General features: G+C 35.5%; 3 protein-coding genes, 2 long non-coding RNA genes and 2 pseudogenes across 7 annotated transcripts in view; 5 read left to right on the forward strand and 2 right to left on the reverse strand.

Moving 5' to 3' along the window:
* The first annotated feature begins 21,148 nt into the window (after positions 1–21,148).
* On the forward strand, positions 21,149–23,670 carry LOC136217376 (pentatricopeptide repeat-containing protein At4g02750-like; annotated as a pseudogene).
* A 1,934-nt stretch (positions 23,671–25,604) lies between these two features.
* LOC136219478 (uncharacterized) lies at positions 25,605–26,070 on the reverse strand. The gene is made up of 3 exons (XR_010684176.1): positions 25,976–26,070; positions 25,778–25,891; positions 25,605–25,679 (listed from the first exon to the last, which is right to left on the reverse strand). It is a non-coding gene; the product is annotated as an uncharacterized lncRNA (long non-coding RNA).
* Positions 26,071–27,566: 1,496 nt separating this feature from the next.
* Positions 27,567–29,634, forward strand: LOC136219479 (uncharacterized). Of its 2 annotated transcripts, XR_010684178.1 has the most exons (4): positions 27,567–27,603; positions 27,693–27,821; positions 27,897–28,851; positions 28,936–29,634. It is a non-coding gene; the product is annotated as an uncharacterized lncRNA (long non-coding RNA). The 2 variants fall into 2 exon arrangements; XR_010684177.1 differs by lacking the exon at positions 27,567–27,603 and having other exon boundaries at positions 27,610–27,821; positions 28,936–29,633.
* Positions 29,635–42,263: 12,629 nt separating this feature from the next.
* LOC136219480 (pentatricopeptide repeat-containing protein At4g02750-like) lies at positions 42,264–44,624 on the forward strand. The gene has a single exon (XM_066006896.1). The coding sequence runs from the start codon at positions 42,330–42,332 to the stop codon at positions 44,010–44,012; it is 1,683 nt and encodes a 560-aa protein (XP_065862968.1). The 5' UTR covers positions 42,264–42,329; the 3' UTR covers positions 44,013–44,624.
* Positions 44,625–58,368: 13,744 nt separating this feature from the next.
* LOC136219481 (pentatricopeptide repeat-containing protein At4g02750-like) lies at positions 58,369–60,251 on the forward strand (annotated as a pseudogene).
* A 754-nt stretch (positions 60,252–61,005) lies between these two features.
* LOC136219482 (uncharacterized) lies at positions 61,006–64,416 on the reverse strand. 2 transcript variants are annotated; one of them, XM_066006897.1, is made up of 6 exons: positions 64,072–64,416; positions 63,870–63,974; positions 63,029–63,142; positions 61,667–61,780; positions 61,494–61,586; positions 61,006–61,405 (listed from the first exon to the last, which is right to left on the reverse strand). In XM_066006897.1, exons 1-6 carry the CDS (start codon positions 64,127–64,129, stop codon positions 61,149–61,151), a joined length of 741 nt encoding a protein of 246 aa, XP_065862969.1. In that variant the 5' UTR covers positions 64,130–64,416; the 3' UTR covers positions 61,006–61,148. The 2 variants fall into 2 exon arrangements, with proteins under 2 accessions (XP_065862969.1, XP_065862970.1); XM_066006898.1 differs by lacking the exon at positions 63,029–63,142 and having other exon boundaries at positions 64,072–64,413.
* Positions 64,417–69,234: 4,818 nt separating this feature from the next.
* Positions 69,235–72,089, forward strand: part of LOC136219483 (uncharacterized) — a 3,562-nt gene continuing 707 nt past the window's right edge. The window contains exons 1-4 of the mRNA XM_066006899.1: positions 69,235–69,567; positions 70,150–70,378; positions 71,506–71,658; positions 72,086–72,089. The exon at positions 72,086–72,089 is cut by the window's right edge and continues 707 nt beyond it. Of these exons, the coding sequence (XP_065862971.1) occupies positions 69,358–69,567; positions 70,150–70,378; positions 71,506–71,658; positions 72,086–72,089 (596 nt within the window). The 5' untranslated portion in view covers positions 69,235–69,357. The remainder of the gene's footprint in view (positions 69,568–70,149; positions 70,379–71,505; positions 71,659–72,085) is intronic.

Genomic DNA, 72,089 nt, shown 5'->3' on the forward strand with positions numbered 1-72,089 from the left:
AAAACTAAGTCAGTAGTTCTATCCTTACGGGGGAGTTCACTTAATTAAAAAGGTCAACTATCATGGGGGAGCTCATACTGAGTTCCTTGCTGATTAGTTTTGCCAACATCAAAATGGGGGAGTTTGTTGAAACACCTTTCCACATGATTTTGATTTGACAAAATTAATTAAGTGAAAGTAAATATTCTATAACACACTAAGTTTAAATGCTTTGATTTAGTGTTACTAATGTGTTTGTTCAATGTTGAGTTTATAATTTATCATAAGACATAAAGATCATAAGGCTCAAGCCCTATATGGAAATCAAGGCCCAAGTCAAACAAGCCAAAGATCACTCAGCCCGCGTATCTCCAAAACGTCGCCGTTAAAGTGATGAAACGCATGCTGAGTAAAGAAGGATCGAGAAGATCCACGTAGACAACTTCGGTATGAAGCTGCTGAGCTGTCTCGACAAAACGTGCAGGACAGCTACTGACCATAAGACAGCTTCCAGACAAAGTATTTCCTCATTAGGTAAAGGTCAGAAGACACAACAAGCTGTCTGGTTGACATTACCCAAAATGGTGGAACATACTGACTCACTGACCGAAGAACAGAAGACGCTGGAATCTGATTGGCTAACGAGAACTGCTGGCAGACTCAGTGAAAGCGACCTGTAGCCGTTTGTCTCCAACGGTTATTTCGAAATTCGAAATAACCAGAAGCTCTCACAGCTCTCTATAAATAGTCCATTCAGAATCCACATTCTGCAGAGAACTTTGAGCAAGAGCCGCTACGCTGACCAAACGTATACAAAAGTTCTCCATCAAAAGCAAAGCAAAGTTCTTACACTACAAAGTCTATTCATTTGTGTAAAAGCTAGAGTGATTGTTTTTCAATCATCTAAGGTGTTCTAGCAATTGTTGTTTAGGACAAAATCTTTATCATTTCTAGAAGTAGAAAGGAGAGGCTGGGTACTCGGTTTTAAGTACTCAGCGGAGAGATTAGGATTGAGTAGAAGTATAGAGGAAGGTACTCTTGTCATACTCAATTGCTGATATTGTAAAAGGTTTGAGGCTCTACCTTTAAAGAGCTCAGTAGAGGATTTGAAATCTCGGAGGTGTTCCGGGGACAGGACGTAGGCTTAGAAGAAGCCGAACCTGGATAAATCTGCTGAGTGAAGTATTTCTAAACCTTAACTCCTTATTCATATTGCTTGCTTAAAACAAACTAAAACTGACCAAGTAAAAGAGGTCAAGCTGAGTTGTGCGCTACAAACGAGCAGGTTCAGGAATAGACTCTAAGTGCTATTTCCTGACCTAAGCAACGAAGCTGTCCTAGTCACTAGTTGACTAAGCCAGTGTCTTGCTGAGTGTTAAGTGCCGCTGTTTTATAAACTTTTCTTAAAGAAAATAAATCTGCCCAAATTATTTAAAAAAGGTAAAATAGTTCCTAACCCCCCCCTTGGAACTATATTTGCAACCTTACAAGGGACCAACAAGTGGTATCAGAGCCTAAAAGCTCATTACTAAAGGTCTAACAACCTTGAGTTGATCCATACCATGGGCGAAAACAGCACTCGGTTTCTCCCTGGAAACCAGACAACTCAGATATTACCTGAGGGGCTGTCCATTACCAGGCCTCCCCTATTCTTCGGGTCAAACTATACCTTTTGGAAGAATAGGATGAAAAACTTCATTCAAGCTACAAACATGAGTGCCTGGCTATCTATAGTCCAAGGCCCGTTTTTACCTGTGAAAGTTGTTGATGGCCAGTCAGTTGTTAAAGCTGAGGTTGAATGGACAGAGGATGATCTGAAGAAGCTTCAAAACCATGCTTCGGCTATCAATATGCGTCACTGTGCGCTCGATGCTACAGAATATAACAAAATCTCAGGTTGTGAGTCGGTACAAGAGATCTGGAAAAAGCTGGAAGTCACCTACGAGGGAACAAACAAAGTAAAAGAATCCAAGGTGAATCAGCAGATGAGATTGTACGAGCTGTTCGAGATGAACAATGATGAGGGCATTTCAGACATGAACGCAAGGTTCACCAACATCATTAATGAGCTCAAGAGACTTGGGAAAATCTTCACTGAGGAAGAACAAGTCAAAAAGATACTCAGGAGTCTTCCAAAAGACTGGCAAGCAAAGAAGACAGCAGTTGAGGAAGCTCAGGATTTAACCACCTACAAATATGACGAACTCATCGGTTCATTGCTGACCCATGAGATATCAATGAAGAACTTTGAGGTGAAGGAAAAATCTGATGACAAGAAGCAGAAGTCACTTGTCATGAAGGCTGACTCCACTGACGGGAGTTCAACTGATGATGAGGAGGTGGCTATGTTCACAAGAAAGATGAAGAGGCTGTTCAGGAAGAACGACAAATATTCCAAAAAGCCTTACAAAAAGTTTGATAAGTATAAGGCTGACTCAAGCGACAGCAAATACAGAAAGGACAGCTCAAAGCCCATTACATGCTTTGAGTGCCACCAAGATGGCCATATTAAGTCAAACTGCCCCACACTGAGGAAAGACAAGAAAAGTGGGAAGAAGGCAATGGTGGCTACTTGGAGTGACAGTGATGAATCTTCATCAACAGAAACTGAGGCCACCGAGTCAGCGAAGATATGCTTTATGGCTGACGAACTTGCTGAGCCATGCATTTCTGAGCATGCTGACCAATCTGATGAGTCAGATAATGAAGAGCAATCTAATGAGGTAATCTCACTCTCTCAACTCAGAAATGAAATGGGTAACGCCCTGAGTGATCTCTATACACTTGTTAAAAAGTGTAATAGAAAGATTAAAGCACTCAGCCGGCGCTGTGATGAAGTAGAAGAGGTCAAACTGAGTGACCTCAGATACCTTCTTCAAGACAACTCAGTTTTGCATGAAAATATGAAAATCATTCATGAGTCTGTCTCTGAAGTCCAGTCAGTTTCAAAGAAACTGAGGAAGGATGTCACAACCATTCAGAACCAATTAAAGGTTCCAAACAAAAACAATTTTCCGTTGAGAACTCAGTATCAAGGTACACAGTACCAAGGTACTCAGCAGAGAAGAAATCCCCAGCGAAAAGTCCAATGTGATTTTTGTGGGAAGTTAGGACACACTACTAAAGTGTGCTGGCACGCTCAGCACTGGGGTGCTGACAAGTCAGTAAAAAATCCTAAACAGAAGGTCAGTTGTGACTTCTGTGGAAAGAATGGCCATACTGTCCATGTATGCCGCCATAAAATAAAATATGATGCTATACCTGTTGCACCTAACAAGTCAGGACCCAAAAAGAGTTGGGTACCTAAAAGTAACTAGTTACAATGCAGGTAAGCCTGAGATGTGCCGAGAAGTCAAAGATGTGGTATATTGACAGCGCATGCTCAAGGCATATGACGGGTGATGAAACTCAGTTCATCACATTTGAACGTAAACGAGGAGGGAGTGTAAGTTTTGGAGACAACAAGAAGGGTAAGATAGTAGGCTCAGGAACCGTCGGAGGTAACCCTACTATTGAATCTGTCTCCCTAGTCAGCGGACTCAAATATAACTTACTCAGCGTAGCTCAGCTATGTGACAATGGGAGAAAAGTTATATTTGATGCTACTGGATGTAAAATATACGAGGGTAAAACTAATGAGTTAATCTTAACTGCCCCTCGGATAGACAATGTCTTTATGCTAAACCTCGAAAAGAAGTTTTCAAAAACTGTATGCTTAGTCACAAAGGAAGAAAATTCCTGGCTATGGCACAGGAGACTTGGTCATGTAAGCATGGACCTCCTGGCCAAATTAGCAAAAAAGCAATTGGTTGAGGGACTGCCTGAACTTAAATTTCAAAAAGATCAATTATGCCATGCCTGCCAAGCTGGAAAACAAACCAAGCAATCTTTTCAAAGTAAAAACATGGTCTCAACTAAGCGTCCGTTAGAAATGCTACACTTGGATCTCTTTGGTCCAGTCCAGCCGCTGAGTCTGGGTGGAAGAAGGTTTTCCTTGGTTATTGTAGATGATTTCTCTCGGTACACATGGGTTATCCTGCTGACCAGTAAGGATGAGACTTTTGAGACATTTTCAAACTTGGTTAGAAAAATTGAAAATGAGAAAGACCTAAAATTAGCTCATATCCGTAGTGATAATGGTAGAGAATTCAAGAACCAAAAGTTTGTTGAATTCTGTGAAGCCAGCGGCATTGACCACAATTTCTCTGCTCCTAGAACGCCTCAGCAAAATGGGGTTGTTGAAAGGAAGAACAGAACTCTGGTTGAGATTACCAGGACAATGCTGGATGAGCATAGGCTTCCAAAGTATTTTTGGGGAGAAGCTGTCAACACAGCATGCTAATTTCTGAATAGGGCTTTAGTTAGACCTATACTTAAGAAAACCCCATATGAACTTTGGAAAGGACGAAAGCCCAACATTGGATACTTTCGTGCCTTTGGCTGTAGGTGTTTTATTTTAAATACCAAAGATAGCTTAGCCAAATTTGATTTAAAAGCTGATGAGGCTATCTTTCTAGGCTACTCAACAAACAGTAAAGCATACAGAGTTTTTAATAAGAGAACTCAAGTATTAGAAGAATCTATACATGTGCAATTCGATGAAACTAACCCTGCAGGAAGATACCAGCCGCTGACAGAAGATGAACCAAACTCAGCACCTGCTGATCAAGAACCAGCTACTGAGTCCTTCATAAAACGGCTGACCAAGAGTAAGAGTGAACCTAAAATTACTTTCACTGACCTATCTACTTCTGCAGAGAATGTTGAAACACAGATAGAACAAGACACAAGTCTACCAAAGGAGATAAGAGTCCCAAGAGGGCATTCAGAAAATGCAATTCTTGACTCAGCTGGAAATACGCTGATGACAAGAAATCAACTAAGGAAGTATCTCGGCAATGTAGCTTTTGTCTCAGTACTTGAGCCGAAGAACTTTGCCGAAGCTGAGGATGACGAATTCTGGATGAATGCCATGCAAGAGGAACTCAATCAGTTCAGGAGAAATAATGTATGGGAGCTAGTGCCACATCCTAGGAGCCAAAAGACCATTGGAACGAGATGGGTCTTCAGGAACAAGCTAGATGAGCAAGGAAACGTAGTCAGAAACAAGGAAAGACTTGTAGCTCAGGGCTACAGTCAGCAAGAAGGTATTGACTACGGTGAGACCTTTGCCCCAGTGGCAAGGCTAGAAGCTATTAGGATTTTATGTGCACATGCATCTTACATGAACTTTAAACTGTTTCAAATGGATGTCAAAAGTGCCTTTCTTAATGGAATAATAGACGAGGAGGTCTATGTAAATCAGCCTCCAGGGTTTGAGGATTCTAAGTTCCCAAACCACGTTTACAAACTCAAAAAGGCTCTGTATGGACTCAAGCAAGCACCACGTGCTTGGTATGAGAGGCTGACCAACTTTTTACTGACTAGAGGTTACGTCATGGGTCAAGCTGATACAACCTTATTCATTAACAGAAAGGGTAAAGATACCCTGCTGGCTCAAATATATGTAGATGATATTATATTTGGTGCTACTAATGAATCTATGTGCAAGGAATTTAGCAAACAAATGCAGACTGAATTCGAAATGTCAATGATGGGAGAACTCAACTTCTTCCTCTAACTTCAAATCAAGCAAGGAAAGAATGGCATATTCATAAGTCAAGCTAAATATGCCAAGGAGATATTGAAGAAATATGAACTAGAACATTGTAAGCCAATATCCACTCCTATGGGCACTGACACTGTCCTTTGTGCTGATGAGAATGGTAAGTCAGTAGACAGCAAGTTATACCGAGGTATGATTGGCTCTTTACTTTACTTAACAGCAAGTAGACCGGACATTCAGTTCTCAGTATGTTATTGTGCTAGATATTAAGCTAACCCTAAGGAATCCCATTACATAGCCGTAAAAAGGATCCTTAGATATTTGCAAAGCTCAGTAAATGCAGGTCTGTGGTATCCAAACACTCATGACTTTACACTCATCGGATACACTGACGCTGACTATGGACGAGACAAGCTGGAAAGAAAAAGCACCTCTAGAGGATGCCAATTCCTAGGAAGCTGTCTTGTATCTTGGTTCAGCAAGAAGCAGGCGTCAGTAGCCCTGTCCATAACTGAAGCTGAGTACATTGCTGCTGGAAGCTGTGTTGCTCAGGTCCTTTGGATTAAGCAACAACTTGAAGATTATGGTGTTCAAACAAAGACAATTGAAGTCAAATGTGACAACAAAAGTGCAATTGACCTCTTAAAGAACCCAATTCAACACAGCAGGATGAAACATGTCAGTATACGACATCACTTCATCAGAGATCATGTACTCAAGAAAGAAATCAAGCTGACGTATGTACCAACAGACGAGCAGCTTGCTGATATCTTTACAAAGCCTCTAGCACGAGAGCAATTTAGCATACTGAGAGAAGCAATTGGTATGTTTAATCCTCTTCAGTAAATTCCTGTGCTAAATGAATATTGAATGCTGAATGAATTACATGCTGAATGATTTATTGTTTGCTGAGTATGTCATTGAAACTGACTGAATATACAATACTGAGTAATCTTGCACACTGAGTAAATTAGTTTTCGAACTTGAACTAAAAACCATCCTTAAAGAATGCACTGACTACTTAGAATATGAAACGTTTATATCAACAAACGCTAAGTAAAAGCACTTATTAGCATTTAATGTCACTACACGCGAAGTGACACCTGTACTGCGCATGCGCCGAATAACGTCTTAATAGTGTCATAAGTGTCAGGGTTTCTGCCGATTGGACAACCCAGAGCAAAACTGGATAAAATTCAAACGGAACCCTAAACCATAAAATCTATAAATAGTAAATACTAACCCACTACCCTCGTCACATATACATTGAACCCTAAGAAAGCTTCTAAATTTTCCAAAGAGCGTCAAAACTTCAAAAATGTCTTATAACGAAAGTTATTTCTCTCCAACTCTCAAATCCTCTGACCAGGCTGGTCCTTCAACTAGCCTAATGAGAAAAATGATCAAAGTACACTCTTGGGCCAAGAATCAAGAGGTACTAAGGAGTCGATTCTTCCATCCTGATTTCATCTCTTCAGAGACTCCATTCTGTGAATGGATCAAAAACAACAAATGGACAGGTCTCTTCTCTCTTTCCGGTCAAACCTATCCCACAATGGTGAGAGAGTTCTACTCCAACCTGCATGTTGATGCAGATAACTCTGACTACCTAGAGACCACAGTCAAGGGTCAAAAGATAGTGATAACCCCTGAATATCTAGCCACATTGCTAGAGATACCAAATACAGGGATTCAGTTCAGGACAACAAAGGAGCCGATACCAAAAGCCATCGCAGAAAAGATGAAGGGGTTCTGTAAACCCAGAAACTACAAGGGAGAAGTACCTAGCACCTGCATGGGCAAAAATCAGAAGATGGCCCACTTCTTGCTGACCAACTTTATCTTCCCTAAACTCAGCTCTCCCTCATCTGCCTCTAACTTTGAACAGTGTTTCATCTGGCATATGCTGACCAGCACTCCATTCAATCTACCTGTATTTCTAGTAGGAGCCTTTCAACGAAGTGGAAGGAAGCTCCGTTTAGGTTCTCTCATCACCCGGATAATACAAGACCAGAACATAGAAACTGTTGATGAAATAAGTTCAACAGGAACTGCTATCACAGCACGTCTGCTGAATGGACTATCACACAGCCAACCCCTGAAAGGGTATGATGAGAATGAAACCTCTGAGGAGGAGGATCCTATGGCTGAGGGTGAGCAACCCATTGGAGAAATGGAAAATCTAACAAACCTGGATGCCATTATAGATGATGTTATGGCTGAAGCTGCACACACTGCTGAGGGTACAGAACCAACCAATGAACCTCAAACTGAGAATCCTTCTACTGTGCCATCTGAGATTGCTGAAGCTGAGAAGAAGAAGAAAAAGGGAGCCTGCTCGAAAGATATTCGTACTGTCCCGAGAAAGGTAAGGCTGATGGAAAGAAATAAGAGGAAAGCTGATCAGGACCCAGCTGAGTCAGCTGAGAAGAAACTGAGAACAGAAGCAAAATCTGTTCTTGAGCCCCACATTACCCAAGAGGGGTCTCCACAAAAACAAGCCTCTGTTCCTCCAAGTGAGAAACAAGCCAAAACCCCTGCGAGTCCAAAAGAAGCTCCACTCCCACCTCAAGCTCAAAGCAACTCAGCACCTGAGGTCAACAAGCCTTGTAGTCCTATCACTACACAAGGCACTCAGTGTGAGCCCACTCCTGCCAAATATGCACATCTAGGTGCCACTGAGTCAGGACGGCGTGTCATCGCCTCAGCTAACACTCTGCTTCAAAAACAAGCCCATCCTCCACCAACTCATGCTCAGTCCTCTCATCCACCTGTCACTCACCATATTCTGCGTGAAATCCATGATTTGATCAATCACTTCTCCTCTGTCCAGCCGCAGCCACCACCACATGCTCAACTGACCAAAATGACCGAACTCATGCTGACTATGGTCAGTCACATGAATTCCTTGGAGGGTCAAATACGCGTGCTGCAGGATCAGGCCAATTCTCCTGCCCCTACCGTTGATTTGCCTACTACTGATGCTGGCAAAACGGGGGAGAAAAGTGGCAACTAAGGAGAAGGAACTCTAAGTGAAAAAAACTAGAGTGTTAGAGAATATTTACTTTCACTTAATTAATTTTGTCAAATCAAAATCCTGTGGAAAGGTGTTTCAACAGTGGCTACTTGGAGCGACAGCAATGAGTCTTCATCTATAGAAACTGAGGCCACCGAGTCAGCGAAGATATGCTTCATGGCTGACGAACTTGCTGAGCCGTGCGTCTCTAAGCATGCTGACCTATCGGAAGACGAGGAGCAATCAAATGAGGTAATTTCTCCTCCCCAGCTCAGAAATGATATGGTTAATGCCCTGAGTGATCTCTATACACTTGTCAAGAAGTGTAATAAGAAAATTAGAGCACTCAGCAGGCGCTGTGACGAGGTGGAAGAGGTCAAACTGAGTGACCTCAGATTCCTTCTTCAGGACAATTCAACTCTGCATGATAATATGAAAATCATACATGGGTCTGTCTCTGAAGTCCAGCTAGTTTCAAAGAAACTGAGGAAGGACGTCACAACCATCCAGAACCAACTAAAGGTTCCTAATAAAAATAACATTCCTCTGAGAACTCAGTACCAAGGTACTCAGCAGAGATGGAAACCCCAGCGAAAAGTCCAGTGTGACTTTTGTGGGAAGTTAGGACACACCACTAAGGTGTGCTGGCACGCTCAGCACTGGGGTGCTGACAAGTCAGTAAAAAATCCTAAACATAAGGTCAGCTGTGACTTCTGTGGAAAGAATGGCCATACTGTCCATGTATGTCGCCATAAAATAAAATATGATGCTATACCTGTTGCACCTAACAAGCCAGGACCCAAAAAGAATTGGGTACCTAAAAGTAACTAGTTACAATGCAGGTAAGCCTGAGATGTGCCGAGAAATCAAAGATGTGGTATATTGACAGCGCATGCTCAAGGCATATGACGGGTGATGAAACTCAGTTCATCACGTTTGAACATAAACGAGGAGGGAGCGTAAGTTTTGGAGACAACAAGAAGGGTAAGATAGTAGGGTCAGGAACCATCGGAGGTAATCCTACTATTGAATCTGTCTCCCTAGTCAGCGGACTCAAATATAACTTACTCAGCGTAGCTCAGCTATGTGATAATGGGAGAAAAGTTATATTTGATGCTACTGGATGTAAAATATACGAGGGTAAAACAAATGAGTTAATTTTAACTGCCCCTCGGATAGATAATGTCTTTATGCTAGACTTAGAGAAAAAGTTTTCAAAAACTGTGTGCTTAGTATCAAAGGAAGAAAATTCCTGGCTATGGCATAGGAGACTTGGTCATGTAAGCATGGACCTCCTGGCCAAACTAGCAAGAAAGCAATTGGTTGAGGGACTGCCTGAACTTAAATTTCAAAAAGATCAATTATGCCACGCTTACCAAGCTGGAAAACAAACCAAACAATCTTTTCATAGCAAAAATATCATCTCAACTAAACGTCCGTTAGAGTTACTACACTTGGATCTCTTCGGTCCAGTCCAGCCACTGAGTCTGGGTGGAAGAAGATTTTCCTTGGTCATTGTAGATGACTTCTCTCGGTATACGTGGGTTATCTTGCTGGCCAACAAGGATGAGACCTTTGAGACATTTTCAAAATTGGTTAGAAAAATTGAAAATGAAAAAGACCTAAAATTAGCTCATATCCGTAGTGATAACGGTGGAGAATTCAAAAACCAAAAGTTTGTTGAATTCTGTGAAGCCATCGGCATTGACCATAATTTTTCTGCTCCTAGAACACCTCAGCAAAATGGGGTTGTAGAAAGGAAGAACAGAGCTCTGGTTGAAATAGCCAGGACAATGCTGGATGAGCATAGGCTTCCAAAGTATTTTTGGGGAGAGGCTGTTAACACAGCATGCTATATTCTTAATAGGGCTCTAGTTAGACCTATATTAAAGAAAACCCCCTATGAACTTTGGAAAGGACGAAAGCCCAATATTGGATACTTTCGTGCCTTTGGCTGTAGATGTTTTATTTTAAATACCAAAGATAGCTTAGCAAAGTTTGATTCAAAAGCTGATGAGGCTATCTTTTTGGGCTACTCAACAAACAGCAAAGCATACAAAGTTTTTAATAAGCAAACTCAAGTTTTAGAAGAGTCAGTACATGTAGAGTTCGACGAAACTGACCCTGCAGGTAGATACCAGCCGCTGACCGAAGATGATCCACACTCAGTAACCACCGCTGACCAAGAACCAGCTACTGAGTCATTCACGAAAAGGCTGACCAAGAGTAAGAGTGAACCTAAGATTACTTTTACTGACCCATCTACTTCTGCAGAGATTGTTGAAACAGAAACAACACAAGACATAAATCTACCTAAAGAGATAAGGATCCCAAGAGGGCACTCAGAGAGTGCAATCCTTGATTCTGCTAGGAATACCCTGATGATGAGGAATCAACTCAGGAAGTACCTCAACAATGTTGCCTTCGTCTCAGTACAAGAACCGAAGAATTTCGCTGAAGCTGAGTACGATGAATTCTGGATGAACGCAATGCAAGAGGAGCTCGATCAATTCAGAAGAAACGATGTATGGGAGCTAGTACCTCATCCAAAGAGTCAAAAGACCATCGGAACAAGATGGGTCTTCAGGAACAAGATGGATGAACAAGGAAACGTAGTCAGGAACAAAGCAAGGCTTGTAGCTCAGGGCTACAGTCAGCAAGAAGGTATTGACTACGGTGAGACCTTTGCCCCAGTGGCAAGGCTAGAGGCAATTAGAATTCTATGTACATATGCATCTTACATGAACTTTAAATTATTCCAAATGGATGTCAAAAGTGCATTTCTTAATGGAGTTATAAACAAGGAAGTTTATGTAAATCAACCTCTAGGTTTTGAGGACCCTAAGTTCCCAAACCATGTTTACAAACTCAAAAAGGCTCTGTACGGCCTCAAGCAAGCACCACGTGCTTGGTATGAGAGGCTGACCAGTTTCCTGCTGACTAGAAATTACGTCAGGGGCAAAGCTGATACAACTTTATTCATTAAGAGAAAGGGTAAAGATACCCTGCTGGCCCAAATTTATGTTGATGATATAATATTTGGTGCAACTAACGAATCAATGTGCAAGGAGTTTAGCAAACAAATGCAAACTGAGTTTGAAATGTCCATGATGGGAGAACTCAACTTCTTCCTCGGTCTTCAAATTAAACAAGAAAAGAATGGCATCTTCATCAGTCAAGCCAAATATGCCAAGGAGATATTAAAGAAATATGACTTGGAGAATTGCAAGCCAATATCCACTCCTATGGGCACTGACACTGTCCTCTCTGCTGACGAGAATGGTAAGTCAGTAGACAGCAAATTATATCGAGGTATGATAGGCTCTCTACTTTACTTAACAGCCAGTAGACCGGACATTCAGTTCTCAGTATGCTACTGTGCTAGATATCAATCTAACCCTAAGGAATCTCATTACATTGCTGTAAAAAGAATCCTTAGATACTTGCAAAGCTCAGTGAACGTAGGTCTGTGGTATCCAAATACTCGTGATTTTACACTCATCGGATACACTGACGCTGACTATGGACGGGATAAGCTAGAACGTAAAAGCACCTCTGGAGGATGCCACTTCTTAGGAAGCTGTCTTGTATCCTGGTTCAGCAAAAAGCAGGCATCAGTAGCCTTGTCTACCACTAAAGCTGAGTATATTGCTGCTGGTCATTGTGTTGCTCAAGTCCTATGGATTAAGCAACAGCTTGAAGACTATGGTGTTCAAACGAAGACAATTGAAGTCAAATGTGACAACAAAAGTGCAATTGATCTTTCCAAGAACCCAATTCAACACAGCAGAATAAAGCATGTCAGCATCAGACATCACTTCATTAGAGACCATGTACTCAAAGGGGAGATCAAGCTGACCTTTGTCCCAACGGACGAACAGCTTACGGATATCTTCACGAAGCCACTGGCCCGTGAGCAGTTCAGCATACTGAGAGAAGCAATTGGTATGTTTAATCCTCTTCAGTAAATTCCTGTACTAAATGAATATGAATGCTGAGTGAATTACTATGCTGAATGATTGATTGTTTGCTGAGTAACTCATCGAAACTGACTGAACATCAAATACTGAGTAACTTGCACACTGAGTAAATTAGTTTAAACTTAAACTTTAAAATCATCCGTAAATGCATTACTGGCCACTCAGAATATCAAACGCTTGACATTCTAAATGCTGAGTGTTAGATCCGTTAGCATAAATGCAGAGCACGCGTATAGCCCTAGGATGACGTATTCGCTGTATGTGTCATAAATGCCAGGATCTTTGTCGGTACACAATCCCAAGGCAAAACTGACACATGGATTCGATTAAGATCCACACCGTTCATTCCGTCTATAAATTATGAGAATTTCCCCATCTTTTACTTTTTACGCTTAATCAATTCTAAAGGCAAAGAAACTGCATTGAACTCCTTCTCTCTAAAATTCCTCTAAACCTTCCCATCTTCGAAGAATGACTAAGTTATCTTTCAATGTCTCCGGTGTCGGCCACCAAAAGACCAGCTCCGATGAACCTACTGGAAATCCCCCTACGCCGAGCAAGGGAAAAACTGGCCAAAACTCAAACTCTGGTCAAGGAAAGAATGTGAAAATTCGTACCTACTCCAAAGTCTTTGAGAATGTGCGAGAATGGAAAGTTGAACCCTCCAGATGGGTTTCAGAACATTTCGTACAGAATGAACAGCCGTTCTGCGAATGGATTTCACAGAATGGATGGACTGGGCTGTTCTCGATCAGGGATGAAACCTATCCTGACCTCGTGAGAGAGTTTTACCACAACCTCAAGGTTGCCAATGACAACGCTGACTACCTGTGCACTGAGGTAAAAGGCAAAACCATCTTCGTCAACCCTCTCTACATAGGAAATCTTCTCCAGCTAAAAACTGAGGGAGCAAGGCTGAGAAGATCAGGAGATCAGGACAAGACTAATTATGTACACAGCTTCTGCAAACCTGATGGCTACTCAGGAGAAGTCTCAGCTTCTTCAATGGGTCAGCACCAGAAGATGGCTCACTACCTGCTGAGTTATTTTATTTACCCAAAGATAAACTGCACTACATCAGCAACAAACTTTGAACAGTGCTTCATATGGCACATGCTGACGTACACCCCCATCACATGCCTATCTTTCTCGTTGCTGGGTTTCTTCGCAGCACTGGTACAATGAGGCTTGGGTCAATAATAACAAGAATCCTCATTGACCACAAAATTGACCTCGAAGGTGAGGATAAATTTAAAGGAACTGAGATAACAGCATCCTCGTTGAGGGCACTAAAATTTGGACAGCCTTTGAAGAAAGGCAAAGCTGCTGCTGCTGCTGCTGGCCAAGCTGAGGAAGCTGCTGAGCCAAAGAAAGGGCGAAGAACTAAGGCCCCAGCTTCCCGCAAGAGGAAAACTGCTGAGACTCCTTCACAAAACGTTGAGTCTCCAGCAAAGAGGCAGAGGTCAGCTGGTAAGACAGCTGAGAAGAGAACCAGGCAAGGTGAGTCTGGAACTGAGGAAGCTGCCGAGCAACCTCAGAAGAAGCAGAAAACTTCAACCTTGACTCCTCTGGAAGCCATACCGACCGACTTCATTGTACCGGGTGACTCTCACTTCACCTAGTGTCAAGGTACATGTGCTGAGTCTGAGGAGCCTGAGGTCTAACTAGATGATCACTTCATCTCTCAAGTTGAGGAAGAACTTGATGGAGATAGTACTGAGGAAGAAGAAGAAGAAGAAGCCAGCGGTCAGGATGACGCTGAGGATTCTGAGGAAACTGCCAGCGAACATGAAGCTGAGGATGCTAACACTGGGTTAGCTGGTGGAGATGTGCATGTCGACACTGAGTTGACTGCGGGAGTTGAGCAAGTACTTGACCAACACACTGTTGATCAAGTTGAAGAGCAAGCTGACCAGACTCATACTGAGCAACAGGAATCCTCTCCTACTCACTCAGAAGAACCTGCTCCTACTAATACTCCACCTCGTAGAAGGCGAAAGTTGGTTAAGGCCAGTGAAAAACCAGTCATTGAACTTCCTGTGCAACTTCCAACTCTTCCTAACATTATCCTCTCTAAGACAACTAAGGACCCTTCTACCGTCCAACTTAAATTTTTCAATCGTCAATCCACTTCCACTACATCGGCGCAATTAGAAAAACAAGCCTCTGTTTCTTCTCCACAGGAACATGCCGACCCCAATGCCCCAGCAACATCAACCAGTCAGGTTGAGCCGTCTACTGTTCATACTGTTTCCTCAAGCATGGTGCTGACTCCCCATCCTTCTGCCGTCAGCACAGACATTGTTTGGGTTATAACTTCCACAACTCAACTCTCTGCCGATCAATCCACTATTCCTTCCACTCAAGTGCAGATTGAGACTTCTATTCCAGTCACTGACCAGGTTACCCCCTTCACTCCACTTCCTTCCGGTCATACTGATGTCCCTGAAGGTTCGCAATGCCATCTGAATGCCACTGAGTCTGGCAAAAAGATCATTGACTCAGTGCAAGCCTTAAACAGAGACCTTCAACATTCCACTTCTCTTACTGCTGGATCTTCAATTCTTGAGACCACCCAGCTCTCCCAGGTCACTCAGCTTCTCAACGAAGTTAAGGGACTCAAGGATCTGCTGAATGTTGTCTTATAGGAATACAGTACACAAGTATAATCGTATTAGAACTCTACCTAGCTAGGGTTATAGACAAATTGAAACTCTAACTAGATAAGAATCTATTTATAGAGATAATAGGAACATTATCTCTAACACCCCCCCCCCTCAAGCCGATGGCGGGCACGAACAAAGAGGCGAGAGCGTAGCATCGTGAAGCGAGTCGGAGCTAGCGGCTTGGTGAGTATGTCTGCAACCTGATCATCAGTGGGAATAAATCTGACACTGAGAAAACCTCTGTGAACTTGTTCACGAACAAAATGATAATCTAGCTCAATATGCTTCATACGGGCATGGAACACCGGATTTGAGGTGAGATAAATTGCTCCAACATTATCACACCATAGCTGAACCGGGGTGGGTAAGGGAAATCCGAGATCCGAGAAAAGAGATTTGAACCATAGGAGTTCTGCTGTGGCATTTGCCACTGCCTTGTATTCACTTTATGTTGAGGATCTGGCTATTGTGGGTTGCTTGCGGGTCTGCCACGATACAATGCTGGATCCAAGGTAAACACAAAAGCCAGCCGTGGATCGTCGATCATCAGGACACCCTCCCCAATCACTATCTGAGTAACAATAGATGTGCTGTATTGGTTTGATGGACATGACTATGCCAAAGTCTGATGTGCCCTGAATATAGCGTAAGACCCTCTTAACTCCTTTCCAGTGCTCATCGGTCGGACAGTGCAGAAACTGACATAATTTGTTAACTGCAAATGCAATGTCAGGACGAGTGAATGTTAAGTATTGAAGTGCTCCCACAATGCTTCGCTATTCATCTCCAGAGGTTAAGCTGGTGCCTAGCTCCTTTGAAAGTGTTGGTGTGGTGGCCATGGGCGTTAGTGTGGGCTTGGAGTCAATCATCTTCACTCTGTCTAGGATGTCAGCCACATACTTGGCCTGACACATGTGAATGCCATCCTTCTCATATCTGATCTCAATTCCGAGAAAGTATTCTTCCTTACCAAGATTGCGAATGGGAAACTCATGTTCGCTGGCTACAATAGTGTTGGTGATGTGTGCAGGATGGTTACCTGTTATGAGTATATCATCAACATAGCACAGAATGTAAGTCTTTTTAGTGTCGGTGCGTCTGATGAATAGAGAGTTGTCAGCCTGTGACATTTTGTACCCAAGGGAGAGGAGGAATGTGCGAAGGCATGTGAACCATTCTCGCGGAGCTTGCTTTAATCCATAAAGACTCTTTTTCAGAAGACAGACATGATCTAGTCGGTCACTGTCCCGAAAACCCTGCGGTTGTTCCATATATATTGTCTCTGATAAGTTTCCATGAAGAAATGCATTAGAGACATCCAGCTGATTGATGAACCAGTTGTTTGCTGCTGCAATGGCAAATACAAACCTAATGGTTGTAGCTTTGATTACTGGACTGAATGTTTCTTTGTAGTCAATCCCAGCTTTTTGAGTGAATCCCCGTGCTACCAAGCGGGCTTTGTGACAATCAATGGTTCCATCAGACTTCTTCTTTGTACGAAAGAGCCACCTAGAGGTGATGACATGCTGATCATGTGGTCTCGGTAAAAGTTGCCATGTGCCATTGTCCAGAAGAGCTTGAATCTCTTCAGACATTGTTGTACGCCATTCGGGTTGTTTGTTGGCTTTACTGAAGCATGTGGGATCCACTGTGCCATTTGGATGTGTAGCTAAAAGCCCCTCAAACCTTCCTCTTGACTGAAGAGACGACTGTCGAAGTTGCATATAATGTTGTCGTGGACCAATCAGCGGTGCATTGCGAGGCCTGGGCCTTTCAATTGGAATAGGAGCAGGTGGTGCAATTTCAGGAGGAGAAGAATCTGTTTGTGGCATGATATTCTCTTCATGAGGTACTGCATTCTGTATTTCCGGTGTGGTGATGTTTACAACATCAACTGGTGTGCTAGGATCATTCTGAGGAACAGGTGTTGATGCAGCGGAGACCACTGGTGACAAACATTGACGTGGAGCTAAAGGAGCAGTGTTTGTAGCTTCAGAGTCAGGGGGAGTAATTGGGGTACCAGGATGAGGTCCAGAGTGGACAGATGTGATGGGTTAGGATTAGAGAAATTACCTGGATACGGGCCGAGTAAAGATGGTAGTTGACACGATGTGCTTACCCCCGAGTTACTAGATGAAGGTGATGATGCAGTGACTGCTGATGCAGGAAATACTTCTTCATTGTGATGTACAAATTTGCAGATGTATATACGTCCAGTGGCATATTCAAGACATATATCCCCAGAATGATTTTCTGATGGACCAAGGTAGAAACATAGCTTGGAGCGAAAGTCAAATTTGTGCTGATTGTATGGACGAAGAAGAGGATAGATACCACTGCCAAAAATGCGTAAGGCCTTATAGGCAGGCTGTTTCTTGTAGAATAAGAAATAGGGTGAATTGTTGTTTAGGATTTTGGTGGGTAAGTAGTTGATTAGCCTAATGATGTGTATCATGGCATAGTTCCAGAATTTTAGAGGTAAAGATGCATTGGCTAGCAAAGTAAGGCAGGTGTCAACGACATGTCTAATTTTTCTCTCAGCTATACCGTTTTGTGCATGAGTGTGAGGGCATGCAATTTTGTGTATAATGTCATATCGTTTGAAAAAAGGTTGTAGTTTTTGAAACTCTCCCCCAAGATCAGAGTAAATATTCTTAACCCTTGCACTATACTGATTAGAGATCATGGCATAAAAGTCACATAAGGTTGAAAAAACATCACTCTTATTCTTTAAACAGAAAACCCATCCAAATCTAGTGAATTCATCAATGATTATTAAAAAATAACGGTGGCCAAGACAAGAAACAACTGGAGCTGGCCCCCAAACATCCAGATGTAAGTTCTCAAAAATAAATGTGCTAGAGCGACTAATAGAGGGTAAATGGCTTCTAGCAAGCTTGCCTAATGGACAAAAAGAACAATTGCTAACTGGTTTTGAAGAGGATAGATTGTTTCCTTTGAGAACTGAGCTGACTGTCTGATTCTGACAATGTCCAAGCCGTGCATGCCACCTTTCAAAAGACACCTTCTCTCCAACTAGCGCCTCCTTCAGGGTGGGTGTAAGCACATAAAGCCCATCTTTACTCGGGCCCCGTAACAGGATTTCCCCAGTTGTTTGGTCCTTCACAAGAAAATGGTTAGGCCAAAATTCAAAGAAACATGAGTTGTCATGGGTAAATTTTTGAACAGATAGTAAAGATTTTGTAAGCTTGGGAACAAGTAGGGCATCATTAATTTTCAAATTATTGATATTTGAATTTCCAAAGTGAGAAATTTGCAAACCTTAACCATTGCCAAACTGAATTGTATCATATCCTGGATATGGCTGCATTTGATAAAGTTGAGTCGGATTTGCCGTCATGTGATTGGTTGCTCCTGTGTCTGGATACCACGGCTGATTAGGACCCATGAATGGATTTGGTGGTTGTTGCCATGCCATGTGCGCTTGTGGTCCAGGATTGTAGTGTGCTCTTGAATTGTTCTTTGGTCTTTTGCACTTGTCAGCCCAGTGGCTTGGATCACCACAATTGTAGCACTTGCCACTTCTTCTCTTCTTTGGATTCTGCTTCTTTGATTGATTTGTTTCCATGGTGGATACATTGGCCTCCCGATGTGCTGATACACCATCGGGCTGAAGCAGAGTTGTCTTTCTGGTTGATTGAATCATGCCCTCAACTATCTTCAAGCTGTGCAAAATCTCTTGATAGTTGATGTTTGTACCGCGCTGAGTTACAAGATTCTGGACAGTGGAGCGATACTCTTCTGCTAAACCCTTGTAAAGAACTGACGGTAGTAGATGTCGAGGATAAGGATTCCCTGAGGCAGCCAGATCATCAAGGATGGACTTCACTTTTTGCATATACGCAGTGATAGACATTCCCCCTTGCTCAAGCTCATGCAGTTCGACTCCCATCTGAAACTGCTTGCTTCCTGTAATAAGCCCGTAGGCATCCTCTAAGGCTAGCCAAATATCATGTGAGTATTTGAGATATGCAATCTCAGAAAACACCTCTTCGGTGATTGAATTTAGGAGCAAAGTCCTAACCACATTTTCTATATCATCCCATTGAATAAACGATGGATTTATGATTAAATCCGCAGCTGATGTCACAAAACCTGATCTAGGAATAAATTTGGGTGGAGGTGGTGTTGAACTAAGAATGTGAGAAAGAAGATGATAGGTTTGAAGGGTAGATTCCATGGACATTCTCCATGCTTTGTAGTTGTTCGGGGTTAATTTTATGTTAATGTTGATATTTGTGGGTGGTTGTCTTGGTTGTTCAACATGAGTGGAGATAGGTTCTGGATGGACAGGATTGTTTGTAGTATGAGGGATGGAGGAGGAAATAAAATTGTGTCTAACATTGTTTGACGGTGCATCAACAGTGTTGTGAAACGAATTTGAGAAGAAAGATGGTGAGGGATCATGGGATAATTGAGTATTGTAACAAAACGGTGAAGTATGAGATTCAGAAATAACCTGATGTTTGTTACTGGCTTCAGCTGCCTGATATACTGCTAGGGCAGCAATAACTGACGGAGAAAATAGAGTTGGAGGAGTCGAGGATTGTTGAGTCCGTGGAGGCGGGACAGCCGCCTGATATGCCGCAATGGCGGCTAGCACCGCAGCGTCAGCGGCGGACGTTGTCGGTGTTGGTAGCTTTGCGCTTTGCACAGGAGCCGCGGAAGGGAGATGGCTCGCGGGTTGGACAGGAGCCGTGGTTGCCGTTGGGAGTGCAGACGACGCGCGGGCGCTGGCCACTTGGTATGCGAGAAGCGCAGCTTGCACTTCCGGAGGTAGCGAGGTCGTAGCGGCTGCCGCGGTTGGGATTTGCGCAACCTGCGCAGACGAACCAGCAGCCACAGTCGTCGAAGGTGCCGTAGTGGGCGCACGGGCGCTGGCCGCCAGGTACGCGTGGAGTGCAGTGCGGACGTCCGAAGGGAAGTAGTCTCCCATCGTCTTCTCTTGCGGTGGAACTGTCGCGGCGGGTTTGGCGGCGGCGGCGGCTAGGAACTCGGATTCTCCGGTGACGAATGGTGAGGTGAACCGCCATTCTGAAGATGCAAACGAGCCTCCGAGGGCATCGTCCGTGTTCTGAGCAGCCGCGGAAGTTGAAGCGGCGTTCGGTGCGATGGTGACGGCAGCCACACCGGCGGCGGCGACGGCGGACGCAGCGGCATTTGCGGTGGTGGTGGCGGCTACGAAAGCTTTGTATTGAGAATAGGTTGGTGATTGGGGATGATCAGAGGATTCAGAAGATGCGGAAGTTGATACTACTGATATCATGTTGAATGTATAGTTTGATATAGAGAGGATTATGGAGATAGAGAAAGATAAGTAATCACACAATTAATGGTTTGAATCACCTTAGTGATTATGGCTCAGAGGCCTTGTATTTATAGTGAGCCAATAGTAGTTTGTATAGGAATACAGTACACAAGTATAATCGTATTAGAACTCTACCTAGCTAGGGTTATAAACAAATTGAAACTCTAACTAGATAAGAATCTATTTACAGAGATAATAGGAACATTATCTCTAACATCTCTATCATTCACGTCACTTTTGACAAAAAAAATTAGAAAATTCTTCAATTCTAAGCAACTTCAAAAAGTATCACCACATGGTCTCATAAATCATATTAAAACTAAGCAATTTTGATTATTCTAATGGAAAATCTTATTTCAAACATCTTCCAACTCTTTAAGCACCCTTCCAAACACCATCCATTACAAATGCTCTAATTGATAAAGATTGGATTGCATCTATTTTTATAGAGATTTGGAGCAATAAACCCTATATATTTTATTATTTTATTATATTTTACTTTTCTCTGTATTAAAATAGTGAATTTCCAAATTTTATTATCTTATTTCAAACTACGTTTCGCTCCAAATTTTTATGTTCTCCATCTCTGGTTATGCCAGTCTGGTCAAACTCAATCGACTTCTCTCCATAAATCTCACCAAATCCTTCTCCATTCTAAACCCAGAGTTATCCACATGCAGACCCATTTTTCAGTACCTGCCTTACCTTACCTAAAGCCTCTCAATTCCAAAATTACTTAGGCTTTGTTCTTTATTACTGAAAAAAACTGAACTGAACTGAACTGAATGCTACTGAACTGAACTGAACTGAACTGAATGATACTGAATACTGAACTGAACTGAATTTAACTGAATGCTACTGAACTTAACTGAATGATACCGAACTTAACCGAATTTAATCGAACGTAACAATAATGATGATATTAGACTTTAAAATAATTTAATGATAATATTGGACATTAATAAGCTTATAATAATAATAATAATAATAATAATAATATTTCTACCAAAAAAAATAATATCAATAATAAATAAACATATTATTAAAGATTAAACTAAATTAAATATCAAATAAAATCTAGGCTCGATAAAATCCTATGACATTAAATAAAAATGAGTCTAATTTAAATTAAAAATATAAATTACATACAAACACAAATTTATATATAATTTAAAGCCTATGAAATTAAATACAAATTTTTATATGAATACACACTCTTAACTTTTTATTACAATTAAGTATTAAGGTACAAAAATACCTTTAACGTTTTGGGTCCGGGGTTATTTTACTCCTAACATCTAAATATGAATTTTCATATGAATACAAAATCTTGACTCAATTTATCAATGTTAAGGGTAAAATTGCTATTGGCTTCTAATATTAGGGATAAAATTGCACTATTTGAGATATTAAGGTAGTTGAGCCAGTTAATTTTTTAGAGCATTGTAATGTAAACGTATTAATATAATATTTATTTACTTTTCGCAAAATTTGTAAATAAGTTGCACCAAATAATTATAATTATAATAAATAATGATAATATATATAATGACAAAGCATAAATTATATATAAATATAATTATAATGAAAATAGATAAATTAATATATAATAAATTATAATAATTATAATAAATTGCTGAAATTATAAATAAATAATGATAATAATAATAAATTATATATAAATAATAATAATATATAATAATTATAATAAATAATGATAAATTATTGAATACTGAAACTGAATACTGAACTGAACTGATTACTACTGAACTGAACTGAACTGATTGTTACTGAAATTAAGTAATAAAGAACAGGGCCTTACTACATGAGAAATGGCCTAGTCGAGAAAGCACATAACCTGTTCGATGAAATGCCTCAGAAAAATACAGTCACCTGGAATGCCATGATCCGTGGTTATTTTCAGAATGAACAATCTCAAGAAGCGCTTAGTTTGTTTACTTTAATGCCTGAGCGTGATCTTTATACATATAATATACTGATTTCGGGGTTGATCAAGTGTGGTGATATAAATAGTGCTTTGGCGGTTTTTGATGGGATGTTGTTTCGAGATGTTGTTACATGGAATTCAATTATTGCTGGTTATTTTCAAGCTGGATTTGTTGATGAAGCAATGAGTGTATTCAATAGGATGCCATTAGAAATGAGGGATGTGGTTTCTTGGAACAATGTTTTGTTGGAATTGGTAAGAAATGGAAATGTTAAAGCAGCTCATGGATTGCTTGAGAAACTCCCATATGGAAATGTTGTATCTTCCACAAATCTACTCGTTGGGTATTTCGGAATTGGTGAAGTTAGTACTGCCATTAAACTTTTTAAATTGCTGCCTGATGATCCTGATACAACTGTTTGGAATGTGATGATATGTGGTTTAGGAGAAAATGGTCAGGGTGAGGAAGGTCTTAAATTTTTTCTCACAATGAAAGAGTTAGGTCTCTCAACTAACAAATCGACATTTACCAGTGTTTTGACAATCTGTTTGGACTTGTCAGCCTCACAGCTAGGCGAGCAAATACACACAGAAGCGATGAAAACAGGTTTTCGTGACATTACTGCTGTTTCTAATGCAATGGTTACCATGTACGCTAGGTGTGGGAACTTGCATTCTGCATTGCAGGAATTCTCTTCAATGCCAAGCCATAATATAATTTCTTGGAACTCTATAATCTGTGGTTTTGCTCACCATGGATTTGGTGAAAAAGCTATTGAGATGTTTGAAAAAATGAGATTAGCTGATGTGAAGCCCAATCACATAACTTTTGTTGGTGTTCTATCTGCATGTAGTCATGCCGGATTAGTTGATCGAGGGAGATACTATTTTGATTATATGATAAACAAGTGTCATCAAATGAGCATTTGACTTGCCTTATCGATCTTTTGGACTCATCAATGAGGCAACGGCTTTTGTACATCAAATGAGAGAAGATGGAATGGAAATTCCTAGAAGTGTATGGGGAGCTTTGCTTGGAGCTTGTAGAATTCATAACAACATTGCAATTGCTGAGATTGCTGGTGAGAGGTTGTTAGAGATAGAGCCTACTATGTCTGCCATATATTTGATTTTAGCAGAATTGTAGCTTAATATTTGATTCATCAATCATATTAAATATACTCTGGATCTGGTTGTTAGATAGCAATTGATTGAAAAGCAACCAGATCAGAACTTTAACATTCACAAGTTAAATTGGAATTTCTGTATTTCATGTGTTTTGTGATTATACAAGAAAACATAATCTATGGCAAAGCCGTAGGAAACAAAAAGCTCTCTATGTATTGGACTACACTACACTACACCACAAATTCTAACACTTGTTCCTGGCGTCCTAGTAGCTGACCCTTTCTTTACTTAGCATCAGTAGTGTTTGTGCTGCTTCCTTAAGCTCGGTTTTACACTTTGTTTGTCTATTTTGTACCACAATGAGTCTTCAAAGCTGAGGGCTGCAAAGCCTTGACTCTGTTTCTGTTTTTTGTTTCTGTTTATGTTTCTGTTTATGTTTCTGTTTATGTTTCTGTTTCGAGTTACAGCATCGTTGTCTAAGCACAACAAGTCAACAATAAGTACTCAGGAAGTAAAAAATAGCATGAGGATTCACTGGATAACTAATCAAAAGATGGAAAGTAGTACCAGGACTAGATAAGACAGCACGAAACCGTGGAACTGAACTGGCCTCAATACTCGGTCTATCGGAATTGGTTTTCTTATCCGATACTGTGAAGAGAAAAGCAGCAAATATGATTGATCAGAAACTGATACGATAAAGAGGGCATGTTAGATTAGAAGAGTAAAAGTTAACCTTCAAAGCAGATTCTGGAGGCAAAACAGTGTCGGTTGGAAGGATAATGTTAGGCACATAAGATTTTGGAACTCTTGCAATCAGAGGAGGAGAAATATCATCATACTCCTTCACTGTATATGATAAATGTCACTTAGCAAGGTATGATCATAATCCAATATTGTGTCAAGCATAATGTAAACTTCATAGTAACATAAAAGTTGTACTATGGACCGAGTGCAATAGAATCGACTAATAAAATGATACTTTACTGGTTCAGTCCAATGCGTTCGTCTATAATAGAATACTCCTATCAAACATTGATATAAGCTACTTGCCCCTTTCTTCCCGACTCTATCAACCTTTCAAATAAATGAAAAGTCATGTCTAGAATTCTGTTTAGATTTGATTTTCCTAATTAGAGTGAGAATTGAAAACTTTCTCTTTAAGTGAATTCTATTAAGATAAAGGATTATATTTTTAGGCTTATATAAACAAGGTTAGTTGCTTATTTATTTGAGTTGAGAATTTTGGAGTTTGTACTCTTGTATTATGTATTTGAGTGAATTGGGTGTCAGAAACTTAGTTAAAAAGATGGAATTTCCTTACAGACTACAAATGAATTATCGTGAATCTAAGCAAAAATAACCGTATAATGTAAATCTATTGGTATTGTAATTCCATATCTAGTTTGTTATTCCACATACGAAGCTTATTATAATCAACAACTAATGAGATTCCTAACAATAATCCAGGTGTAAATCTAAGAAGTCAACTACCCAAGCCCAAAGAAAACAAATTTGGGGAACCTCTTGCTCATAGAAAAAGAACAAGTATGCTTTATGTGATACACCAATACAGAGTAGCAGAATTAAAGTATCCAAAAAAGCAATTGCCAAAAATAAATAAATAGAAATATGAAAAGTTGGAGGATGAATAATGAAAAAGGTACCGGGAAAACAAGAATCCTCTAATAAGAGAAAAGGAACATCCTTCAAAGAAGTGCAACTATATTCATGGTCTTCCGCTTCTGTTCTAACCTTAAGCTTTGGATACTCTGAAAAAACCCAGATCAAAAGGTCACTTTTTTGTTGTTTTTGCAGTTTCCAGTTGATGCGGAAGAAATAAGAAACTAAATCTTCAAACATGATGTTTGGATGGGGGCGTGATAAGTATGATAATGATAATGAGGGCATGTTAGAAGAGTAAAAGTTAACCTTCAGAAGGAGAATCTGGAGCCAAAACAATGTTAGACACATAAGACTTTGTAAGTCTTGCAATCCGAGGGGGAGAAATATCAGGATACTCCTTCACTGTATATCACAAATGTCAGTTAGGAAGCAGAATATACATCTTCAACAGCCCAAACACAAAGAAAACAAATTTGGAAGATGAATAATGAAAAATGTACCTGGAAAACAAGAATCCTGTAACAAGAGAAATGGAATATCCTTCAAAGAGAGCAAAGAAGTGCAATTATATTCACGCCCTTCACCTTCGGTTCTCACTTTCACCTTTGGATACACTGAAAAGAAAACAGAAAATAGTATCAGAAGAAAGAAAAATCTAAAAACTAAAACAAAATCGAAAAACAAAATTAAAAGCACACCTTTTTGTTGCAGTTTGGAGGTGATCAGGAAGAAAGAAGAAGCTAAACTTTCAAAGGATGGGGTGTGAGAGATGATTAGAAGAATAACTTTAAAGTAAAGGCTTGGATTCAGAATGAGTAAAATGAAGCTTTCTCTAGACTGAATTAAATATATACTCTTTACAAAGAGTAATTTAGGGGAAAAAATAAGGAAAAGTGAAGATTGATTGCTCAGAATTTGGTAAGAATAGAAGAGAATGGAGTGATTTCCTATGATTGAGACTTTCTTCAATAGATTCTTAATCTTATTGACCCCATCATTGAATATTTGGTCAACGGATTCTTATTCTTTTCTATTAATACATTTCCATGATTAATTTGAATGAATTTTTTAATGAATAATTTGAATGAATTTTACCTCTCAATTAAAAGTAGAAATTTGAGTCAAAACGGATGAAGAGAGATATAAAATAATATAAAATTGGACTGTATGTATCACTCAATAAATTAATTTCATACTATAAAAGTAAATAAAAAAAATTAACACTATTATACTTTAGTAAATAAAATATTAATGCTCTACAATCAATTAATTTCCTTATTTTTAATATGTTAAGTTATTATGTGAAATTAAATTATTGACTCAGCATACGAATAAATAATTTAACCCTCTGTAAATATTGCAGTTTTTCTAAAATCGCTCCTTACTCCTTCACATGCATTTTAGAAAGGTTAAAGTGTTATTAACCATTTATCTATCCAAAACTTAATCATTTGGCTCATGATCTATTATTTGGTTACATTTAGTCTTTAAACTATCTCAATTGGAGAAATTTAATTCAATTTAAATGAAGACTTCACAAAACCGTTAACCTCTAATATGTTGTGATATTTTGATGTCTAAACTAAACATGTGGCACGTCTTAAAATTTATTTGCTAGATAAATTTTCTTATTTAAAAATAATTAATTAGGTTAAAACAAGAAAAATAAATACCTAAAATAAAAATTCTCAAGTGTCAAAATATTGTCACGTGTCAATAGGAATTAACTGAGGCACCTAAGGGTTACTTGGGTTTTTATGAAAACTTTCTTGAAAACATGGTTCATCTCCCCTTCGTCGACAGTATTTTGAACGTTCTGAGAGAGCTTGAGATATGTCCTGCCCAACTATCTCCGAATAGCTGGCTGGACTTTTTAGGCTTGGTTAAGGTTTGCGAGGATCTGGAATACGTGCTGACGGGGTCTTTGCTCTGGCATATCTGGACGCTGTATCGGAGGGACATTGATGATTCTTTGTGGATTTTCAAGCTTCCAACCAATCTTCCATCCTTTATGAATGACAAACCCTCTAATAATAAAAAAATTTAAACCTTGTTGGCTCCGGATTTGCCTTCCTAAAGATGAGAGCGGTGAATTTTTGGGGGACTCTCTCCGTCCCCTTCGCTTTCCTTTCCACTGCTCCTAGAATTGGGTTGTTGTGAAAAAGGACAACTTTTGTGACTTGGCTCCTTTTACTGATGATGAACAAGACATGTATGATTGTTTGACCAATCCACGTCTTACTTTTACGAGGGATAAATTATTGAGTCACTTGGTGAAGGATAAGCCATTTTTATAGTGGATAAGGATAACAGAGTTCATCTAGAGGCACACCCACATATAATCGTATCTTTGTATCTTATAAGTGAACACTTCCTTTTTTAGTTGTTTTGATTTTTTTATTCTTGTGTGTGCAGGTTCTACCATTATGGGGAAGGGGCTGAGGTAGCTCATGATGTTCCCGCTTACATTCCTCATGGTCTACCATCTTCACCCTCCGCCATGAGCGCCAATATCTCTTTGAGGGCTACTGAAGATACCTTCGAGTAAGCTTTTACAACCTCTTGTTTTTAATAGTTTTTTTGTATAAGTATTTAATACTTGCTTCATATATGATGCAGGCACGACCTTAGCTGCTTGTGTTTTTGGACTTAATGTTGAATCTTTGGCGGCTATCCACATTTCCTGATGTGGTTCCATTGATTTGGGTGAGATTCCAAGGGAATCGCCCTCTGTTGTTGTGTTGGATGAGGATGAGATATTGGGTACTTCTGAAAGGATTACTCCTGAAGATAGGGTCAAAACTCAAACTAATATGTAGGTCGAGGCAAAAGCTTCTATCATTGTGAATGCTTTGAAAGATAAGAATCGCAATTTCACAAGGACAATTGAGCCATAAATTGGGGCTGAGAACTATGACCGCAAAAGGACAAGCGATTCAGTGGTGTTGGAGAAGATCCTCAGCATATGGAGGAGGCTGAAGCCAAGACTGGAAATTATGATCCTCTGAAGGATAAGCGGTTCAGTGGCGCCTCCAAAAATGCTCAGCATGTTGAGGAGGATGAGGTTGGAACCTTAGCAATGGTTTCTTTTGATAATGTAGAGGCGAAAGGTGCAGGGACTAATCAATAGGAAAGGATCAACAAATCCTTAGGAAAATCCATCATTACAATAGTGGTTAAACAAAAAAAAAAGATCTTTCGAAGAAGAAGTCTTCTCAAGGTGGGGCCCAATCTTCGAAAGATGGAACTCCGCCAACTGTTGCTATACGAATTGGGGCTAAGCGAAGTGCCCTTTTCAGCTTCTTTGCCTTCATAAAAAAAGGACTATAACGGTTTCGGGAGGAAGGGGTATTCTGCCTCCTACTGCCCCTCTTGCCCCCGTACTCTGCTCTTCTCCTTCAGTTTCCAATGTTTTGCGCGTTGCTTCTTCTGCACCTGGGAGGACCTTTACTGTTGCCTGTTCTAGTGGTGGAGAATCTTCAAGACTAATCCCGGACTGACCCTTTAGATCCCAGCTGAAGCAGGCTTACCCCAAGAGCCCTTAAATCAATACATTCAATTCAGCATGTATAATGTAAGCTTTTCCACAAATAAAACATGTGTCTCTATTTGCTATTGTTTGTTTGGGGCTTTCTTTTGAATACATGTCTTTTTGTAGCTTTGGTTGGCTAGGCACCCTTCCTTGTCTGGAGTATCCCATGATTGCTGAATCCCTTAGTCAATGGACAAATATTTCCTCAGAGATAAATTTGTTTGCTCAGACTAGTGATCATGAGATGATTGAACTAAACAGCATCCATCAAGCTCAATCTTTGCTATTTTTCCTTTTGCTTTGCTTTTTTTAGTTAATATTTTCCATGAGTTGTAATCGGTTCTTTTTGAATTTAGGCGATGTCTTCAAATGCTGAAATTAATAAATGTCTTAAGGATACCCTTCATCGAAACGATTAATTGGAGGCTATGCACCGAATTTCAATTAGCCTTTAGGCTGAGATTGATCTGAAAAAGGCCTCAACAACTCCATCAACATTCAGATGTTTAATTTCAATGGTCGTGCATTGGAACCTTTCCACCCATTCTTTCAATGACTCACTAGGCTCCTGCACTAAATAGTTCAAATCATGTATTGTTTTGCTTTCTGGACTAAATGTAATGAAGTGATCGGCAAGCTCTTTAGACATTTGCTTGAAGAATCTGATGGAGACAGGCAATAGTTGATCATACTAATAAGCTGTTGATCTCGTAAAGTTGTTGAAAATAATTTACACATGAGGGCATATGTTATCGTCATAGTTTGAAGAGCCATGAGAATTTTTTTGACATGAAGAGTAGGGTTAGTCATACCATTGTAATCTTTAAGGAGTGGATACTTGAATCTTCTAGGCATAGGCTGGCTCATTATTTCAGCACTCAATGGGGGTATCAACATCCATAGTTACTGGCATTCTGGATTCTAACCTTTTATCCTTCATATCATGTTGAAGCTCCTTCCTGATGAGATTATAAAGTTCCTCCTTCAGGGAGCTCTCTTCCTCTTTCGGCTTCAGCGTCTACCTTCAGTTTATTTGATTTGGAGATCTAGAAACTTCTGGTCTCTTTCTATGCGCTTCATAGCGGCGAATTAAGGATTCGGTGGAATCATAATGAACGCCTCTATGCCGCTTTGGGGATCTTGAACCTTCAGTCTTGGGAATCTACTTGATTGTTGAAGGTGGCTGACAGTGTCTTTGATATGGAGAATTGATATGTTTCTCCTTGGATCTCCCGTGGATTACCTCTAGCTGAGACTCCTCTGAAAATCCTCTTTTCTTTGGACACATTCGGATGTCCTAATGTCCTATTGCATAAGTAGTTGAGCCATGCCTATCCTCATTTCTATCAGCTTCTCTTGCCTTCTTTAGCTTTATCCATATAAACTCCATCTGAGTTGTATGCTCTGTCCTGAGTATATTCATGGAATCTTGCATAGATCCAATATTATATATCAACTGCTTTGTCCGTCCATCCATAAACCTTAATTGATCATGGTCTAAAGACCCTAAACAAGCATCTATCCTCTGATACAAAGCTAGAGAGATGTGCAAGCATTTATTGCTAGAATCCACTAAGCCACAATTAGGTGCGATCGATGTGCTAGGAATATTGGCAACATGAAGACCTGGCTAAACTATGAAAGTATGGACATGAGCCATTTACACGACAATCGTATAGACTCACTGCACCAAATGATGTCTTCAATACTGAACATGATCTTGGAACTGCTTTTCGATGACCTAAATCACAACAAACAGTTAGGGATTGGCTGAAATCCATCGTCCCCTCTCTGATGCTTAAGTCGGTAGTCTTTTTAAGAGTAAGAAACAACTTGAAAGTAATTAGTAAGTAAATGAATAGGGAATGTACCTGGTGCATGATTTCCAAGGCTATTTATAGATAATTACATACCTAAAGTATAATGTACTTTACATGTGTCAACTCTTGATTGGTTTGGTCAAAACATCTTTCCACGTGTAGACCATTGTTTGCCTTCAGATTCTAATCCCTTTATGTCACTCAGTAATTCCTAGCGCGATCTAAGGATTAGGAGTGTGGTCTTGAAGTATGAAGCTTCTATTGGTCCGCGTGTGAAACTAGATACCTTCTCCCTGAAGCTTTCCAATTAATCGCTCACATTCTTCTTCTCAGCTCTTTGTGATATAGGCTTTGTCTTAGGCCCAATTTCCCGTTTTGGCATGGCCTTTGTTCCAGTTATATTTTATTTATTCTATATCACGTTTGAAATGTATCTATTTTCTATAATCCTTCCATTTATACCTTTTTCGGTTTTATCAATAGCATAAACGATTGATCTTGTCAGTATATTATTAGATCTAAGATCATCTTTAATGCAATCAACCTTAAAAGTTGTCGAAACTTAACATATCATCTTAAAATATATTATTTTATTTTCTCTTTCATTCACATCACTTTTGACAACTTTTTTTTTAGAAAATGCTTTAATGCTAAGCAACTCCAAATATTGTCACATGGTCTCGCAAATCATTATTTTATATATAATTTATTTTAATTATAAATATTGTCATAAAAATGCACCAATAGTAGACACCTAATCATTTTTTTATACTAAAAAAATTATAAGTATGGGTGTCAAAGGGGTGCAAAAAATATGGCAGCACTAATATAACAAAACTAAGCAACCTTGGTTAGTCCAATAGAAAAAACTCTTTCAAGCACCTTTTACCTCATCAAACACCCCTATTGGAGATGCTCTAAGTAGTTGTGAAAGAAATGACTCGAGTTCTATTGTTTAGAAGATTCTAAATGATAAAGATTGAATCCCATCTATTTTTCTACGGATTTAGAGTTACAAGAATCATATGACTTTTAATAAGTTTCTCTTAGAGCATTTCCAATAGAAGTTGCTTTAAAAAAGTGGCAAAACTTAACACACCATACTACAATATAATATTTTATTAACTTAAGCCATGTTCTTTTTGACTGAAATTAAATTAACTCAACTGAAATTAAATTAACTGTACTGAACTTAACAGAACTGAACAAAATGCTATTGAACTTAACTTAATTTACTTATACTGAAATTAAGTAAAAAGAACATGGTCTTACTCATCCACAATATTCTTGACAACTTTTGTTTAAAAATGGGTTAAGGTGCAAAAATACCCCCTAACATTTTGGGTCAGGAGCAATTTTACCCCTAATATCTAAAATGATGCATTTTTACCCTTAATGTTGGGAGCGAAGACCAATTTTACCCCATAACGTTGATAAATTGAGTCAATTTGAGAAATAATTCATCGAACTGTCTTCTCGATCATGAGTCTTGTCATCTACACTTCACACGTGCGTCATTTTATCAGTAATAAATCACAAACATATGTTGGAATTTGAAAAAAAAATATTATCTTTTATACGAATTAGAGAAAAAAAATTCAAAAAATTCACCAAATTTATAAATATTAATCTCCAATTTTATTATTAAATTACAAAAAACATGAAATCTTTTTTTAGAACGAATTGATCTGCAATTGGTGCAAAATAAGGAACACAAATATATGTGTTTTATAATAGTGCCTGGAATTGACCCAAATTATCAACTTAGGGGTAAAATTGCTCTTGGCTACAAACTTTAAGGGTAAAATTGCTCCTGACCCAAAACTTTAGGGGTATTTTTGCACTTTAACCTTTAAAATACTCCAATAGTAACCAAGTTTAAAAATTGACACAATGGCCACATAAATCATTATTTTATATATAATTAATTTTAATTATAAATATTAGTAGAAGGAGATAGACTCGTCGAAAAAGGTACACCAGTAGTAATCAAGTAAATCACTCTGGAAAATGTGTTCTAGCTAAGGTGAGAGCTTTTGAAGATAGGAGAAACAGAGAAATTGCCAATAGAGAAGAAGATGAGTTAAACAATGTTGATTAAAAGATGAATTGAGAGTTCTTTCATCTCCGCTGCTCTTCAACGAATATGGGTCTTGTAATCTTACAAATTTGGTTTTGTTTGTCTTTTGTCAAGTTTCTTGTTTTCTTTTCTATTCTTGCATCAAAAGTTCTTTTTCCATCTATCACATCATTAGGTAATCACTCTAGAGAATGCATTCTAGTTAAAATGGGAGCTTTTCAAGGAAATCTCAGTCATCGGCTAGCCGAGGCCATGACTATCAAAAAAGCTTTAAGTTGGATTAAGATGCATCGTCCCAGTGGAAAATTCAAATTCAGTCGGATTATCTCGTCATAGTCAAGGCAATTCAAATGGGTTTAGAAAGTCCTTCATATTTAGTTGATATTATTTCTGACTGTATTCATTTATTACGAGATTTAGAGTTGTACTCTATCTCTTTTATTAAGCGTTTAGCGAATTTGACTGCTCATGCTCTAGCAAAAGCGGTCAATTTTGTGTCTGTTCGGAATGAGTGGGCATGTCCACCACCTTAACAATATTCTTTCATCTGATTTAAGTTAATAAAACTTTGCCTTATTTCAAAAAAAAAAAAATCACTTTTTTATATTAAAAAAAAGTTTGTCAACCTTGCGCAACCACCCTTACTCCAATAAATGATATCATTTGAAAGTTGTCAAAACAATTATCACATCACCCATCACTCTTTCAAACACCTTCTATTAGACATGCTCTTAGTTGTACTTTTTATATGACTTTTTCTTTTGCTCTATATGTAATCTTTTTCTTCCCTTTATGGTTTTAGTTTATATTTATGTGGAGTTTTATTTATTAATGCTTTATTATTATAATTGTACCTCTTTCGAAATTATATAAGCTTTTAAAAAAATTACCTCATTGGATCTAGTTGGGAAATATTTTCTTGGAATATTTCCCAACCAGAATTAAAAAATAATATTGTTTTAAAATTCAATTATTCATTACGGCGCCTATGGCGCGGTAATGAGCAATGTTCAAATCTATACTATATATAATTACGGAAGCAGAGAGAAATGAGAAAAAGTATTTTAGAGGTCTTTTTGATGAGTTGTCAACATAGTAAAAAATCAGATTAAAAATATTTAATTAATTAAAAATAACAAATTTATATTTATAATATATTAAATAATTATTAGCCTATTAATTAAAATAATAAAAGAAAGCAAGAGTTACGGGAAGATGAAAAAACACAAAGCAAAGGAAATCCAAAAGTCACAAATAAACTTCTATATAAAGCATGATAGATAGTATTCCACCATTATATTCATTGGTCACGATAGATAGTATTATATTTCTGAAGGTAAATATTCGATTTTTTTCATATGTCGTAGTTATTTTGTTCTCAATTATGTTGTTTTATTTTTATTAAACAATAGTTGTTATAGCTTCATCTTTCAGATTCATTTCTGTCGTTACCCAGGTTCTATACCTCTTGCTATCTTATCAATGTTTTCTTTTTTATTGGTCTTTTTTTTCCAAACTGATAGCTTCAATTGAAGAAATCCGATAGAAATAGAAGATGCATGAACAGCTAAAACCGGAAAACACAAAAGTGTCAAAATTTACAAGAAATTCTTATGTTTCTCAAGGTAATTATTCGATTTTTTTTTCATATGTTGTAGTTATTTTTGTTCTCAATTGTGTTGTTGTTTTCTTTTTATTAAACAATAGTCGTTATAGTTTCATTTTTCAGAGATGAAATTTCATTTCTGTCGTTACCCATGTTCCATACCTCTCACTACCTTATCCATGTTTTCTTTTTTATTTGTCTTTTTTTTTCAAAATGACTAAAATAAAGATTTTGTAAATTTGTATTCTTTTTTAGTATATGTTGCTAGATGTTATCGTTTCGATTGATAACTCTTAACTAAAATTTAGATTTTCGGCTTTATATGAACTCAATTTTTGGCTTTCTCAATTGTGCTGTTGTTTTATTAATAATTGTTGTTATAGTTTCATCTTTCAGAGTTTCTGTCGTTATCCAGATTCCATACCTCTCGCTACCTTATCCATGTTTTCTTTTTTATTTATTTATTTTTCAAAATGACTAAAATAAAGATTTTGTATATTTGCATTCTTTTTTAGTATATGTTCCTAGGTGTTATCGTTTTGATTGTTAACTCTAACTAAAATTTAGATTTTCGGCTTTTTATGAACTCAATTTTTAGTTTTAATTGAAGTTAGATTGATTTTTCTAATTCGGAACATGTTGAAATCCACTCATTTTTTTAGTTTGAGTTTAGCTAATTGATATGGATTGTATTTTTTATTTTTATGCATTTTGGTACAAATAGATATAAAGTTTTACACGATAGTTGTTTATTAAAGTTTGAGACATAATAAATAAAATATTAAAGAGATATTAGAATATTATAGTTATAATGAAGTTTATTTTAATATAAATTATGTTATATTATTATTATTATTATCAAAAAGTTATTTTTCCCAATTTTCTAGACAAGGAGATTGTAAGCGTCTAATACGCTTGATAAGATGTTTATTCTTGAAGAATGTGGATTATGCTAGATACGAATTCAAAATCAAGGTAAATAAAAATAAATTTCAATGCTCAAAATCCTAAAAATGTACATTAATTATGGATATTGAGATAATTGATTTTGCAACATTGGCTTATATAATTTTTAACTATTATATTATGGTTCGTATAAAATTGTTAGTATTTCAAGAGTTTTTAACAGATGAAAATGAAATATGATCATAGGACAAATTATTGAAAAATATTAATTAAGAAAATATTATTATTTGAATCTCTTCAAATTCTCAAATGTTGAGCATAATGATTCTAATTAATATAATTAATTTCACATATTAATTATAAAACGTTTTTTTTGTACTGAGTGGTTACAATTGCGATTTAATTCTATTTAACTAAAATTAATTTATGGACTTAATACTTCATTAAGAAAAAATAAAATGTTTAATTAATGGGCAAAAAATATTTTCACTCTCCTTTTTATACGCTTATGTCTCGACATTCTCTCTTATTTAAAAAAAAAACCCGAGAGGAAGATGGTTCTCTCCTAATTATCTTTTTCGTCCCTTCATTTTTTTTTCAATTCTTTTGTTTGTTTTTCTTACTTACAAAATTCAAGAATATATAATTATTAGAAAATATTAATGAAGTCAAATAAGTGATATCTGCGAGTATGGCTGATATTCTATATAGTGAAAGAATGAAGAACAAATTAATCGAATGTCTTGATGAGATATTACGAGATGAAAATAGGAGAAATCATCATCTTAAACTGATTCAATTAGATATATTGGGTTATTGTAGCAAAATGAATAATTGAACTAGTCGAAAACTTGTGCGATGCATGGGTATGAAACTTTTATATAATTAGATAAATAAATAAATTGACATATTTACTTTTAAATAATTTTATATCATGCTATGAAAAAAATTTATATTATGTATATTTGAAATTCATATATATTTTTTAATGATAATTCAAATTAAATTAATTGACTACTTTTTTTTTTTTTGTAGAATTTTAACTAAAGATGAATGATTTATTTATTTTTACAAATTCAATGATTTGTACTTTTTAGGAATTTTAATACATTTTTATATTCCAAATATTCTGTGAAACAATAATAATAAAATAGCAGATTAATTAAGAAATATATTAGAATATAATAAAAAAACAAAAATTAAATATTATATCTACGATACAAAAGAATTATAATATAGATTAAACAAAAATTGAATTAAACTACAATTAAAATTAAATATTATATCTACGATACAAAAGAATTACAATCTATATTAAAATGGAAGCAACATCAATATATTATTCTATAAACTATTACAATCAATACTTTTCTAATGTTGCATATGAAGAAACTTTATCAATTCAATATATTACATATAAAAAAAATAAAACTCGTAAGAATTAGTCACAAATTCATCTTGATGATAATTATTTTGGTTGATGGAATTTCATGATCACCAAGCATTCGAATTCTATTATTCATTCTGCTACAATAACCCAATATATCTAATTGAATTAGTTTAAGATGATGATTTCTCCTATTTTCATCTCGTAATATCTCATCAAGATATTCGATCCATTTGTTCTTCATTCTTTCACTATATAAAATATCAGTCATACTCGCAGATACCACTTATTTGATTTCATTAATATTTTCTAATAATTATATATTCTTGAATTTTGTAAGTAAGAAAAACAAACAAAAGAATTGAAAATAAAAATGAAGGGACGAAAAAGATAATTAGGAGAGAACCATCTTCCTCTCGGGGGTTTTTTTTTTGAAAATAAGAGAGAATGTCGAGACATAAGCGTATAAAGAGGAGAGTTAAAATATTCTTTGCCCATTAATTAAACATTTTATTTTTTCTTAATGAAGTATTAAGTCCATAAATTAATTTTAGTTAAATAGAATTAAATCGCAATTGTAACCACTCAGTATAAAAAAAAGTTTTATAATTAATATGTGAAATTAATTATATTAATTAGAATCATTATGCTCAACATTTGAGAATTTGAAAAGATTCAAATAATAATATTTTCTTAATTAATATTTTTCAATAATTTGTCCTATGATCATATTTCATTTTCATCTGTTAAAAACTCTTGAAATACTAACAATTTTGTATGAACCGTAATATAATAGTTAAAAATTATATTGTCAATGTTGCAAAAGCAATTATCTTAACATCCATAATTAATGTACATTTTTAGGATTTTGAGCATCAAAATTTATTTTTATTTACCTTGATTTTGAATTCGTATCTAGCATAATCCACATTCTTCAAGAATAAACCTCTTATCAAGCGTATTAGACGCTTACAATCTCCTACTCTAGAAAATTGGGAAAAAATAACTTCTTGATAATAATAATACTAATAATAATAATATAACATAATTTATATTGAAATAATATAAATAGTAAGTATAATATTCCAATATCTCTTTAATATTTTATTTAATATGTCTCAAACTTCAATGAACAACTATCGTGTGAAACTTTATATCTATTTGTACCAAAATGCATAAAAATAAAAAGTACAATCCATATCAATTAGCTAAACTCAAACTAAAAAATGAGTGGATTTCAACATGTTCCGAATTAGAAAAATTAATCCAACTTCAATTAAAACTAAAAATTGAGTTCATAAAAAGCTGAAAATCTAAATTTTAGTTAGAGTTAACAATCAAAACGATAACACCTAGGAACATATACTAAAAAAGAATGTAAATATACAAAATCTTTATTTTAGTCATTTTGAAAAATAAATAAATAAAAAAACATGGATAAGGTAGCGAGAGGTATGAAATCTGGATAACGACAGAAATGGAATTTCATCTCTGAAAGATGAAACTATAACAACAATTGTTTAATAAAAATAAAACAACAGCACAATTGAGAAAGCCAAAAATTGAGTTCATATAAAGCCGAAAATCTAAATTTTAGTTAAGAGTTAGCAATCGAAACGATAACACCTAGCAACATATACTAAAAAAGAATACAAATTTACAAAATCTTTATTTTAGTCATTTTGAAAAAAAAAAAGACAAATAAAAAAGAAAACATGGATAAGATAGCGAGAGGTATGGAACCTGGGTAACGACAGAAATGGAATTTCATCTCTGAAAAATGAAATTATAACAACTATTGTTTAATAAAAAGAAAACAACAACACAATTGAGAACAAAAATAACTACAACATATGAAAAAAATCGAATAATTACCTTGAGAAACATAAGAATTTCTTGTAATTTTTGATACTTTTGTGTTTTCCGGTTTTAGTTGTTCATGCATCTTCTATTTCTGTCGGATTTCTGCAATTGAAGCTGTCGGTTTGGAAAAAAAAAAGACAAATAAAAAAGAAAACATGGATAAAATAGCGAGAGGTAAAGAACCTGGGTAACAACAGAAATGAATCTGAAAGATGAAACTATAACAACTATTGTTTAATAAAAATAAAACAACAACATAATTGAGAAAAAAAATAGCTACAACATATGAAAAAAAATCGAATATTTACCTTCAGAAATATAATACTATCTATCGTGACCAATGAATATAATGGTGGAATACTATTTATCATGCTTTATATAGAAGTTTATTTGTGACTTTTGAATTTCCTTTGCTTTGTGTTTTTTCATCTTCCCGTAACTCTTGCTTTCTTTTATTATTTTAATTAATAGGCTAATAATTATTTAATATATTATAAATATAAATTTGATATTTTTAATTAATTAAATATTTTTAATCTGATTTTTTACTACGTTGACAACTCATCAAAAAGACCTTTAAAACACTTCTTCTCATTTCTCTCTGCTTCCGTAATTATATATAGTATAGATTCGAATACTTGGTGATCATGAAATTCCATTAACCAAAATAATTATCGTCAAGATGAATTTGTGACTAATTCTTACGAATTTTATTTTTTTATATGTAACATATTGAATTGATAAAGTTTCTTCATATGCAACATTAGAAAAGTATTGATTGTAATAGTTTATAGAATAATATATTGATGTTGCTTCCATTTTAACATAGATTGTGATTCTTTTGTATCGTAGATATAATATTTAAATTTAATTATAGTTTAATTCAATTTTTGTTTAACCTATATTGTAATTCTTTTATATCGTAAATATAATATTTAATTTTAATTATAGTTTAATTCAATTTTTGGTTTTTTTATTATATTCTAATATATTTCTTAATTAATCTGCTATTTTATTATTATTGTTTCATATAATATTTGGAATATGAAAATGTATTAAAATTTCTAAAAAGTACAAATCATTGAATTTTGTAAAAATAAATAAATCATTCATCTTTAGTTAAAATTCTATAAAAAAAGTAGTCAATTATTTTTAAAATTAATTTAATTTGAATTATCATTAAAAAATATATATTAATTTCAAATATACATAATATAAATTTTTTTCATAGCATAATATAAAATTATTTAAAAGTAAATATGTCAATTTATTTATTTATCTAAATTATATAAAAGTTTCATACTACGTGCATCGCACGGGTTTTCGACTAGTGAATCCCTTAAAATGATTCATGTCAATAATGGATAGTGACTTCACTTCACTATCCTAATAAATATATAATAAATTTTTTAAATTTTATTATATTATATTATAAAAATAAAATTATATAAAATTTTGACTAAAATTAAAATTTAATCTTAAATATTTAGGTTAAATTTGTACAATTTCATACATTTGGGTGAAATCTGCATTTCGCTTGAAACTATATGGTTAAATATTTAGTATATTACTGACACAAATTTAATCCTAACGTTTTCAAGCAAAATCGATTTTAACCATGCTCTACCGAAAATTTGAAAAGACATGTTTGACTGTTATTTAACCACATCGAACCTTATAAACCAGTTTGTTGATTACTTCAAACAGTTTCATATATTTTTTTGTAACTATATTTTAGACAGTTTCAAAAAACTAAACTTGTTACATATAAATTAATCACAGTTTATTTTATTTTTTTTGAAATTGTCTACAATATTAAGTGCAGATTTAAATCTAACGTATGAAATTATGTAAATTTAACCCTAACATTTTCAAGTAAGATCAATTTTAACCATATACTACCGAAAATTTGAAAAGACTTGTTTGTCTGTTATTTAGCCACATCGGACCTTCTAAACCAGTTTATCGGTAAATTGAAGCAGTTTCATATATTTTTTTTGTAAAATATTTTATTGTGTTATTAATATAGTTACAAACAAAATGTATGAAACAGTTTCAATTTACCGACAAACTGGTTTAGAAGGTCCGATGTGGCTAAATAACAGTCATACAAGTCTTTTCAAATTTTCGGTAGCATATGATTAAAATTAATCTTGATTGGATACGTTAAGGTTAAATTTACACAATTTCATACGTTAGGGTTAAATCTGCACTTTGCTTAAAACTATATAAAATATTTTACTGTGTTATTAACGTACTAAATATTTTATTGTCAGTAATACACTAAATATTTAACCTTAACTTTTCAAGCGAAGTCCAAATTTAACTCTAACGTATGAAATTATGCAAATTTAACCTCACAGTTTAAGATTAAATTTCAATTTTAATCAAAATTATTATAAAAAAAATTCAATTTATATATAATTTTATTTTTATAATATAATAAATTTAAAAAAATATATTATATATTTATTGCGTGAAGCCACCATCCATTGTTAATATTCCCGTCAACATTGCTCATTACTGTGCCATAGACACCGTCACGAGTAATTGAATTTAGGGTTAATACACATATTTGCCCCCGTGTTATCACGGATAAACAGATATGCTCTTATATTAAATAAACCCACAAAAATACCCATGAGTTTTTCAAAAACACGCAATTATACCCTAATTTAACAGACCTTCGACGTGGCATAAACGGCTGTGAAATGTGGGGCCATTTCTCTCTTTTCTCTCCATGTTTCTTCTTATCTTCTTCTCTTCCTAACCCATATATGCAATTGAAGAACTGAAAATCGCATAATACCAGAAAAATTTGTACAAAAACCAAAAGCATTTGTTCTTCTCTTCCTAACCGGTATCAAAACCAAAATTGCGTCCTTGAACAAGTATTTCTTTTTTCTGAAGTTGAGTGTAAAGATCAGATTGAAATAGCATAGTAACGTCTCTGCAACCAAACTTGAAGATAATGGAGGAAACATAGTCGATGATCGGAGAATTGTCTTAATTCTGTAACGAGGTGTTCTTTGGATATGAATGCTTATAATGGCAGAAACAGTGGAAGCTAAAAATGCCACTTGATTTGGTAACCTGAAGAATTCAAAAGGTGAGCCTGAGCATTTTAGTGCCTGGTATGCCAAATGGTACTTGCAAAATAGTTTTGCAAGATGAAGCCTACCAATACTCAAGCCACATAAAGAAAAGGCTCTTACAGGTGATTGTCGCACCCTTCTTTTCATTGAAATTCATCAATGTAGCCTTCGGTTCTCTTTCCGTCTAATTTTTGGCCTCCAAACATGCTGGTCCTGGGCATTATGATGAACAGTAGGTTTAGGCTTCCTCGAAGTGTTTGGATAACTTTGATTTCTTTGATTTATTGGGAGGAACGGTTCATATGTATGAGCTTTTGGTTTTTGTGACAAATTTTTCTGGTATTCTGTGATTTTCAGTTCTTCAATTGCATATATGGGTTAGGAAGAGAAGAAGATAAGAAGAAACATGGAGAGAAATGAGAGAAATGACCTCACACATTTCTCGGCCGTTTATGCCACGAAGGTCTGTTAGATTAGGGTATAATTGCTTGTTTTGGAAAAATTCAAGGGTATTTTTGTAGATTTATTTGATATAAGGATATATCTATTTATCCGTGATAATACGGTGGCAAATATGTGTATTAACTCTTGAATTTATTGGGTAATTTTTTAACATTGGATAATTGGATTAACCCAGCGACAAATCTTTATATTTTATTTTATTTTACTTTTCTCTATATTAAAATAGTCAATTTCCTTCATCAAAAAAAAAAAAAAAAAATAGTCAATTTCCGGTTCAAAATACGTTTCGCTCCAAATTTTTATGTTCTGCATCTCTGGTTACGCCTGTCTGCTCAAACTCAATCGACTTCTCTCCATAAATCTCACCAAATCCTTCTCCATTGTAAACCCAAATTTATCCACATGCAGCCCCATTTCTCAGTACCTAAAGCCTCTCAATTCCAAAATTACTTTCTACATGAGAAATGGCCAAGTCCAGAAAGCACAGAACCTGTTCGACGAAATGCCTCACAAAAATACAGTCACCTGGAATGCCATGATCCGTGGTTATTTTCAGAATGAACAATCTCAAGAAGCGCTTAGTTTGTTTAGTTTAATGCCTGAGCGTGATCTTTATACATATAATATACTCATTTCGGGGTTGATCAACTGTGGTGATATAAATAGTGCTTTGGCGGTTTTTGATGGGATGTCGTTTCGAGATGTTGTTACCTGGAATTCAATTATTGCCGGTTATTTTCAAGCTGGATTTGTTGATGAAGCAATGAGTATATTCAATAGGATGCCATTAGAAATGAGGGATGTGGTTTCTTGGAACAATGTTTTGTTGGAATTGGTAAGAAATGGAAATGTTAAAGCAGCTCATGGATTGCTTGAGAAACTCCCATATGGAAATGTTGTATCTTCCACCAATCTACTCGTTGGGTATTTCAGAAATGGTGAAGTTAGTACTGCCATTAAACTTTTTAAATTGCTGCCTGCTGATCCTGATACAACTGTTTGGAATGTGATGATATGTGGTTTAGGGGAAAATGGTCATTGTGAGGAAGGTCTTAAAATTTTTCTCACAATGAAAGAGTTAGGTCTCTCAACTAACAAATCGACATTTACCAGTGTTTTGACAATCTGTTCGGACTTGTCAGCCTCACAGCTAGGCGAGCAAATACACGCAGAAGCGATGAAAACAGGTTTTCATGACCTTACTGCTGTTTCTAATGCAATGGTTACCATGTACGCTAGGTGTGGGAACTTGCATTCTGCATTGCAGGAATTCTCTTCAATGCCAAGCCATAATATAATTTCTTGGAACTCTATAATCTGTGGTTTTGCTCACCATGGATTTGGTGAAAAAGCTATTGAGATGTTTGAAAAAATGAGATTAGCTGATGTGAAGCCCAATCACATAACTTTTGTTGGTGTTCTATCTGCATGTAGTCATGCCGGATTAGTTGATCAAGGGAGATACTATTTTGATTATATGATAAACAAGTGTCATCTACAGCCAACAGATGAGCATTTTACTTCCCTTGTCGACCTTTTGGGGAGATTTGGACTCATCAATGAGGCAATGGCTTTTGTACATCAAATGAGAGAAGATGGAATGGAAATTCCTAGAAGTGTATGGGGAGCTTTGCTTGGAGCTTGTAGAATTCATAAGAACATTGCAATTGCTGAGATTGCTGGTGAGAGGTTGTTAGAGATAGAGCCTACTATGTCTGCCATATATTTGATTTTAGCAGAATTGTACGTGAGTGCTGGAAAAAGAGAAGAAGCAGAGAAGATTTTGAATCGAATGAGCAAGAAGGGTGTGAAGAAGCAACCAGGTTGTAGTTGGATTGAGGTAAACAACAATTGGCATGTGTTTTTATCAGGAGATAGTTCACGCCATGAATTTAGCCGAATTTGCAGTGTTTTAGACTTGCTCCGCAAAGACAAAGACAGTATGATTTTGAAATACAGTACCGGTTTGCTTGAGCAACCCTAGGATTGCAACTGGGTTGGGCATTCCCCATTCCCGTGGGGGATTTTTCCCAAAGGGGAGGGGGAATCCCTGTTAACTTTCCCCGCGGGGTGGGGATGGCGAAAAAATATCGCAAGAGGGGAGGATGGCGAGCTGTTTCAAATTTCTGTTATGCATCTCCTTGTTCACCATTCTGTACAAAAGTAAATGGCATAGTTTTGCTGGATTAAATCACTATTCAGCCACTGACTTGTTAAAAATGTTTGTATTTGACCTATGATCTATTATTTTATGACATTGACCTGCTGATTTATAAAAGATGTTTGTGTTTTTCCCAATCTATTATTATTTTGTGACATAAATTGTCAGCTATTAATATGAAGTGGACCTTTAACTATCAGCTTGAGCTTTTAGCTAAAACGGTTCCATGACATGGTATCAGAGCCAGTGTGACCAAGTGGTCCTGGGTTCGATAAGTCTTCCTTCCCTGCGAGAAAACTATCAACAACGGTTTTTGCATCCGAAGCCATAATGACGGAAGTAAGACCAAGGTTCACCACCTGCTTTATTCCATACCATAAAGCCAGAGCTTCAGCATTTCTAACACTGATAGATCCCGCACCCGTACCTCCAAAGCAAAACTGAAACACTCCCGACGAATCTCGAACCACACCGCCCCACCCATACTGCCCCTCATTAGTGAAAATTGCTGCATCTAAATTGCAGATGAACGATCCCACTGGCGGTGCTTGCCATCTCGGCGTTTCTGCGCCTAATCTTGCATTGATCTGCGCTGGTTTTTTACGGGACTGCTGCCATTCTTCGAGGTAGTGCAGCCCCTGTTGGACCGCAATGCGAGCCGGGGTTAATTTGTTATTCCATAGAAGATCGTTTCTCTGTCTCCAAATTACCCACAAGATCATCAATACCTTACAACACCACTCCTCAGAGCTCGAGTAGCACAACTGCAGCAGATACTCCCCAAAAGCTGCAGCATCATCCCAAGGCATTAAAATACCAGCAGCCAACCAGCATTGTTTAGCATACCTGCAATCCATGAACAGATGCCATACATGCTCTAAATCTCCCTCGCATAGCACACAAGTAGTTGGAATCGGTATCCGCTTTTCCGCTAATTTCCATCGTGTGGGTAGACAGTTTGATATGACTCTCCAGGCAAAAAACAGAATCTTACCCGGCAACTTTAAATTCCACATTCGCTTCCACCCGGGATGGCTAATGCCACGCTCAATCCCCTGCATCGCCGCTCGGTATCCGGATTTACATGAGTACTCGCCCGTTTTTGTGTACTGCCAGATTAAACGGAATAAAGATAGATTTGATGAAGGCCGCGTCCTCCGGTACAAATAGAGTGTCCAGTTTACCCGGATCCCAGCTTCTTCTACCAAATCTACTTAGTTGCCTCAATTTTCATATAGAATTTCACACCGGAAACCTTTTTTTTCTCTGCTTATACAACCTTGCAGTAGTATCAGTTTTTTTTTTTTTTTTTTTTTGAAGAGTGGAGAAGGTCAGTTCTTCTTCACATAATTAGCAATCATCTCACACATGATTTAACGGATTTCTTTGCATACAATTTCCGTCTAAATTGGACTAAATGTGATTAATTATATATGTAAGGATCAAATGTGATTGATTGTTATACATCAAGAGATAAACGTTCTTTATATGCCAGAGCCCAAATAATACTTTAAGCATATTGAACCAGATTGACCATTCAATGCTTTGTGCATGGGTTACCCTAGGATTGCAACTGGGTTGGGCATTCCCCATCCCCGTGGGGGATTTGCCCCAAAGGGGACGGGGGGAACCCCTGTTAACTTTCCCCGCGGGGTGGGATGGCGAAAAAATATCGCAAGAGGGGAGGATGGCAACCTGTTTCAAATTTCTGTTATGCATCTCCTTGTTCACCATTCTGTACAAAAGTACATGGCATTGTTTTGCTGGATTAAATCACTATTCAGCCCCTGACTTGCTAAAAATGTTTGTATTTGATTCATGATCTATTATTTTATGACATTGACCTCCTGACTTATAAAAGATGTTTGTGTTTTACCGGATCTATTATTATTTTGTGACATAAATATTGACCCTGTGGCCTGTTAAATGTTTTCACTAAGATGATTGCTAATTGCAGCAATATTTTTATAATATTTTGCCAATCTACTTAGTTGCCTCTTTGATATAGAATTTCACACCCGAAAACTATTTTTTTCTCTGCTTATACAATCTTGGAGAACTCAGTTTTTTTTTTTTTAAAAAGTGGAGAACAGCAGTTCTTCTTCACATAATTAGCAATCATCTCACACGTGATTTAATGTATCTCTTTCATTATGCGCTAATTTCCATCTAAATTGAATTAAATGTGATTGACTGTTATATATAAGATCAAATGTGATTGGTTTGTTATATATCAAGAGGTCATATTTCCAGAATTATGCTTTGTTTGTTGGAACAATGAGGTCAACCTCATTGAAGTGCTGAAGGATTAATCTCAGCTCCAATGAGTTAAAGATAAAGTTGTTCAATTTAGAGAAAGTGGAAACATAATAATAATTTAACGTTACTGCTATACCAGTAGTGTTGTTCGGTGGTGAATTTTGATCACCAACTGCTTGATCACGAACAGTTTTACACTATGTCTGTCTACTTTGTAGCACATTATGATTCTTCAAAGCTGAGGGCTGCAAAGCCTTAACTCTGTTTCTGTTTCTGTTTCCAGCATCTTTGTCTAAGCACAAACGAAAAGTCAAGAATAAGTACTCAGAAGGTGAAAAGCAGCATGAGTATTCATTCACTGGATAACTAATCAAAAGATGGAAAGTATCGTACCAGGACTAGATAACACAGCACGAGGCCATGGGACTGAACTGGCTTCAATATTCGGTCTATCAGAATTGCTTTTCTTGTCAGATCCTGTGAAGAGAAGAAGAAAAGAAGATTTCTCAGAAACTGATATGATAAAGACTCTGGAAAATAAGAGAGCATGTTAGAAGATTAAAAGCTAACCTTCAGAAGCAGATGCTAGAGGCAAACAAATGTTGGTTTGAAGGATCATGTTAGGCACATAAGACTTTGGAACTCTTGCAATCAGAGAAGGAGGAGGAGACATATCACGATGTACCTTCACTGTATATGATAAATGTCAGTTAGGAAGGTATGACTAAAAGGTACTCAATTATTGTGTCAAGCACAATGTAAACTACATAGTAACATAAAAGTTATACTGTGCAATAATGAAAAAGGCACCTGGAAAACAAGAATAATGTAGTACGAGAAACGAAACATCCTTCAAAGAGAGCAAAGAAGTGCAATTATATTCATGCCCTTCATCTTCAGTTTTAACCTTAACCTTTGGATACACTGTAAAAAGAAACAGAAAATAATATCAAAACAAGAAAGAAAATCTAAAAACTAAGAAAACTAAAGCAAAACAAAAAAAAAAACACCGATCAAAAGCTCACCTTTTTGGTGGAGTTTGGAGGTGATGAGGAAGAAAGAAGAAGCTAAACCTTCAAACATGATGTTTTGATGAGAGTGTGAGAGATGAATAGAACTAGAAAAATGAAAAGCTCTTGATCAGAATGAATGAGAAAAATGAAGTTTTCTCTAATCTGAAATAAATATATATATTGGTTTCACAAATAGTGATTTAGGTAATAAAAATGAAAGAAAAGTAAGGATTGATTGATTGCTTGATTACCATATATGGGGAGAATTCACGTTTTTACTTTTAAATTAGTGAACAAAATATTAATGCTCCATAATTAATTGATTCAACATAGAGTGATTTAAATATGTACCTTTTACAAAGAGTGATTTAGGCAAAATTAAAAAGTGGAAATTGATTGATTGCTTGCTTAGAATTTGGTAAGATTAGAAGAGAATAGAGTGACTTTCTATGATTGAGATTTTCTTTTCTTTTCTTTTTTTGCTTAAGAAAAGTTTAGGTAAGGGTAGGTCTACCCACTCCCAAGATCAGGGCAAACCACAAACCTCGATGAGAGTTTACAGTGGAATTTACAAATCACCTACCAATAAGGGCTGAATGGATTCTTCAATGGATTCTTAATTTGTCACGTTTGACTTTCTTCAATGGATTCTTAATTCTTTATCTTTTTATTGACTCAATGGATTCTTATTCTTTTCTTATTTGCCTCCTAAAATTACAACATGCCCTCAAGTTTCCATCTTTTGAATTAATGTATCTCCATAATTAAGCACCAAAGGTATAAAATAATTTAATATTGGACAGTACATGTCAATTTAATAAATTAATTTCATACTATAAAAGTAAATAAAAAATTAACACTATTACACTTTAGAAAGAAAATATTAACCCTCTATAATTAATTGATTTTTTTCCTTATTTTTAATATGTTAAGTTATTGGTTTCCTGAAATTAAAGTATTGACTCAGCACGTGATTTATCTTCATGAACTGTAGATATTTTAATTTTTCTAAATCACTTCTTACTCCAACGCATGCATTTTAGAGAGGTTAAATATTTATCTATCCAAAATTTTATTATTTGGCTCATGACCTATTATTTAGTTACATTAGTCTCTAAACTATTTTAATTGGTGAAATTTCATTCAATTTGGATGTAGACTTTATAAAACTGTTATCCTCTAATATGTTGTAATATTTTGACACCTAAACTTAACATGTGGCATGTGTTAAAGTTTATTTGCCACATAGATTTTATTGTTTAAAAATGGAATAAGGTGCAAAAATACTCCTAACGTTTACAACTATGAGCAATTTTACACTTAACGTCTAAAATGATGCAATTTTTATCCTTAATGTTGGCAGTAAAGAGCAGCATTTGTCAATAGGATAACAATTTTGTTAAGTCCATATTTAAATTGGGTGAAATTTCATCAATTGGGATAGGTCAATGGCCAAATGTGACCAAATAATAGATAATGGATAAAATAATATAACTGTAGATAGATCAAGTCTCAAATAGGGGTTTAAACCCATTCTAGGGGTTAGTAGGTCGATTTAAATAAGTTTAGGAGGTAAACAATACATTTTAAAAGTATATTGGGACAGTTGACCTTTAAAGTAAATGTTCATTGTTCTGGTTTACTTGTTGTTGTTAGTTGTTTACTGTTTGATAATAGATAGTAGATATTAGTTGATTCGAAATTTTACCAAACATTCTACCAAACAAATAAAATAGATATTTTGAAATTTTACCAAACATTTTATGTCACTTGCTTTGAATTAAAAAAACAAAAAACAGTTTTGAAAAATGGAACCAAACGGACACTAAGGATCTGTTTGCTTCACTTGTTTGCAGATAGGTAGTAGATACTGGTTTCTGCTAAAAGCAACTGTTTTGAATTTTAGCAAATGCTTTCTATCTCTTGTTTGGAATTAAAAGACAAAAAGTAACTCCAAAAAACGGAATCAAATGGACATAACTTGATAGCTATATTTTTAAGCAAAAATCATAATTAAGCCTCTGAACTTTACTTGATTAAGAATCAAGCGTCTGATCAATTATTTTTCTAAATTGAACCCTTGATTATTGATTCTGTTATGGATCAGGCCCTTATTTAACTTTTTCATCAAGTTTGGCTGCATATATCGCTAGGGCGATTCGGTTTCTTCATATGGATAAATAAGAGTATTTTGACTAGGATAGATAAAAAAAATAAAAAGTAAAAAGAAATTATAGAAATTAATTTCTAGTAGGTTCTTCCAAACTTGATATTCTCCTCTCCAATTTCACGATTTCCAGCATCAGAATCGTCAAATCAATATTCTCCTCTAATACCAAAATCCATTTCCAGGAAGTTCTTCCAAGCTTGATTTCCAGCTTAGAAAAACCTAATGAAAAAACGTGAATAACGTGAAAACGTTACAAAACACGAGAATATGAAAAAAAACGCAAAAAACATGAAAAGGTGAATAGACGTGAAAAACACAAAAACGCAAAAAAAAACATTTGAAAAAGCACAAAACATGAACAACGCGATAAAGTGAGAAAATGCGAATTATACAAAAACGTGAAAAATACAAAAAAACACGAAAACATGAAAAAATACGAAAAACACGAAAACGCGAAAGATGCTAAAACACAAAAACATGACAATAAGTGTAAAACGCGATAAACATGAAACAACGAAAAATGCAAACAAAACACGAAAACGTAAAAAACACAAAAACGTGAAAAATACGAAAAACATGAAAACGTGAATAACACTAAAAAGTACCAAAATGCGAAAAATAAAAAAAGCGAAAAAAAAGAAAAACGTTAAAAAGGGAAAAACCGAAAAACCGAAAAACTAAACGTGAAAACACGAAAACATGGAGAAGAAATGCAAAAAAACAGAATAACGTTAATAACACGAGAAAAAGTACAAAAAAATGTCAAATATGTGCAAAAACGTTTTTCGTGTTGTCAACATTAATTTTTTTTCACATTTTCGTGTTTTTCCACATTTTTTCCATGTTCTCCATTTTTTTAATATTTTTTACTTTTCGTGATTTTCATATTTTTTCACTTTTTGTGTTTTTAACAAATTTTTACGTTTTTTTGTGTTTTTTCACGTTTTTAGTGGTTGGAAAATATTTTCCAGTCTTGTAGCCAAACACAGAAAAATATTTTCTAGTGTTGTTGCCAAACACAAAAAAATATTTTATTTTCTTCCAAAATATTTTCTCTGCATAAAATTTTCCAGAACACAATATTTTCCTCCAAACAAACGGAGACTTACAAATAAATTTTAATGGTAAGACAAAATACTCAAATGATGCTTAAATAATTGTCAACCAACAAATTAAATTTAGTTACTAAACCCATAAAAATAGTAAGTTGATCAATTTAATAATTTGACCTCCAACTTCCCCCTCAAAACTCTTCAATTCCTTAAAGAAGGTTTCATGTACTGTACATAAACGTAGATTAAGGTTTTTTATACCAATTATTAATTTTTTTTCTTTTAATAACCTGATAAATAGTTTATGCGAAAGAAATGAGCATTGGAAATTGAGGGGGTTCTGGTGGAAGGAGTGGTTTTGACCAGTCCTATTCATGGGTCGGACTTGGACTGGGCTTCAGCGGGCTTTTGTCTAAAAATACTGAGTCCAAGCTCGACCCAGTCCAGTCCGCTGTTAATTTATGCAAACTCGGGACAGGTTGGGTTCAGACTCAAAAATCAAATCCCAAGTCCAGCCTATATAAGCCCACTTAAATATATAGGTATAGTTTTTAATAATAAAAAAATTAAATTTATACTTAAAAATAAATATTAATATATAAATTTGATTAATTAATATCAATAGGCGGGTCGGGCTGGGTCTAGAGACAAATTTTCATGTCCGCCCAAAAAAGAGGTGGACTTTGGCGGGCCTTGGCCAAGCTAGGCTTAGAGATAAATTTTCATGTCCAAACCCGATCCAGGGGACACGGGCATAGGCGCTCCGGGCGAGTATCCGAACCCGTGAATAGGTCTAGTTTTGATGCAGTAGAAATAACACAAAATGTTAACAAGCGTTGATTCACGTATGAATACATGTTAATCAATTTTCAAAATTCTGTGAATTCTGGAAAATATAAAATAATATTATTGAATATCATACATCTGTAAATGCTTCTTAAATAGACTTTAGAATAGGAAAAAACTTGGCCAGAAAAGTACATAAAAAATAGAAATTTGAGTCAAAGTGGTGGAGCAGAGGTATAAAATAATATAAAAGTGGACATGAAAGGATTAGAGTATTTCCATTGGGCTCTTAGTCTGGTTTTTAAGTTAAAATTTGAGCAGAGTAGTTAAAAATCAGCTCCAACGGTCTCTTAGTGGCTACTCAATTTATTAAAAGTTTATACATCCTCTCTATTAACAGAGAGTCTCTCTCCATCTTTTAGTATCTCATTAATTCGGTTTTTATTAATAATTTATTATTGTGAGATCTCTCTCCTCTCATTATTAGTAAATATAACAATAATTAGTGGTGAAGCTCTTAGCCTGGTAGTTGAGAGCTTACTTATGCCTTGGGAGGTCATGGGTTCGAATCACATTCGGATCTGGTGGAGATTTTTCTTTCTTCTTTAATGTAAGTGCATTGTGCGCAAATTTTTTTAAAAAAAATATACAATAATTAATAATTTTAATGGTAAAATAATAAATAAGGAGTATTGTTAGCGAGGATATGTTTTAGTTACTTTTAAATCACTAAGAGTTAATTATTTATATTATTTTTAAAAAGTGCACTAAGAGTTTCTTGGAGATGCTCTTAACACACTACATCATATCACTATTCTTATTAGAAGAATCGTTTGCCGCCTCCATCCCCTTCCTTTCTTTCCTTCTTTGTTGTTTCTACCTTAGTTCCCACCCATTTTCTTCCGGCCACATCCTTTTATTCGTCGATCATCTTTTCTTCATTTTTACGTAGCAAAGATTCGAAGGTGCTCAGCTTTTTCTCAAAGTTTTAAGATCCACAACATAGATTGGTGAAATCGGTGACGCTTTGTAGATCAGTTTGCTCCTAAATCTTTGAGGAGGAAGAATGAAGCTTGTCTTCCTTCTTTCTCCTCCCACATTTATGTTTTCCTAGTTTTTTGTTTGTTAAGTTTTAGTCTAGTTGGATTTCATATATTTTACCAGATCTCCTAATCTATTTGAACTGCATCTGTTGTTTTTAATCTTTTCATTTGTAATTTTTTTTATTTAGCAAGAGCGAAAAAGGTAGATTTTATTCGTAGATCACTAGATTTACGAGATTGCAAAAGAAATGACTCAGATCTGAAGGTTCAGAATAGTTCTAATGTTGAAGATTGGACTACAATTGCTCTTCTGTGAATTTAGATTTGCGAGAAATATATGATTTATCTTTTGTTGTTTATATTAGTCGTATATTTAATGGTTTTTTCTGCTTTTTGTGGTCATTTTATTGGGTTAGTGGATCATGTATTAGGTATAATCTATACTTATGTGAGGTTTTATATCTTACTGCTTTCATGTTGTACTCTCAATGTCCTTATTTAATGAAATATTAGAATCATTATAAAAAAAACACCCCTAATGGTTGGGTACTCCAACCATTGACATATCATCAAATAACACTATTACAAAACATCATCCATTTTAAAACACTCTCTTACAAAAACTTCTCTAGTAGTTAGATACTTTTATAGCATTTCAATCGGTCTCACATATCATAACATTTTGATTTTTTCATTTTAATTCAAATGTTTGTATTTATTAATAATATTAAATGTTATTGAATTATCATTAATAATTAAATAAAAATTGAATTTTATGATACTATTCGAATAAAAATAAATTTTAATAATTTGATTAATTTATTTAATTAGAAAAAAAATCGCTTGTTCCAACGGCTATATTCCAATAGCTATATTTCCATCTATAAAATTAAACCATTTTGCTACTTCAGTTATCCACAATCATTCTCTAAATTCAATTCAACTAAAACTCTCAACTATTAATGACTTCATCTTACTTTACCAATGGTTTTCCTAACTTTTCTCCCGAAAAAAACATAGTATCAACTTTGAGTAAGTTTGCACTGTGAAGATGCTTGATTACCAATATAATAAAATCTGTGTATATGGAGAGACCTTTGTTAGTCCAACAATGTTTCATCTGGAAACTCCATTTATGTTTTGTTTCAAGCTTTCGTCTGCTGGTGAGTTTCCAATATACTCATTACGTATGGTATGGTTCTTATGCTATATGCATTACATGCCATTCGAATTCGATCTAGAAGAATGGTCGAACAGTTTGAAATGAGGGAAATATTCCTACACATATTCAAACAATTCTGAAATGGTTTATGCCTATTGATGAATGAAAAGTTTTGTTCTTCGGGCTATTGTGTGATAATCAAAGAGGATTATCCCCAGAATTTTTTTTAACTCAATCATCTTTTTAAAATGGACAGAGTCTGAAATGTCTTATGAGGTTCATCGCATTCTCCTTACTTGATCGTGCAAAATTGGGATCGTTATAAATTAGAGGTTGGATTACTACAGAGTATCAGTGCTTCGAAGAACGATTACCTTCCAGGACGAGCTTGGCCAAGAAATAGAGGAGACGCTCCCTGGAAAAATTTCCCCGTGGAATATGCAATGAATATTATGAAGGAGAAAGAGATATACCTTACAATACAGTCAGGTATAGCTGCGGCATCTTTAAGAAACATTGATGAGTACAAAGAAGATAGTGACTAATGTAATCTTTTCAATTTATGTCGGGGTAATGTAATTTGTAATAATAATAAAATTATTGAAATTACGATTTAGATAAAAAATTAAATAATACATAATTTAGATAAAAAAACTAAGGCCATACTTTGGAAGTAATGACATTGCAATTTTTTTATTAATATATTGCGGGTTTGACAGTTCTTAGTCTATGGGTGCTCACCTCGCCTAAAGTTCTGTCTCGTCCCAATTTCTATAAAAAAAAAGTAATGACATTGCAATAGTTAAATACATAACACAAATCTAATTATTTAAGTCCATACTTAGTTTTAATGTATTCGCAAACCATAAGGTGATTTTCCAAAGCGATTCTGTCCATAGTGGATGTATCCGCTCGAAAAGTTTCAAAATCTTTAAGGTGAACTTGGTCATCATTTAGGTGAACTTGTTCGGCTGCCCTTTTTCTCGTATTTCTAATAAACAATTGTATTCGACAAACGATGCTTACTTGACTTGCAGCTGCTTGTATCAGATCAGTTCCACTAAATGCATTATTTTTACCTCTTGCGGCATTTTTAGCCGCCTTTTGTCCTATTGGACGTTCCTCAGTGATATATATACCTTCACTTTCATATTGAGATGAGCCAAATGAAGAACCAACATCATCGTCTTTCTTTCCAAAATCAATCCACTTCTGTTGGGTTTTTAGGATTTTCCAACAGTGAAGGTAATGAAATTTCGATTTCAGCTTACTTCTCCTAGTGTATAATTCACATGCCATACAAAGTATTTATACTTCCTCATGGTTGTTGTGGTATGATGAAGTAAGCGGAATGTATCCTCCATTAAATGTTGAAACTTCCTTACTCTTTCTGAACCATTGGCTGGAAGTATCTACATCCATAGTTTCTGGCATTCTAGATTCTAACACTTCATCCTTCATATCGTGCCAAAGCTCTTTCTTGATGAGATTATAAACTTCCTCCTTCAGGGAGCTCTCTTCCTCTTTCAGCTTCAGCTTCTGCCTTCAGTTTCTTTGATCTTGAGATCTAGAAACTTCTAGTCTTTTTCTATGCGCTTCATAGCGACAAATCAATGATTCAGTGGAATCATGACGAACACATCGATACCGCTTCGGGGATCTTGAACCTTCAGGCTTGGGAATCTGCTTGATTGGTGAAGGTGACCGATAGTGTCTTTGATATGGAGAACTGGCATGCTTCTCCTTAGATCTCCCATGGATTACCTCTAGCTGAGACTCCTATGAAAATCATCTTTTCTTTGGACACGTTCGGATGTCGTAATGTCTTATAGAACAAGTCATTGAGCCACGCCTATCCCCATTTCCATCAGCTTCTCTTGCCTCCTTCAGCTCTATCTGCACAACCTCCATCTAAGTTGCTTGCTCTACCTTGAGTATGTTGATGGAATCTAGCACAAATCCAATATTATATATTAACTGCTATGTCAGACCATCCATAAACCTTCGTTGATCATGGTCTAAAAACCCTAAACAAGCATCTATCCTCTCATCTGGGGCTGGAGATATATGTAAGCGGATTATTGCTAGAATTCACTAGGCCATGATTAGGTGCGACCGATGTGCTAGGAATACCAGTAGCCTGAAGACCTGGTTGAACTACGAAACTATGAACGTGAGCTATTTTCACGATGATCGTCCATGCTCACCACACCAAATGATGTCTTCAATACTGAACATGATCTTTGAACTACTTTCTCATGACCTGAATCACAACAAATAGTTAGGGAGGGGCTGAAATCTAGTGTCCCCTCTCCGATGCTTAAGTTAGCAGTGTTCTTAAAAGTAAGAAACAACTTGAAAATAATTAGTAAGTAGATGAATAATGAATGTACCTAGTGCACGATTTTCAAGACTATTTATAGATAATTACATACCTAATGTGTAATGTACTTTACATGTGTCAACTCATGATTGGTTCGGCCAAAACACTTTTCCACGTGTAGACTGTTGGTTGCCTTCACACTATAATTCCTTTATGTCACTCCGCAATTCATGGCATGATCTGGGGATTAAGAGCGTGGTCTTGAAGTCCGAAAAGCTCTTATTGGTCCATGTGTGAAACTATATCTTCTCCTTGAAGCTTTTTAATTAATCGTTCCCATTCTTTTTCTCAGCTCTTTGTGATACGGGCCCTTGGCTTAGGCCTAATATCCCGTTTTGGTTGGGCCTTTGTTCTGGTTATATTTTATTTATTCTATATCACGTTTAAACTGCAGCTATTCTCTATAATCATTCCATTTATACCTTTTTCGGATTTAGCAAAAGCATAAACGGTTGATCTTGTCAGTAGATTATTAGATCTAAAAGCATCTCCAATGCAAGCAACCTTAAAAATTGTCATTTAACATATCATTCTCTCTCATTTACATCACTTTTGACAAAAAAAAAAAAAAATTCTCCAATCCTAAGCAACTTCAAAAATTGTCACTCTAATCTCATAAATCATTACTATATGTTTAATTTATTTTACTTATAAATATTAGCATAAAAATACACTAATAATAGACAATTAAATCATTTTTTATATTAAAAAAATGATAAAAGTGGGGTGCCAAAAGGGTGCGAAAAAAAATACTGCCATAAAAAAACCAAGCAACTTTGATTACTCTAATAGAATATCATATTTCAAACACCTTCCACTCATTAAGCACTGTACCAAACACTTTCAATTAGAAATGCTCTAAATAGTTGCAAAAGAAAGAATTAAGATTTGTCGTATTAGAGTTTTTCACAATAAACACTTGTAATGTTCAAAATGATGTAAGTGATAAAGATTGAATTGTATCTATTTTTATACAAATTTAGAGCTATGAAAATCACAAGAAATGGAAAATAATTTGTTTTTCTAGTAATACCTTTTATGATTTTTTTTTTTTTTTTTTTTGGCTCTATAGATAATCTTTTTCTTCCCTCCATGGTTTTAGTTTATACTTATTTTAGATTTTATTTATTAATATTTTATTAATATTCTCGTACCTCTTTCTATCTAATGGAATTTAAAAACCATTGATCAAAGCAATAAACCCTATATATTTATTATTTTATTATATTTTACTTTCCTCTGTATTAGAGCATCTCCAATAGAGGTGTTTAAAAGAGTGCCAAAACTTACTAAAATATAATATTTTATTGTCTCTTTCATCCACATCATTTTTGGCAACTTTTACTTAAAAATGCTCTAATAGAGGTTGCTTGAAAAGTTGTCACTATAATCCTACAAATTATTATTTTATTATAAATAAAGTGTTCCAGATTTTATTATTTCTAGGAGAGTATATTAAAAAATAATTAAACAAGGTTGCCAAAAATTGAAACTTTCATTGACACCCACAATCACTCCAATAGTGGGCACCCTTTAAAAGTTGCCAAACCTGATGCCACATCAGCTGGCACTCTTTTGGGCACCCTCTATTGGAGATGCTCTTAAAAGGCCTAATACACAAATAATACATGAACTTGTCCAAATGTTGCGACTGCCCATTTCCCTCACTTTCAACTGTAACAATTTATCCCTCAAATTTGTCTAATTGTAAAATATAACCCCTCAAATTTATCCAATTGTAAAACATAACTCAAGATGGAGATTTTTTTTACCCCGTACTTGAAGCAACCGTAAAAACGTTTCCGCGTATTCATATCACGCCATGAAATCTTCAATAGAACTATATTTTTCCATATAAACATCTTTTTACCCTCATAATATCTCAAAACTTTGAATCAAGAAATCACTAAAAAACGAATAGGAATAACAAAAAGAAGAAGAAGAATAGAGGATTTCTAATTTACCGTTAGATTGAAGAATAAGTTGAAGAATTGAGGATTTGGTTACTTAAATACTGATTTTTTTGGGTCCAGAGATCTGATTATCACATTCCATGAGCGTTGCAACTTTTGTATTTCACGTGTTTCTTCAATTGCAGTCCATGTCAGCAATTTGAGATTCTGTTTTACAATTTGACAGATTTGAAGAGTTATGTTTTACAATTAGACAAATTTAAGGAGTAAGTTTTACAATTGAAAGTTAAAGGGCAGTTGTAATATTTGGACAAGTCAGAAGAGGTTATTTATTTGTGTATTAGGCCATATTTTAATAGTCCATTTCCGGTTCAAACTACGTTTGGCTCCAAATTTTTATGTTCTCCATCTCTGGTTACGCCTTTCTGCTCAAACTCAATCGACTTCTCTCCATAAATCTCACCAAATCCTTCTCCATTCTAAACCCACATTTATCCACATGCAGCCTAAAGCCTTCTCAATTCCAAAATCCTTCTCAATTCCAAATCCTTCTCAGTACCTAAAGCCTCTCAATTCCAAAATAACGTTCTACATGAGAAATGGCCAAGTCGAGAAAGCACAGAACCTGTTCGACGAAATGCCTCACAAAAATACAGTCACCTGGAATGCCATGATCCGTGGTTATTTTCAGAATGAACAATCTCAAGAAGCGCTTAGTTTGTTTAGTTTAATGCCTGAGCGTGATCTTTATACATATAATATACTGATTTCATGGGATGTCGTTTCGAGATGTTGTTACATGGAATTCAATTATTGCCGGTTATTTTCAAGCTGGATTTGCTGATGAAGCAATGAGTGTTTTCAATAGGATGCCATTCGAAATGAGGGATGTGGTTTCTTGGAACAATGTTTTGTTGGAATTGGTAAGAAATGGAAATGTTAAAGCAGCTCATGGATTGCTTGAGAAACTCCCATATGGAAATGTTGTATCTTCCACAAATCTACTCGTTGGGTATTTCGGAATTGGTGAAGTTAGTTCTGCCATTAAACTTTTTAAATTGCTGCCTGATGATCCTGATACAACTGTTTGGAATGTGATGATATGTGGTTTAGGAGAAAATGGTCATGGTGAGGAAGGTCTTAAATTTCTTCTCACAATGAAAGAGTTAGGTCTCACAACTAACAAATCGACATTTACCAGTGTTTTGACAATCTGTTCGGGCTTGTCAGCCTCACAGCTAGGCGAGCAAATACACGCAGAAGTGATGAAAACAGGTTTTCATGACATTACTGCTGTTTCTAATGCAATGGTTACCATGTACGCTAGGTGTGGGAACTTGCATTCTGCATTGCAGGAATTCTCTTCAATGCCAAGCCATAATATAATTTCTTGGAACTCTATAATCTGTGGTTTTGCTCACCATGGATTTGGTGAAAAAGCTATTGAGATGTTTGAAAAAATGAGATTAGCTGATGTGAAGCCCAATCACATAACTTTTGTTGGTGTTCTATCTGCATGTAGTCATGCGGGATTAGTTGATCGAGGGAGATACTATTTTGATTATATGATAAACAAGTGTCATCTACAGCCAACAGATGAGCATTTGACTTGCCTTATCGATCTTTTGGGGAGATTTGGACTCATCAATGAGGCAATGGCTTTTGTACATCAAATGAGAGAAGATGGAATGGAAATTCCTAGAAGTGTATGGGGAGCTTTGCTTGGAGCTTGTAGAATTCATAAGAACATTGCAATTGCTGAGATTGCTGGTGAGAGGTTGTTAGAGATAGAGCCTACTATATCTGCCATATATTTGATTTTAGCAGAATTGTACCTGAGTGCTGGAAAAAGAGAAGAAGCAGAGAATATTTTGAATCGAATGAGCAAGAAGGGTGTGAAGAAGCAACCAGGTTGTAGTTGGATCGAGGTAAAGAACAATTGGCATATGTTTTCATCAGGAGATAGTTCACGCCATGAATTTAGCCGAATTTGCAGTGTTTTAGACTTGCTCAGCAAAGACAAAGACAGTATGATTTTGAAATGCAGTACCGGTTTGGTTGAGCAACCCTAGGATTGCAACTGGTTGGGCATTCCCCATCCCCATGGGAGATTTGCCCCAAAGGGGACGGGGAATCCCTGTTAACTTTCCCGTGGGGGTGGCGAAAAAATATCAAAAGAGGGGAGGATGGCGAGCTGTTTCAAATTTCTGTTATGCATCTCCTTGTTCACCATTCTGTACAAAAGTACATGGCATTGTTTTGCTGGATTAAATCACTATTCAGCCCCTGACTTGTTAAAAATGTTTGTAGTTGACCTATGATCTATTATTTTATGACATTGACCTGCTGATTTATAAAAGATGTCTGTGTTTTCCCCAATCTATTATTATTTTGTGACATAAACATTGACCCCTGTCCCATTAAATGTTTTCTTTTGATGATTGTTAATTGCAACATAATTTTTATAATATTTTACTAATCTACTTAGTTGCCTCAATTTTCATATAGAATTTCACACCGGACACCTTTTTTTTTTTCTCTGCTTATACAACCTTGCAGTAGTATCAGTTTTTTTTTTATTTTTTTTTTTTTTTTGAAGAGTGCAGAAGATCAGTTCTTCTTCACATAATTAGCAATCATCTCACACATCACACATGATTTAACAGATTTCTTTGCATACAATTTCCGTCTAAATTGGACTAAATGTGATTAATTATATAAGGATCAAATGTGATTGATTGTTATACATCAGGAGATAAACGTTTTCTATATGCCAGAGCCCAAATAATACTTTAAGCATATTGAACCAGATTGACCATTCAATGCTTCGTGCATGGGTTACTCTATTTCAGTACTTAAACACTCTGTCATATTTCCAGAATTATGGGAAATCGTTTCTTAATTTACTCTAGTAATGTTTGTGCTTTGTTTTGCGAATAACAAGGTCAACCTCATTAAAGTGCTGAAGGATTAACCTCAGCCCCTTGAAGGTAAAGAAAAAGTTGTTCAATTTAGAGAAAATGGAAACATAATAATGATCTAAGGTTACTGCTACACTGTCATTCATCATTTCATGTGTTTTGTGATTATACAAGAAAACATAATCTATGGCAAAGCCGTTGGAAACAAAAAGCTCTCTATGTATTGGACTACACTACACCACAAATCCAATAAACTGTCAAATTCTAACAGCACTTTGTTTACTAGCCATAACACTTCTTCGTGGTGTCGTAGTAGCTGACCCTTTCTTTACTTTGAGATCAATTTTACTATCAGTAGTGTTGTTCAGCTTTCTTAAGCTGGGTGAATTTTGATCACCAACGGCTTGATCATGAGCAGTCTTACACTGTGTGTGTCTGTTATGATTCTTCAAAGCTGAGGGCTGCAAAGCCTTAACTCTGTTTCTGTTTCTGTTTCCAATTACAGCATCGTTGTCTAATCACAACAAGTCAACAATAAGTACTCAAGAAGTAAAAAGCAGCATGAGTATTCATCGAATAACTACTCAAAAGATAGAAAGTACCAGGACTAGATAAGACAGCACGAGGCCGTGCAACTGAACTGGCTCGAATATTTGGTCTATCCTCCACATCGGAATTGCTTTTCTTGTCAGCTTCTGTGAAGAGAGAAGCAGAAAATACTATTGCTCAGAAACTGATATGATAAAGAGGGAATGTTAGAAGAGTAAAAGTTAACCTTCAGAAGCAGATTCTGTGGGCAAAACAGTGTTGGTTGGAAGGATAATGTTAGGCACATAAGAATTTGGAACTCTTGCAATTCGAGGGGGAGAAATATCCCGATACTCCTTCACTGTAGATGATAAATGTCACTTAGCAATGTACGATCATACTCCAATATTGTGTCAAGCACATTGTAAACTTCATAGTAACATGAAAGTTGTATTGTGAACTGAGTACAATAGAACCCACTAATAAAATGATACTTTATTGGTTCGGTCCAATGCATTTGGTCTATAATAGAATATTCCTATCAAACATTGATGTAAGCTACTTGCGCCTCTTTCTTCCCAACTCTATCGTCCTTTCAAATAAATGTTAAGGTATGTCTAGAATTCTATTTAGATTTGATTTTCCTAATTAGAGTAAGAATTGAAAACTTGCTCTATAAGTGAATTCTATTAAGATAAAGGATCATGTTTTTAGGCCTGTATAAACAAGGGTTAGTTGCTTATTTATTTGCGCAGAGAATTTTTGAGTCTGTGCACTAGTTAAAAAGATGGAATTTCCTTATCGGTAACAAATGAATTATGTGCTCCTCACCGTGAATCTAAGCAAAAATAACGGTATAATGTAAATCTATTGGTATTGTAATTCCATGTCTAGTTTGTTATTCCACATATGAAGCTTATTATAATCAACAACCGATGAAATTCCTAACAATAATCCGGGTTAGTAGTGGAAGGAGAATCTAAATCTAAGACGTCAACTACCCAACCCAAAGAAAACAAATTTGGGGAACCTCTTGCTCATAGAAAAAGAACAAGTATGCTTTATGTGATACACCAATACAGAGTAGCAGAATTAAGGAAAACAAGAATCCTGTAATAAAAGAAAAGGAACATCCTTCAAAGAAAGCAAAGAAGTGCAATTATATTCATGGCCTTCGCCTTCTGTTCTAACCTTAAGCTTTGGATACACTGAAAAAACCCAGATCAAAAGCTCACTTTTTTTTTTTTTTTTTTTTTTTTTGCAGTTTCCAGTTGATGAGGAAGAAATAAGAAGCTAAATCTTCAAACATGATATTTGGATGGGAGTGAGGGATGAATGGAAGAATAACTTTAAAGGGAAGGCTCAGAATCAGAAATAGAATAATGAAGCTTTCTAATATGAAATAAATATTCCATTAAGGATTTGGAATTTAGAATGGAGTGATTGCTTAGCATTTGGAAAGAACAGAAGATAATAGAGTGAACAGAGACCCCAATAACTGCGTTTCTTCATTTGTCACGTTTTGACTTTCAAATTACACACGCATCCATCATTGAATATGATAATGATAATGACGGCATGTTAGAATGTTAGAAGAGTAAAAGTTAACCTTCAGAAGCAGATTCTGGAGGCAAAACATTGTCGGTTGGAAGAATAATGTTAGGCACATAAGATTTTGGAACTCTTGCAATCCGAGGGGGAGAAATATCAGGATACTCCTTCACTGTATATCACAAATGTCAGTTAGGAAGGTATGATCATACTCCAATATTGTGTCAAGCACAATGTAAACTTCATAGTAACATGAAAGTTGTATTGTGGACCGAGTACAATAGAACCGACTAATAAAATAATACTTTAGTGGTTCGGTCCAATGCATTCAATCTACAATAGAATATTCCTATGAAACATTGATGTAAGCTACTTGTGCCCCTTTCTTCCCAACCCTATCGTCCTTTCAAATAAATGTTAAGGTATTAGTTTTCCTAATCAGAATAAGAATTGAAAACTTGCTCTATAAGGAAAAGAATCATACTTTTAGACCAATATAAATAAGGTTTAGTTGCTTATTTATGTGTAAGGGTTTGAGTATAATCTAAGTCTCATAGGAGTTGAGTATCAGAAAACTTAGGTATGAAGATGGAATTTCCTAATTATGTGCTCCTAGCCCATGAACGTAAGCAAAAATAACCCTATGACATAAATCAATGCTATTTTCAATAATAGTGGAGGAGAATCTAAATCTAAGAAGGAAACTATAAGATTTGGGGAACTCTCTTGCTCATAGAAAAAGAACAGGTATACATAACAACAACGTATATGATACACCAATACAGAGTAGCAGAAATAAACTATAACATTCAATTATCCAGAAAAGCAATTGCCAAAATAAATAAAAAGCAATATGAAAACTTGACAAAAGTTAGAAGATAGAATAGTGAAAAAGGTACCTGGAAAACAAGAATCCTGTAACGAGAGAAAAGGAACATCCTTCAAAGAAGTGCAATCATATTCATGGCCTTCACCTTCTGTTCTAACCTTAAGCTTTGGATACACTGAAAAATACAGAAAATAGTATCAGAAGAACGCAAAGGAATTCAAAACAAAACAAAATCGAAAAACTTAAAACAAAAACCCAGATCAAAAGCTCACTTTTTTGTTGCAGTTTGGAGGTGATGATGAAGAAAGGAGAAGCTAGACCTTCAAACATGGAGTTTGGATGGGGTCTGAGAGATGTATAGAAGAATAACTTCAAAGGAAAGGCTCGGAATCAGAGTGAGAAAAATGAAGCTTTCTCTAATCTGAAATAAATATATATTGGTTTCAGAAAGAGTGATTTAGGCAATAAAAGGAATAAAAAGTGGGGATTGATTGATTGATTGCTTAACATTTGGGAAGAATTTGGGAAGAACAGAGTGAATAGTGAATAGAGACCCCACTAACTGCGTTCCTTCCATTCTGACTTTCAAATTACACACGCCTCCATCATTGAATATTTCTTCAACGGATTCTTAATTTATTCTGTTTTCGTTACCTCCTCAAATTGCAACATGGCCCTCTCAAGTTTTTATCTTTTTAAAAGAATCCGTCTCCATGATTAATTTCAATCAATTTTGCCCCTCAATTAAAGTAGAAATTAGAGTCAAAGTGGAGGAGGAGAGGGATATAAAATACAAATATAAAAGGTATTTCATTACATTTTGTATGTATTAACTCAATAATTTCATTTCATTCTATTATACTTTACTCAATAAAATATTAACAATTGATTTTTTTTATAAGAATGTTAATATTTCATTAAATCATAAAATTATAAGTACAACATGAAATCAGTAAGGAATAAAAGCTTATACACATATAATGCTAACGTGATATTAAATTATTGATCTAACATACGAATAAGATGATGTGACACATGTATAATTTAGTTTTTATTAATAAATAATCTATAAATTCCATGGTAAATCTCATTGATCTGTGATTTGATCTAAACTTTATGATATATCCTTACTAAAAACATAAAAATAATAAGTTGATCAAATAGTGTTCAAATAATTTGTATTATTCTCTAAAATCCTAAAAATACTAAAAATACGTATGGATTGACTTCCAACTGCATCCTACAGGGATTAGACCATGACTTCCTTTCAAAACACTCTTCCGTTCCTTAAAAAAGGTTTCATGTACAGTACAATGCTCTAGTCCTAGAGCACATCTAGTGTTTAAGACTTTCTCCTTACTTTGACAAATTTGGTAATAACCAACCATTAAAGTGGTTCTTACCAAATTTGGTTGTTACCAAAATCAGTGATAATTATTTTTCTCTCCATTTCTACACTTAAATTTCTGCCTTTTTCTTTTTGTTACCAATAGTTTATTTGCTTGCAAAATTACATGTTCAATTCCTGTTTTTTAATTAATATTTTTTTACCTACAGAAATTTAAAGTAACAATAAAATCTAATGAGGTATTAACTTTCATCGTCGTTTGTCCCTAGCTGGTAATAAAAGTCTGTTAATACCGCTATGAATGCGCATGGGGTTTGAATCAAAGGGTAAAGTGAAAAAATACTCCTAATATTTACACCCATAAGCAATTTTATCTTTAACATCTAAAATATAACGTTGGCAATCAATAGAAATTTTTCTCTAACGTTGGCAAGTTGAGTCAATTTTACTCCTAAATATATCGTTCCCAGATGTAAAACTCTATTAGACTTGTTCATGGGTTGGGTCTCAGGTCTAATTGAGTCACCTAACTACTTTGTCCAAGATCAACCTAGTCCATGCTATATTTACATCAGGCTCGGGCTGAACCGGGCTAGACTAATAAAACTAATTCTCAAACTCACCGGAGTCATACCCATTCCCCAAATGTATTTAAATTAAAATTTAAAATTTAATTATCATTGTAAATAAAAAAAATGTAATAAAAAAATATAAATTGTAACTAATTAAATACAGTTAAAAAGAAACAATAAAAAGTATTTTATGTAATAGTGGTTTGGATTTGCTAAACGAAACCTGGGAAGGGGCGAGGAAGAGATCGGGTTTTTCTGCAGAGGTTACGTCGGCTAGGGGAGGCTGGCAGCAGTTCATCAGACCGGCAGGAAGTTAATGAAGAGGGGCGGAATAGGGAGGCGACGGCAACCTGTGAAGCAGGAGGCAGACAGACCAATAGGGGGTGGAATTCTGGGCAGCCAATAGCGAAACTGTGTAAGACGGCAACAACAAAGCCGGTAGGTCCAATGGCAACGTCCTATACGGGGCCGGTTGAAAATTAACGTAGACAGCGCGTTGTTTCAGGCAGAAAAATACAATGGGTGGGGAGTAGTGGTTAGGGACGAGGATGGGAAATTTATGGCAGGAGCAATGGGCAAGATAGACAGAGTGCACGAAGCACGAATGGTGGAAATATACGCACTGAGGGAAAGTCTAAAATGGGCAACAGAATATTGAGGCAGCCACTTTTGAGACAGATGCGAAGGAGATAACATATAAAGTAAATACGGAGGTACCAGATGTTTCATCGTTTGGAGATTTGATAGAGGATTGCAAAGAAATTATGCAACGTAATGCATTTTTGATATCATTTGTTCCTAGACTAGCGATTAGAGCAGTTCATTCTTTAACGAGAAAAGCTCTTTTCCATACTAGTATTTTTTTTCATTCTTTGATTTGACGGATTGATTATCAGTTGCTATTCTTAAGGATATTAATGTCTCGTTAATTTAAAGTTCCAGTATTGATTAAAAAAATAGTTTATGTATGCATTGTAATTTTATTTTATTTTAAGATTAATGCACTTATAATTTATAAATGAGAGAGATGAACGAGACAATGAAATAAAATAATTAAAAAAAACTAACATTGTAAATACAAGAAAAAAAAAGTACATGGTTTGCTAAATTTGCAAATACATGTGTATAGTTAAAAATTTGTGAATAGAAATATATGATACGTTTTATTTACAAAACAAAATATTTCGATTTATATTTGCAAATAGAAAGATGTGGTTTAAAATAATGACCGGATACTCAGATGATTCAATAATCTTAAATTTATGTAATCACTTACATGTATCCTAAAATATCTTTAGGAACTTTTTTATTCCATCCAGTTTCTTCCGCGAATGATCCTGATATGCCCGTCTAAAGATGGTGGTTAGCTAGTATCTTTTTTTCGTCTCACCAGTTATAGGTAGGTTTTAGCTAGCCTTTATGACTATCCAACTTAGACACTATCTTATGTGTAACTTTCAGAGAACCTAATAGTAATCTTTAAAGTAATCCCTTCCTATGCGAGACCAAGTCCAGCATGAGGCATAGTTAAGTCATATTCATTTGTTGCTCATATATTTCTTGATCTCCTAGTGAACTGATAAGCTCGATTAGACAGTTACAAATTGCTCCATACGGAGGGAGGGGACTTATATAGTTCGAGCCACCACCCGGGTTAGAGTTAATGTAGAATCATCATAGAAAATTGGCTCCCAATACGGCACAGTCTCATAATCTTAGTTCGAGAGATCTCCATTAATCACGTCAAAGATCAACTCGTTAATTACGGATCAAGTGGGCTTGAGGGATACCGAACCTCGATCTGCGAGTGCATATTCGCTTATCAATAGGTGACACATAGCTCAACACGCCCCAAGTTTATAAATGTTTCTCCATATTCGATTACAGTATGAATAGAGTAAGACACTCTCCAAGGTACAATACTTCACTTATTATTCACTGAGCTTACATTATAGCTTTGATTATTGTTGTACCCATCCTCAAATTGTCCTTAAAAGCTGACTTAGATATCGGAGTGGGTTAGTCGGACTTCGATCCTTCTTTTAACCCTGTTCCTATCTTATTTCAGGCTTACAAGAGGGTCTACATGATTTAACCACATCAATAATAAAAATAATCTCAACAAAAATTAAACAGATTTAGCTTGAAGAATTTTAATGTAATTAAAGCGTTATTTGTTTTAACTATCGATAAATACTACATCTAACTTTAACAATATAACATGCAGATTCCTTCTATGAAGAATACATTTCAAATGAACGAATGTTTACAAAACCAGCAAACATGCATTGTATTTATGGTTGTAAATGAGCGGAGCTGCTCATGAGCGGCTCGGTGGTTCGCTCGATAAAAACTCGGCTCGACTCGGGTTGTAAACGAGCCGCACATGAGCACGATTTACTAGCTCGGTTCGTAAACAAACTGAACTTAAACAGGCCAAAACTCAGCTCGAAACCTTACAAGCAGGCTCGATTATAACATTTATGAACAAATTTTTGTTGTGTAAAAAACTATATAGTTTTGTGTTAGTTCACAAATATCTAAACTTAATATTATTTCATTTGCTATTAGATGAGTTTGTTCATAAAAATAATAAATGGGTAGTAGACGAACTAGTTATAAGTATCTTATTTATTTATTCACGAACTTTGCTTGTGAGCTTGTTTGTGTACACAGTTAAAAAACTATTTGTGAACAAACTTCATAAATATAATTAATGATTAACTCACAGACAATTTATGGTTAGATAATTTTTTTAACGAACCAAATTGAAAATGAATTTTGAACTCAAAACTCGGCTCGAGTTCATTTATTTTCTAATAAACTGAGCCGAGATTGAACAAGTAAAAGCTCGGCTCGTACTCGAACTCGAACTCATTAATTTATAACGAACCGAATTTGAACATGTCAAAGCTCGGCTCAGTTCGACTCGATTATAGTTGTAATTGTATTTAAAAAACAATTATTATAATAACAGCTAGCTAGAGAGATATAAATTTAAATTCAAATTTTCATCCTAAATTTTAACGGACCGTAAAAGTATTAAATTACACTATACACTTAATACAATTTTATTTATTACAATGACATCCTTCTTGTGTCCATTTTGACACAACTTGCCGTATTCATTATTTCGGTTATTTTATTAATGGTGTACATTTTTTTTTTTTTGCTGCATTTTACGAGTTTTTATATTAAGTATTGGTTTTCTATGTTATTTGAAGGACTCTCGATTTATATTTGGATACATGTATTGTGATCTTATATAATAATTAAAATAGTGGGACCTCTTATAATATATGTAGATCTATATTACACATATTAAAAGTTTTCCATTGAAAACCGGATATTTCTAATAATTTACCGTATTTTACACAATGGTTTCAATCCCCGTATCTCAAAAAAAAAAAAAAAAAAAAACAAAAAAAAAAAAAAAAAACAAGGATTTACCGTTAATATTGAAGCGATTCCGGTCGGCGACTATGACTATTTTTATTTCCCGTTTTTTACTAGACCCCGTTTGCATTCGTACTCGAAGATATCAAGAGTTCAGACTGGAGTTACGACTGCAACCATCTAACTTCGCTATTCAGCGGCCTAAGTAAAATGTTTAATTAGGCAAATTCGGTCTTTACACTATGTGGCGCAGAGCTCTATTCAGCCCCAAATGGAATACAAGGCGGTTTTGTACGGCCGCATTTCGCCGTACCGAGGACGAAGGTGACTGGCTCTACTCCTCCGAATGGTGGGGTGCGGATTCTGAGTCCGAAGCTCACACAGTTCTCCGTTCTATGTCCGATAAAGGCAACGGCGTCGTCTCTATCCATGCCTATCCTTCCTCTAAACCTGTTAGTCTTTCTATCTTCCTTACTCACTCTGTGTATAGTTATTAGTTTATTTGTTTTCTATGATCATGTTTATGAGAATGATTGTATTGTGCTCAGCTAGAGTGTGCGATTTCAATCAACTCCTCTAGCAGAAGATTGATGAATTGTACTAATTTTCTTTTGTTGAAAAATCACAATTTTTGTATTCAGGACAAACTACTGCAAATAATTCTAATTTGGCCTTTGTCTCTTAAGATAGTTAAGATCATACCTGAACTTTGTAGAGGAAACTAAAAATTAGGTCTAATGTCTAAAGCTCCTTCCTGTTAGAGTTGTTAAAACACTGACATTTCATGTTGAAGCATTATAAATCGTCTATAAACATCATTTCTTTGTTAGTTTTGAAGTGTTGGGCTGCAATGCTACAAGATGCTAAATGTTCAAGACCATAGAATAGCTACTTTGTGAAAACCTTGTTCTTTTTAGTTCCTTCTTGGTACCATTTCAACCTGTGATCGCATTTGCTTCAGGCTGATGTTTGTGATAGAAATTTGCTTATCTTTAGACGAGTTTCATTAAATGGTCTTAATGTTAATTTGGCAGAGCGACATTCACTGGCCAAAAACTGAAAAATGGCTCGAGCAAAGGTATGCAGATATCAATCATGGTCAAGAACGTGATGCATGCTTTAGGGTTCTTGGATATCAGTGGCGTGCACTTCGCTTTAATGATGTCACACGACAGAGTACGGTCAAAGTAATGGCTGCTTACAAACAATCAGAACCTAATTCTATATTCTTAATGCAACAGGCGCATTGTGTAGCTGCTCCATGTAAATTTCTGAGCTCTTTCTTTTATAGTATTACAAAATTGCTTGTTATTTGCTCTGAGTTATGTAGTCCTTTTTATTCTTTGCCGCTAATATATCTGAAAAGACTTTTCCACATCATATCTTTAACCTGGTCAAAGTTGATTTGATTCTACGAGGAACTTAAGCAATGATCAACCAGGCTCAAATTCTCATTCTTAAGGCCTTAAAGTTTTAATGAGCTTAACATGTTAGATCAGAGGCACTTAAACAAGTCCAAGTGAAATTGCATAATCCAGAGCTTAATTAACTCTATCAGATTAATTCAAACAAGTGGTGATCCTCATCTTCTGATTATTCCCTTTGAAAGTTGGTTACGTATTTGTCCATCAATTATCAAATTTCCTCAGTAGAGGAAAAGCTTGAGTTGAAATTTTGTAACTCATGTCCCATTGGTGTTGTGTGGAGTTGGGTTGGCCTTTGGAAATACCTCTTTCTTCGTTTCATTGATAGACTTGTACTAGTTGAAATGTTTTTCCTCAGTACAAGGAAGTAGTAGGATTGATTGCATATGTTCTGCATTTAGAGAATTAGTAATTTATTCTCGAGTCTTGTATTCTTTTGGAAGTTTTCATCTTTTAAACTATTCTTAAGAAGGGGAATTTTTGAGTAATTGTTTATTATGTAGCACCATCTTCTGTCACTATTGTGGAATATCTAATTTAACAATCTCGGTGATTGTATTTTCGGAATATATTCAATATTGTGTCTGAAATGGATGGTTTGAGAAGCCTTTCCTAATACCAAGTGACAAAAAGTAAGAAATTACAGGGATTCCTGATGTTGATGTAGCTCGTATCCATTACACTTCTTCATGTGACTTCACTGCATATTATTTTGTTTGCTTATTTGCTGGGCTTATTGAGAACTATTCTCTCAGAGTGAATTGATTGATTGCTCATCAAAAGTTTCCCAGTTTGTACATACACAAGTATAAAACATTTCTGTACAACAGGTGATGACATGGTATCTTAATCATGATGTGTTGTTAATAACTTCGGCATGCAGGTGATGCAATTAATCTGCCTTAAATTCCTGTTTGTTATATTTCAGTTTGAAGACATTAGTATTTATTTGATGTTGTTCTGCAGATGTGAAGAGTATGATATCTGTCGGTTTAGCTACTATAGCTTCCTCAACTTTTGATCTTGTGGGTGCTGTATGCGGCGAGAAGCCAATGCATATTTTATGTATTGGCCATGGTGGGGGAACTTTACCGCTGTTTCTGGCTAGCAAAATTCAAGGTGGTACTGGCTAATAACAGTTTCCTTACATCATGTGCCTTTTAAGTTCAGTTAGCAAATAAATTCACTTCTTAGTGATCAAGGAGTTTGCCATTCCTTTTGCAAACATTTTAATATGTAGACATAAAATCACCATGTTGTAAACTTCAATTTATTTATTTATTTTCCTTGCAAGTATCCTTAAGGTATTTGACACTGTCATTCTGTTTAAGGTCCTCGTTTTTTTTACTGAAACGAGTAGGAGCAGTATATATTCACATAATGCAATAATTAATTAATGTTTGACATGTGTATTATTGTGATTTACAAAAAGGAGTTTTTTTGCATGCTTCTTGATATGTTTCAACATAATGCATTCCTTAACTTGAGCTTGATGATTGGCTTCGTATCCTTGTGGACATTGCTAAAAATTCGGTGTTGTTTGCAGGGTC

This window comes from Euphorbia lathyris, chromosome 2 (genome assembly GCF_963576675.1).
Source record: "Euphorbia lathyris chromosome 2, ddEupLath1.1, whole genome shotgun sequence".
NCBI lineage: Eukaryota > Viridiplantae > Streptophyta > Magnoliopsida > Malpighiales > Euphorbiaceae > Euphorbia > Euphorbia lathyris.

Bases quoted from the DNA above. Each gene is read 5' to 3' on its own strand.
- LOC136219480 (XM_066006896.1), top strand. From the start codon at position 42,330: ATGTTCTGCATCTCTGGTTACGCCTGTCTGCTCAAACTCAATCGACTT.
- LOC136219482 (XM_066006897.1), bottom strand. From the start codon at position 64,129: ATGTTTGAAGGTCTAGCTTCTCCTTTCTTCATCATCACCTCCAAACTG. The intron at 61,781-63,028 runs GTTAACTTTTAC...TATCATCTACAG, and splicing joins TCCAGAATCTGCTTCTGAAG to TGAAGGAGTATCGGGATATT. The intron at 61,587-61,666 runs GTTAACTTTTAC...CTCTCTTCACAG, and splicing joins CACAGAATCTGCTTCTGAAG to AAGCTGACAAGAAAAGCAAT.